The sequence below is a fragment of the Phalaenopsis equestris genome, unplaced genomic scaffold (assembly GCF_001263595.1).
Source record: "Phalaenopsis equestris unplaced genomic scaffold, ASM126359v1 Scaffold001200, whole genome shotgun sequence".
NCBI lineage: Eukaryota > Viridiplantae > Streptophyta > Magnoliopsida > Asparagales > Orchidaceae > Phalaenopsis > Phalaenopsis equestris.
Window position 1 is genome coordinate 316517 of NW_018165639.1, and position 63117 is coordinate 379633.

The 63117-nt window shown below is 31.9% G+C and overlaps 1 protein-coding gene across 2 annotated transcripts; it reads right to left on the bottom strand.

The window, feature by feature from the left end:
* Positions 1-7459: 7459 nt before the first annotated feature.
* On the bottom strand, positions 7460-50783 carry LOC110033503 (SWR1-complex protein 4). Of its 2 annotated transcripts, none has more exons than XM_020737503.1 (16): positions 50571-50783; positions 50348-50437; positions 43828-43893; positions 43694-43753; positions 43498-43554; positions 41649-41778; positions 35241-35308; positions 35050-35142; positions 34814-34861; positions 21930-22097; positions 12462-12572; positions 12139-12234; positions 8382-8503; positions 8142-8199; positions 8030-8064; positions 7460-7794 (listed from the first exon to the last, which is right to left on the bottom strand). In XM_020737503.1, the coding sequence occupies exons 1-16, from the start codon at positions 50679-50681 to the stop codon at positions 7731-7733; spliced, it is 1377 nt and encodes a 458-aa protein (XP_020593162.1). In that variant the 5' UTR covers positions 50682-50783; the 3' UTR covers positions 7460-7730. The 2 variants fall into 2 exon arrangements, with proteins under 2 accessions (XP_020593162.1, XP_020593164.1); XM_020737505.1 differs by having other exon boundaries at positions 7463-7794; positions 8432-8503; positions 50571-50782.
* Between the last annotated feature and the right edge of the window lie 12334 nt (positions 50784-63117).

Sequence of the window (63117 nt, forward strand, 5' to 3'; positions counted from 1 at the left end):
TTAATAAATAAAAATAAAATAAAAATACTTCTGAGCTCAATAAAGTAAGAAGAAATTAATAAAAGTAAAATGTAAAAAATTTAACTGATAATTAATTTTAAAAATAATTAAAACCCTTAAACAATAATTAAATAATTAAAAAAATCATAACTAATCAAAAATTTATGAAATTTTCACATGAGGTGCTCTCTATCAATGGGGATGTTCCCTAATTTTTCTAAGGCAGAGACTATCCTTTAAATAAAAAACCCATAATTTTAAATGAAAACAGCAATTAATTGCAAAAATAAATGCAAAAAGTAAAATAAAAATTAAAAAAATACAAAATAAAACTAACTAAATTAGTGAACTACGATAACAACTTAACTCATTAAAACCCAAAAAAACACTTAAAATCAATGAGGGTATTTTTTGTGAAAAAGTAAAGTTACACTTTAGTCGTTGTTCTCTAAAGAAATTAATTAAAATAGTAGATTGAATATTTAAATCCTAATAATTAAACATAATCACCATATTAATTGAAATGGTTAAGTTAAAATTTTAATTCAAACCCTAAACACAAGTTTAGGGCAAAATTAAAATTATCCAAAATCGTAAAAAAATTAATATGTCAAAGAAAATGTTTATTAACTTTCATTAACTTAAATTAGAAGAACAATAATTAATTCATTACCTAAGACATTTGAATAGAAATTTAGCAAAGTCCACAAGCTTCTTTAATACAACCATAGTTAAAATTGAATAAAAGAGTGAATAATAATAATAACAATAAATAAAATGAAATGAGATGTATAAAAATCCAAGTATACTAAAGATTTAAAAGATTAAAGATGACCCAATTATAACTCATTAATTAAAATTTAAATCAATTAAATGAAACTCATAATTAAAAGAATACTAAAAATCACACCCTTTTTAAACTCATTAGCCTTTGAACTTAAACACTCAAAGAGAAAAAAAATTCATAAAATTCAAATTAATAAGATTTATCAATTGATAAAATAATGAAGTATAACAAATAAATTAGATTAAAATAATTACAAATATAATCCAAATAATAATAATAATAATAATGAATTAACCTTATAAATTTAAAGTTTAAATAACTTAATCTAAAAGATTATCACACACTAAAAACTTATCTCAAACTTAACAAACAGTGCTAAGATTAAAGTTCTTAATTAATTACTAAACAACAAATATTATAAAACATTAAACAACTTCCATCTTGAGATAGAGTAGCTTAGGCCAAGAATGACAAGTTTATAAACATACCCCTCTTGAACTAAGAAAATCCTAAATTAACTGAAATAAACTAACTAAGTCAAAAAAAATCAAAACGCATAAAAAACCAATGTATCATAATATAATCAGAAACCAAGATGAATTTAAGTATAATATAAAATTGGACATCCAACAAACTCTAAAAACACAACAAGTAAACTTAAGTAAAAGATAAATAAAAGTTGCAAAGCCATTATAACTTAAAGTGAACCCTAAAAATTTATCAAAAAATAAATTTAAATTTAATCAACACTATTTTATTAGGAAACCTTGAATGAGTTATTTGTGGTTATCACTAAGGATTCCTCCGAGTACTTGTAACAAAGAAGACCACAAACTCTAACGATCATGAGACGTTGGAACAATGGTATCTTCATATAGACAATCCTAGTAGAAATCAAATTAATTGAATGAAAATCTTGTAAATATAAAAATAGTTAAAAAATCTCAGTAAAAATAAATTTGATTAAAAGTCAAAATAAAAGTCAAATAAACAAAGTATCAACTCTTAAAATCAGAAAAAAAATTTAAATGTAAAGTAAACCTCTAAAGAATAAACATAACTGAATGCAACCTAAAAATAATAGTTAATCCCTCGGTTCTACAAATATCTCTTAGACGACATAACCCAAGGTTGCTAACATGAATCCTATAGTCGGAATAGGTTAACAACTTTCCCTGACTAAGTAGATTTAAAACCAACAACTCAGGGACGACAAAAAGTCATGGGAATCTTGATTGGGATTGTCTTAAATAAAAATGAATTTTCTTACTTCAACATTCACCCACTGTTAGATGTCTAAAGGCACTGACCCTGTGGACATCCTAGAAGCAGATAGGTTTTTGTCTTGTGATTAATGTGATTGTTGTGTTTGCTTGTTAGACGCTTGCTAGGACGAGTAGATGATTCTCTATTGCAGTAGGTGGTCATAGATTTTCTTTAAATATTTCTAAGCTATCATAGTAAGCTTAGGATGTGTTAATTATATTTTACAATTCTACTACAGTTAAAGAGATTAGGCTGTTATAATAATATAGGGTTTTTTTTTCCAAATGTCTTTCCTTTTCTAGGGTTAAGGCGTGTTTTGGTCCGTTGGCTATCAATGGATGAACTAACCAAAAGAGGATGAACACTGAAACAAATGATGAACCTCAACTAAATCAGTAATCATGATTTGAATGATATCAACTGATGGGGACTGACGTAGGTCAATAATTGACACCCATCAATTGTCTTTATCCTTATGAAATTTAAGGTTTGTGCTTTTGTCATTTATTTAGATTATTGTTAAACTCACTAAAAACTAAATGTTATACACAAACTGAAATAAATAATTTTAACTTAAATTTTTAAAATTAAATGAAAATTGTAACCATAAAAGAATTACATAAAATATTGCATTCATAACCCTAGAAAACATCATACATTTAAAACAACCAAATTGACATTAATGAAAATTCAGTAGAAACCTTTTTACGATGAAGGAATAGCCATAAAAATATAATCGTAGACATGTGCACAATCATGATGTTTATATTCCTTATACTTCAGACACTCACACATTGACAAAAGGAGATAATTTGTTTTGTGAGAACCATTACCTCATTGACTGAGTTCTGCCCTTACATCTCGATTGGTCTTATGAACAAATTTTTTTAAGCATTCATCATTAAGGACCTGCATTAACCGTTACACGTTCTGCTCTGATTCACTTGAAACTAAAAGTAAACAAAAAAATAAAATATTTAAGTGCGATGAGCTTTAAAATATTTAAATTTTAAATTAAAAAATTTATTCGCATTAGTCATAGAATGTTTTGCATAGCAGTTATACTCATGCAGCTCGACTTATGATAGAGTTGTGTAACCTACTAATATTTATGAATAACAACCTACCATATCTTACATTCATTGAGATTAGCCTATATGGTTTTAAACGTGACTAGGTGTTTTAGATGACAAGCCTTTCCAGGTAGGGTGATAAGTCCATTAAATTTTATTTTTTTTGTGTTTTTCTTAAAATTAGGGTTTTGAAGCCTCTTTCAGTCAACTTCACTTTAGTTTCAGGACTCGGAGGTTACTTGTCAAGTTACGACATAAATACTCACCTCTAAGACTTTCTCATAATCATATATCATGTGATCTAAGTCATAAAATTTCTAATAAATTGTCAAGATGAAAAATCAAATAAATTTATTTTTCAAAATTGGTAAAACCAAATAATAGGATGGTTGAGATATCACTGAATTTCTCAGTATCTTTGATATCTCCTACTCTTCTTTCCTTGGAGGGACTTATTAATAATTATTTCACTTTTGCACCTCACCCATATGAAATTCTGACAATCAATAATGAAAACCTAAACTTAGAAATTTATTGAAGACAAAACCACACCCTTAATCAAGAGTTTGTTTAAGTAACTTCAATTATTTAAGATATAATTAACTATAGAGGCTTGGTCCTCTACGAAGTTTTGACACCATATTTAATCTAAACCATATCTAATCTTTGGATTATATAGGAAAATTATTTATTAGTTTTAATTATAGACCAAATTAAATATCTAAAAGTTCTTAATTTAAGTATACTCATTATAAAGTGATATTCTATCCCTTAAGATAGCCTATTACTTTTGTTATTGTATTTGATTATTTAAATAATTAGATCTTCGAATTTGTATGGCTCTATAAAGCCACCCTGACCGTTGAAAACTAAAATTGAGATATGATTATGTCAAAAAGTGTAGAATAGTTAGGATAATAACATATTAAAATTATATTGTGAAAATTTTCCAAATATAGAGAGTTATTATAACTTTTACAAATTTAAAATTTTTAAATAATGAAAAAGAGAAATATCATTGAAATCGGCATTAACGCATTAGTAGTCTTAAGATGAATAATTTCCCTAATATTCCAACAAACAAAGATAACGCTGAGAAGGTAACTTTCCTTTCTATCTCCATCGTCTTTTATATTGCACAATACCCCCATTTCCCCCCTAAACTTCTCATTAGGTGGCACTAAAAGAAAGGGGGTGAAGTTATGGAAAGGGTAATAAGTGGGTTATATATAAAGAAAAAATTAACATGAGGTATATTTATAGTTAAGTTAATTATTTGTTTTTAATTGAAAAAAATTATATAACTTTTACCTTAAAATATAAATCCTGAGTATTATTATGACTAAAATAGTCAAAAAATAGCTCACCATGTCTCAAATATTTTGGTAAAAATAGCTCACAAAATGGAGATATTAATTAGTTTCCAGAAATTATTTTGTATCAAGGTGCGTAAATTTCTTGAGAAAAAATAATTAAATGAATAGCATTTCATTTCACTACTTATAGAGCTCATAAAAATAAGAATATATATATACTAATTAGAGTTTATAATTTTTGCAATATAGAGAAAAAAATTTATAAATAAAGCTTAAAATGAATTCATAGAATTCTTTAAAGGTTGCAGGTTGATGTTCATAGAATTCTTTAAATTAACAATTTAATTTCTCTTCATTTCTTAGATAATTTATAAAATAATGCAAGAACATAAATATATTTGAAAATAGATTTTAATTTTTTTAATATATACAAATAATTACATACTAGAGAGTATTATGGTTGCCTCTTGAATACGCTATACTCATAGGTATTACCTGCCCTAAGTTGAAAGAAAAAAAACTCTTTATAAATCATCAAGGACATAAACCAAATTTATCACATTTAAACCTATTTGAGTGTAAAAATTTCATGTTAAATAATGATAAATCGATCTTAGAAAACTTTGAAACTAAATCAAATGAAATGGTTTTTTGGGTTATTTTTCGATAGATTAATTGTGCCTTGTATTTAAAAAAAATCATGATTTTAGAAGAGTTTCCACATGTTACCTTTGATTAATCAAATGCATATAATCAGACTAAAAAATAACTACTGGTTATAATGAATATTTCAAACTTATTATTAAAATTTTACTATTGAAAGATGGGCCCATTTATAGAGAATGGAGGAATATATTGTTACAACCCAACTCACCATCAAGTTATTGTCCGCTTTGACCAACTAGCCTCACAATTTTACCCCATTGGTGTAACTTCCTATAGGATGTCACCCATCCTAGGAGTGTTCTAGGTTGAGCACGCTTAACTTTGAATTTTCTAAGGAAAATTTCATTGTTACACTAAAAGGTCTCCCGATATTTAACAGTTCAGCTTTATTCTACTTTAGTGGTTTCATAATCTTTCACGCTTAATTATCTGACGTCCTTGTCAATGCTATACCCAAAATCATCTAGCAGGCAAATAGGACTAGAGAGATGGCCCCTGTAAATTCAAGAAGTAGCTCCCACCATTTAGCACTTTATTCCATCCATGATTCAAGATGTGGCTCCAATTGCGTAACACTATATTTTATATGGTACTTAGTTCTCATATTCAAACTAGTGTAATGTTTTGATACCACTTGTGATATCTTGAACCCTCACCCATCAGAGTATTGTTTTCTTTGGCAAATGGTCTCACAGTTTTTCCCTATTGGTGTCACTTCCCAAGAGTTCGCCCATCCTAGGAGTGCTCCAAGACAAGCATGCTTAACTTTGGAGTTCTAATAAAAATTCCACCGTGACACTAAAAGGTGCCTCGAGTTTTGCTTCATTATACTTAAGCACTTTCACATATATCCAATCATTTTAAGAACAAAATTAATGGAGATTCATCTATAATATTTAAAGCCAGAAAAGCACTAAGGGAAGAAATAAAACTTGCTACAATTATCTTCGTGATAGAACTAGCTAATGTAAAACATGTGATATCTACTAAAACTTAGATAATAACTTTGCAAGAGGAATTAAATTAATTCGTGAAAAAAAAACTGAAAGTGGTATTAAGTCCCACTAGCTTATGGTATACTAAAAATAGCATGTCATTTGATCTAATAAGATTCCCAGACAAACTTTATAAAATGTAGTTGATAGGGAAAGCACACTAGAAATGTGTTAACTTGTACTTTATTCCCCAATTTATTGATTTTATAAAAAATCTAAAACAATTTTCTATCTAGTATTGAGGTAAAGTACACAACAACAGAGTTGCACTGCTCATGTCCTTCAACATGAGCAGCAGCTTTTTTATTTTAAATTTTCAGTAGATAATACTTATTATGGGTGGCAACACTAAAGTTTAATGCATTATAAGGAATCCCATACACCACTTTAGGATAACATGCATCGGCATTTGCCAGTATTTTATTTGAGATTGTGTCCAAAGGCAACATGGATATTCAATTTATCAATATTGAAAAACAACTAACATTTCTTTTATAATGTAACACCTAAAGTTCATTTTAAACTCTCTATTGTGATACATCTTCTTTGAAGTGATGCATCTTTTTTGAAGTGATACATCTTTTATATTGCACAATATTACTTCATCGTATACATATTATCAAGTCACAACGAGAAAATTTTCCAAAATTTCAAAATAAGCAGAAATTGGAGTTCTATATGTTTTCTTAAACTTTCTATTTTAAATAAAAAAAACTTAATTTGAGACATTTCTATCAGATGTGGAAAATAATATGAAAGCTCCACTTTAGAATACAAAAGGCCAAAAATAGATCTCAACAAGAAAATAAACAAAATTATAAAATAATTATATAAATGCCAACTCTAAACACAATAAATTACGACCAAGGAAGTCCAATTTACATTGTAACTTGATGTCGAAGGACGTTCAAAACAAGGCAAAATAGCTTGCAGCAGAGTAATTCAGCTCCATTACTAAATAGGATAAATAAGTGCTATGATTGTGATTCCACGAGTTCAATAACATCCTGGTTTTGTAGGCAGTAAAACCTACATTTAAAGCTATGCCGCACATAGGTTAGTTGGGAGATTCAAAGGCTGCATAGGAATAACGTAGGGAATGCATATATGATACCGCAATAAAATATGGTCTAGTTCTTTTAAGATTGTAGTGCATGCTAGAAGAATGCATAGACTAAACTTAGAAAAAGAAACACATTAATAACTTGAAAGGTTCAGAATATATATAGTTGGACGACACACAAATGCCAAAACATCAGTTATAGAAGATATATAAAATATAAGATGGAGATTCATTAAGGTGACAACATGCTAAGCAACAAGAGTAGAGGATTCTCATAGATAAGTTTTGTTACAATATGCACACGTCCATCAAATAATGGCCCTAAAAATCAAAAAATAAACAAAAGCTCCAATCCATGGCCACAAAGCAATATAGAATAGGATGTCAAAAAATAAAAGATTGTGCATATAAGATGTTCTAGCAGAAATTCAATAGTTTGAAAGTTAAATGAATTTCCTAAGTTCATGTGATAAAAAAGATCCCGAGATTATGGCATTAGTACACAGAGAAGGTACCAATTATGTCATTTTATATTTTTGACGGAAAATCAACCATCAGAAGCCTTCAATTTCCTTGACCTTTTAGACTGGGGAGGTGAAGGTGGCACATCCATAAATCTTCCAGGAGCCTGAAAATGGTATGAGAATACACACACACACAAACACACTCAGAGCAATATAGATATAGATATATATATATATATATATATATAATCAGGAAAATTATTGCTAAGATGATTATTATGCATAAGTATACATTATGATTGTTGAGCACAAGTGATTTAATATTTTATTGAATGTTTTAAATCCAAACATATATTTCAGTTTATCTAGAAAGTTTGGGAGAGGACTAAGCATCAGTACCTTGCGTTTATGCTCCCTTTTGCCCACTCTTTCTCCTGAAACACAACATGAAAGAATTTAAGCAAAAAGTGGTCGCTTGTCACTATGCATACCTGAAGAAGACAACTTTTACCGGCAAAACCAACTGCTTCAGATACAAATGGCCGCTCCGTATCTCCACGATATGAGCGCTAAAACAGCACAGGTTTATGTTATTTATGTAAATTAGAATTTTATTAGAAATCAGATTAACAGAAATCGAAAGTTGCGCCATTCCAGCAAATATAAGGAATTTCAAAAATGAAAAGAGAAATGGAATGAATCAAGGTTCAAGACTCTCATGGATAAATGCTGAGGTAACAGGAATAATTACTGCAATAGCACCCATGTGATCTCCATAAGGTCAAGTAGAGCAAGTATTACCATAGGAGTACCAGGGGCCTCAGCGAATGAAGTTTCACGAGTGGCGGAAGCTTCAGCCTCTTTATTCTGCAGCTGCAATATAACCACAAAAATGCCATGCTTGAAACAGAAGAATCAGCTCAACAAACCAACATCAGCATCATAATTATCATGTTGCACTGCAACCCATAGGAGCAACATTAAAATTATGGACAAAATTTCATTAACAAATCATAATCAAGAGATAAATGATATTTTGATTCCTTAATCATTTTAAAACTTGGCACCTATGCATGGCATTTTATCATATATGAATCAATAAAAGACCATTAATCATTAATCATTAATCATTAATGGCATTTTAAATTCCATTAATCATTTTATGGACAAAATTCCATTTACAAAAGACTAAACTTTTAGTACATTTTCCAAATGACAAGCTGGTATATATTTGATTTGTCAATTTGAATTATACAACAACAACAACAACAAAGCCTTAATCCCACTACATGGGGTCGGCTACATGAATCCTTTTTCTCCATTGCGTCCTATTTAGTGTCATATTTTCATTTAGTTCTAGTAAATTAAGATCATTTTTAATACAATAAGCCTAAGTCTTCTAGGCCTACCTCTACCCTTCTTAACACAAGTCGACTATAAAACATCTACTCTTCTAATCGAATCATCAAATGGTCAACGTTTAATGCTAAGCCAACTTTCTCTAATTTTGTCCGTCACAGGAGCACCAACCCTATCACGGATAAATTCATTTCGCATGTTGTCTCGAAGTGTAAAGCCACTCATCCACCTAATCATTGTCATCTCGGCAACACTTAACTTATTATTATGCTTCTCTTTTAAAGGCCAACATTCAGCGCCATAGAGCATTGCAGGTCTCACCACCATCTTATAAAATTTTCCTTTCAGTCTTAGCGGTACTTTTCAATCACACAAAATGCCCGAAGCATTCCTCCACTTCAACTAACCAACATGAATTCTACTATTAACATCCCCATCACTTTGAACAACGGACCCAACAAGATATCTAAATCGTTCACACCTTTTAATAATTTGATCACCCAAAGTCACACTTCTGTCACTAGAGCTATTACTACTAAAATTACATTCCATGTATTCAGTTTTAGTTCTACTTAAACGAAGGCCTTTAGACTCCAATGTAGACCTCCATAATTCAAGTTTTTCCTGGGCTTTTTCTCTCGTTTTATCCACGAGAAGAATATCATCAGCAAAAAGCATACACCAAGGTACATCCTCTTGTAGATGTCCAGTAAGACCATCCATAACTAAAGCAAAAAGATATGGGCTTAAAGTCGATCCCTGATGTAATCCAACAGAAATAGGAAAAAATTTGGTCAATCCTCCTTCAATTTGAACGCAAGTAACAGCTCTAGTATACATATCTTTAATGACTTGAATATATGTTATCAACACCTTTCTTCTCAAGAGATCTCCAAAGGATATCTCTTAGAACCTTATCGTAAGCTTTTTCTAAATCAATAAAAATCAAATGTAGATTCTCCTTATTATCTCTGAACTTCTACATCAAACCTCTCAATAAATATATAGCTTCCATAGTAAACTTGCCCGGCATAAATCCAAATTGATTATGAAAAATCTTTGTGATGTATCTTAACCTATGTTCAATTACCCTCTCCCATAACTTTAAAGTATGACACATCAACTTAATTCCTCTATAATTTGCACACTCTTGTGCATCCCCTTTATTCTTAAAAATTGGTTTTCTTTAAAGCCTCCTCAACTTTTTTTTTTATTAATGCAATGGCAAAAATGAAACGTTTTATTATTATTCACGATATTAAGATCACTAAGATCGATTGTATTTTCAGAAACTTCATTAAAAAGTTTATCAAAGTAACTCACTCACTTATGTTGAATATCTTTTCCAAAAAAAGTACTTTTTGATTTTCATCTTTAATACACTTTACTTGAGTTAACTTGAGTTAAATACTTTAATACACTTTACTTGAGTTAAATATTTACTTTTCTTCTAGTTTATACATATATTATTATACATATATTATTCACCCTCCTTAGTATCTAATCTATTATAAAGATCATTAAAAGTAGAATTTTTAGCATCAAGGATTGTTCTTTTAGACTCCCTGCAGGTCGTTTGATCTTTTTCTCAGTTCTCTAAACTTTACATTTAAACCAATTTTTATAACATAACTTCTTATATTTTATCATTTCTTGCATATTATTATTCCATCAACTATTTTTTTATAAAAATTTTTCTTTTGATTCTCCAAACACATTTGTGGCTATTTGTTTAATAGTATTTGTTACTTTATCCCACATAACATTTGTTTCTTCATAAATATCCCAAATATTGAAATCTTGAATTTTACTCATAAAACTAACTTTATTTGTCTTTTAAGTTTTTTCATCTAATTCTATGACGATGAGTCCTAGTATTCTTTATTTTACAACTCTTCATCTTAAAATCTAGAACTAATAAATGATGTTGGGTACTTAAATTTACATTTGGAATGACCTTACAATCTTTACAATCGCGACGATCTCTTCTTCTCATAAGAAAATAATCAATTTGTGTTTTATTAGATCCACTCTTATAAGTAATAAGATGTTCATCTCTTTTCTGAAAGTAATAACAAAATCATACGCTAAAGCAAAATCTAAAATAGCTCTACCTTATATGAATCAATAAATCATTTTGCACTAATCTTGAACGTCAGACATCCTTTGCCTATGCTTTGCACATGGCCATTTAAATAATCATTAAACTAAACAGAATGCAAAAAATAGAGCGCAACATGATAACAAGATTAGCTATCTGATTTGGAAAAGAAGATTATTATACTGTAAGCAAACTTCTTTAGTGGCTCAGATGTATGCAAATATTCAGAAGATAAACTCCCCAAAATTCAAATGAAATGCTCCCGCAAAACTACTTCCATGCTGGCTTAAAAACCAAAAAGAGCACCATTACATCCCTAAAACATTTAAAGTCAACTACAAGCATATCACTTGATGGCATGGAATCGGATAGAAGGCCTTAACACAAATGTTAGCGAATGTGCTACAAAGTTTAAGGCAATGCCTAAAGCATGGTTCTTCCATATGCATTGAGATAGAAAGAACATGAACAAGGGTGGAGAGCAAACAAGTGGTAGCACAAATGTCAAAGGAGGAAGAGAGAAATTTATTATTAGAATCTGGCACAAGATCCATCTATATATGAATGCGGGGAGAGTCCTACACTAAAATCCATCAAGATGGAGTGCTGGGCGCGGGCGCTATGCGATTATCTTAGGTTGAACAGCTCAAGTGAGTAATCATAATTTCATAGGACGTTTTAGCACATCAAAATCTTCCAATACCACCAACTAATTGAATGAAGAATAACATCTTTCAATAAAATATAAACCTGGAAACCATATTTTGCATTGAATGCCGTATAAAAACAAGAAACAATAAGATTTGTACACATCTCAATAGCACCAGCCAACACAGTTCAACTCATCAATGGATGTACATCAAAACCAAGTTAAAGTACCAATGTAAAATAGATGGTTAATTGAGCCGGCCATATACAAAACGATTTGAACTATAGCAATTCTTTTTAGAAGACCAAGTTATGGTGAGGAAACAATCATATATCAAAAGAATGAAAAGAAACTAAAAAGTTACACGGCATGATCAAATAAGTATTTTAGAGTCCAAACCTGCTTCTGTAGGTTGAATAGTGCAAGTATTTCTTTGCGCAATTCAAGATGCTCTGCGCATACTGCTTTAGTTGGAACTTTTGGTTTTATGTGTACCTGATAGAAGAGAAAAAAATCAAAAGCATGTGATTAGTAAACTTATGTAATACAGACTAATAATCTAGCACATCAAGTACGAACATAAGAGCTAAATAATAAATTGATTAGCAAACTTGTGTAATAAAAAACAAAACCCTGTCACCACCTCAGACATGTGATTTCACAAGAGAAAATAGTTAAGAAGCCAAAAACTAGAAGCCTTAGCAAAGGTTGGAGATACATACCCCAAGGTCTGACAATGTTTGCTCAACCCTTTTGATGGTTCTTGGTCCAGCATTGGAGCTAGCTGCTTGCACCATTTGGTCAAGTGCATACGTTCTCAAGTATACACGAAGCTGAAAATTCATGTTTAGAAGTCATTTTCCAAATATAATATGTGAATTTCAGATACTTCAAGAACAATGCACATAAATATTGGAAGATCCTCATTCAAATATGATTTAAATCAAAATATTGAACATGTTTTCAAATATTCCCATCCATTATGCCAAATTTATACACTGCAAGTGAAAGTTGCAAAAACAAAGAAAAAACATAATTATAATGCCAACCTGGCAAATCAGATATCAGTAAAATCTCTTTCGATGGATTTACAAGTTTTCATCAATGTGAGTCACCTAATTTTAACATAGATTATTTTGCACTAAGTGGAAACTTCTTTCCTTCCCACTATATTTTGTTTATGAAAACTTCAAAATGATAACCAAGACCAACTATATTAATCTTAAGTGATGACGCAAAGAGAAAAGTTAATTTGGAAGGTTCTCTAATAATTAGGGTGGTGCTTGTTAACTTAGGTGTTCACAAATCATTGTACTTTTTCCCCTATTACATAAGACACGAGATTATCCTCAAACATAGTATCAAACCAAGGATCGGCATTGTCATAGCCATTAGCCCCACCTCTTTCAGCCGTGCTTACATCCCCAATCTCCCTAACCAATTAAGTGCATACTTCAGCGTCTTTCCATCCTCTTGGATTTTGTCAGTGTAAACTCCAAAATGATAATCAAGAACATATAACTTAATATAAGCTATCATCAACAAACCATATTAAATATTAAAATTTTTAATAATTAAAGAGTTCTGCATCTTGTCTTAAGTGTTCTCTAGATCATTGTAATTGTCTCCTTATTATAAGCAGGTTGATCACGATTGAATAATACACAAGATTTTCCTTTTCTAGAACAAGGATTGGACTTGCCCGAGCCAAATGTCCCTCACACCTTGCCCACTGCTTTTCGTTGCCCCAGCCCTTGCGAGTTTGTTGCTCTTCGTGCCCACTTGCCTATGTGCTTACTCCCACATCATTCACAAAAGCTGCTTATGTGTTCATTCCCACTCACTCGCAATGACAAACACAAGCTCATGGCCGTACAACTGCCACTAGATAGATATATTATTGATCTTTGTATTGTCCCTATCATGTGTCTATTTTCAAGACAATCCCTTTTGGAATCAAGCGATGAATTCCAAAATAGGTGCTCCAACTCAGTCATCATACTTAAGGTTTGAGTTTTTCTCCTTTTGGGTTTAAACCAGTTTTCTAACCATTAGATGTTCACAACCAATTTTCATCATAATGGGTTCAAATAGTGCACAACTCGACTAGTTGCAAAAAGATTCATACAACTATATAATATAGGTTATTTAGATAGTTCCCTAATTTCCAGACATAATCTATACAAACTTCTTAAGCCATCAATCATGTGGAAACTATGCTAGCTATGAATTACAAACACTGACATGACACTACACAGACACAACAACACAAAAAAATGTAAAAAAGAAGACGCGACACATTATGAACACTATATTTTGTCTTACAAATTCTGATATAAAGTGTGTAATTAATGCACGTGATATTAACATTTTCTTTCAAAAGCTTCAAAAAAGCTTGTATGACACCATATATTTTCTAGAAAAAAGCTCAAAGATACATAAAAATTTTACATTATTAAATAAATTTTAATTTTCATCGAGTGCACTAATTGTCATTTATTAACAACACCTCAATAGAAATAAGCAAAAGAACTGATCAAAAATACAAACTAGACCAATAACACTAGAAAAAATATAGTAAGATAGTAAGATACAAAGGTAAAATAAAAAAGAACCAAAATTTTTCATCTTATAACTAGTGCACTATATGTATATATATATATATATATATATATATATATAAATATTTGTGTGTGTGTGCGCGCGCTCTCCATTCTGATGTTTTAGCTGTGTTGTTACTTTGCTGGTCCCGTGAACTGAAGTTGTTTCATTTACAGATTGAAAATGATTCCATTGTCACCCTTAATATCTGAAATAGTATCACTACTTACCCGTGGTATTGCGTTCTTACTTGGAAAAGGATTTTTTTTCTTTTAATCAGAGTTCAATAAACCTGCTGATTTTTTGACTAAATGTGGTGCATCGTCTGATGCTATTCAGCTTGGTTCGGTTCCTCTAGTTGAGCTTGTGGTCCTGCTACATGGTGATTTGGTTGATTTTCCTTTTGTTAGGACTGGACTTTATGCATACATACATCTATCTATATATACATACACCATAAATAGTTAAATGCAGTGTTCCCTACCAATATGCATGCAGACCAATATTCTAAAGGACAATTACATGCATAACATTCAAACAATATCTTAGTATCTTTATTTCTCAATTTTTTTTACCTATACATGAATATAAACAACAAAATTATAACATGACTTTTTTACTTTTGTCAAATTCTCAACTATTTGATCATGGCATGCACAAATACAGGGATTCTCGACTACTTTTTTTTATATTTATGAAATCTTTATGATTACCATGAAACTAATTATCGTGGCTCAATTTTCTGTAATTTGATGATGACTCTACTTAATTATGATATCTTTAAATTTTTTTCAAAATCGCCATGATTGAATTTCATAACAAATAAAATTTCATTTAATCACTCAAATTGTTTCTATAATATGCAAGTTCTGTAGAAGATAATATTGTTATCCACTTAAAGGCAAACACCATAGTGACATACTTGATCTTGGCATTTGCATGGGGAATCCACAAAGTAATTAGACTCTTCTAATTTTATTATACCTCATCAATCTTAGATGCTATTGTTCTCCAACATTAATTATCTATAGCATTATTCTCCACATTTCAAACTAAAGTTAGCATATGGGATTCCATTTATTATCTTAAAATATTTCTCCTTTTAGTATTTTTTTTCTTTTCTTTTTCTTTTTTTTTTTTTTGAATTATTATCTTATATTATTATTTTGTTACTTATTAGAATGGGTCGTAGAGCTAAAGAAAAGAATCCAACTAGAAAATATAGCACTCAAATTAAAGCTCCAAAAGAAAGAGCAAATGAAAGTTATGTTTATTTGAAATATAAATTTTATGACCAAATGATTACTAAAAGTTATAAGAGGTTGAAGGATCACATAGCATGCACAGATTTAAATATTGGACGATGTGAAAAAAGTACCATATGAAATTTTAAAAAAATGAGTAGATTATTTAAAAAATTAAACCACCATAAAAGAAGTAACTCAAACAAAATATGGAAGAAATAATTGAGTAAAGCTCTATGGTTCACAATAAGATGAGTTTAGTAAAAGTTACTTATTCTTTGCTTATAGAGGAGCTTTAAGAGACAATGGACAGATTTGCTATGAATTTAAATGAAGAAGAAAATAATAATTCTCCAATAAATCCTCATTTAATTTTTGCAAGAGAACACAGAAATTGAGCATGTTTAAATATTATAAGATATTTCTATGAGAACGGAATTCCATTTAATGTGGTTAGAAGTTTTTCATAGATTGATATGATTTGTTCTGCTTGAAATTATGGACAATGACTAGATCTTCCTAGTATCTATGAGCTTTGAATTTGGATGTTAGATGAGAATGTTAGACTTACAATGATGATTGATCAAGTGAAGATGTGGATTGAGATAGAAATTATAATAATATTTAGATGCTAGATCAATTATTAAACAAATAGTATCATAAATTTTCTTGTCAACAACCTTTAGAGGATTATATTTCTAAAATTTATTGATATATTTGCATTTGTAAAAAAACCACACAACTGTTATTTAAAATGCTTAATGAGGTTGTTCAGAAAGGATTCATCTTTTAGTGCCCTTTATGTGCTCTCATTGTTTTAATTTAAATGCTTGAGAAGTTGAAATAATTGTCACAACATCAATCTTCTTTGCTTAAAGTCAAATAATAATAATAATAATTTTAAAAATTATTATTAGATATTAAGCTTCATGAGAAAATTCATAAATAATAAATTTATTCAACAAGCAGAAAAGATTTGTAATTGCTTATTTGAGCTTGCAAAAATTAAAAAAATCACCACAACTTTTTGAGGCAATATTTGCTTTTGAAGAATAAGATAAAAGTTCTTGGGAAAAAAAATTAAAAAAAAAAACAAGAGAAGAATATTATTATAAAAGATGATTCGTTTAGTATAGCGTTATTGTGCTATGAAGACTAAGGCCATTAGTACATGCATGCTGCTGATGGGAGGGCACCAGCTATGACATTTATTTATAAATCTATGAACAAAGCAAAGAGAAAATAACAAAATATTTAGGAGAATAAGAAGCGTCTTATCAGAAAAAATGATAAATTATTGATGACAAATGGAATGGTTAGCTACATCAAAATTATTATGCTACTGCATATTATTTGAATTCCAGATTCATTATAAGGAATTCCATGTGAATAAAAAGGATAAGGCCAGTTTAAACACATACATGGATAGACTTGTCCTCGATAATCATCATCTTAAAAATAATGATCAACTCCAAAATTTTCATTTGAAATATCTATATATATATATGTATATATATATATATATATATATGTATGTATATCTATATATATATCATGTATATATATGTATGTATGTAATATATATTACATACATACATACATAAATATACATGCATGCATACATATATATATATAGACTTATTAATTAAATTAAGTCACCTAACTATAATCAATTTTTATCGTTGAATTATAACATTATTTATCCAACTACAAAAATGTCCACTATATTGCCTTTTCTTGACATATATATGTGATGGATTCATAATAGAATATTATGTTTATAAAAAAACATTACTCGTACACTTTAGCACTTTGATATGATTTGGCATGATTTTCCACAGAAATTAGAGGAAAAATAACATTTTATTTTTTCAAAGGAAACAATACAACCACAAACATACAAAATAAAGAATAAACACTTGCAATTCGAGACATAGGCAATCTCTACTAATTCCTACGATTCGAGAGGTAGGAAATCTTTCACAAACCCTAACCATAAGACTCATAACCATAATCTCATGCATACCCACATTTTAGTCCTATTTATACTAAACATTAATAAATAACAAAAGATGAAATTGTTCTCGTGCTAATAAAAGACAAAATTGTCCTCTCCCAAAAAAATTTTGCTTTCAAGGTGGATAAAAGATAGCTATTGTTGAATAAAGCTCCTCTGCCTCCTCGTCGTATTATAAGAACCTGTAATGTCTGATCCTTGCAACAGTGCTCTAGGGCAAACTTTTCATCACACAAAAAACATAACCCATTCGCTTATTTCTCCTGAATTTATCTTTGCAAGGGGCTTTTCTCTTTGGCGCCTCCCCCTTAAATGACAACGTATGGGTCATCAAGTTGAGTTGCAAGAATGGAGCAAAAACATTAAAAAGATGGCAGTCATGAAGTGGCAATAGGAAAAAGATAGAAGTTTCAGGTCTCTACGCGCCGCAATCTTCAGAACACATGAGTGTCGTGATTTCGAAGCTCCCAACTAGCTCAACCACGCCTTAAGGAGGTACTCTTCGTCAATTCCCAATGAGCTCAATAGCACGGTTGTATCATCTATATGCTATCCAGGTGTGATTCTCGGCGGTGGAATTGCCTGATACCTTCGATTTCGTGGTATTCTTCCGCCAGGTTCAATAGCACAATCCCTTTGATCTCATTTCTTTCTTCTTGCTAGGTTTAATTGCACAAAACCTCCGTTCCAAGAAGCCACAGATCTGATTTCAAAACTCCTTCCAAGCGCATGTATGTAGCAATCCCCTCTGATCCAAAACAATTCAGTAGTCATTTTCCAAAATCGATTGCAATAATATCATTTGTTATGATTTGCGCGATTTTCCATAAAAATTAGGAAAAAAGAAATATTTAACTTCTCCAAAGCAAACAATACAACCACGAACATATAAAATAAAGGATAAACACCTATAATTCGAGAGGTATGCGGTCTCTCCCAATTCCTACAATTTGAGAGGTAGGAAAACTCTCTCAGCCTTAACCCTAAGACTCACAACCACAATCTCGTGCACATCCCTAACCCTAAACATATTCGCCCTATTTACATACTGAGCATATATAAATAACAAAAGCCTAAATCACCCTTAGGCTAGGCCGGCATAACACAATCATTCCATTGCTTCAACCCAATCTTATAAACCCAATTCAACAAAGAGCATTGTCATGAGCAATGAGCTAGGATAGGCATATTGCATGTTGTCAACTTCTTGCATACATGTATTAATGATAATATTGCCAACGAAATGCCTATGAAAAGTGATATCATGTAAGATAAGCTGGCAGTAATGATGATTTGTATCGAGAGAGGCAAAATGTCAATAGGTTTAGCTCTATTAAGGAGCTAAAATGCATTCTCAGTTCTCGATAATTATACGTTAGTAATCAAAGTATTATCGAGGGATCATTTGAAAACTACAATGTTGAAGCAAGTCAACCCTTGTTGACAATTGTGATAAGACTAGGCAGCTAACTTATGATGTAGGAGTGATTCTACTTCAAGCCAATGCCTTGAATATGTGCCAAAATTTAACAATATTTATATTACACTTCTAAAACTGACAAGAATGTTTTAGAATAATTGAGCACTTGGCAGTTATACTTTCATTTCTTATAGACATTGATGCTTAATGCTTATGATTGCATCCCGTCTTGTTCAATTATCAGACCAAGCATTAGATGTTTATTGCACAAAGCTGGTCATATCTATGATTATTAATACTCATATCAATTTGAAACCTTAACGTGACATTATTGTTTCCTTATATTTTGAACTCTATTAGACTTCAATATCCCACAGTTTTACAGCTCAACAAATATTACTTTAGTTATTATTTCAAAGGGAAAGAGCATGTTGAATTTTAACGAGGTGATCATGTTTTATCCTTCATCTTAATCTTTTGATGTATAGTTTTGGTATATCAGAAATGAAAAATGTTGATGATTTATATTAAAGAGAATTAACGCGTTAATTATATAAGATCTTGATTGGTAGCGCTATAGTTTATTCCAAAAAAAAACTTAATTATGGATGCATTTGTACTAATAATTGTGATGGTTTTCATTGATGATTATGAAAAAACATATATTTTATCACAGTCTAAGCACAAGATTTTTCTACCCACTCAATCCTATTTAGTAAGAGTCAGAATGCATGTTAGAGGAAAATGTGTCTAATTGGGTTGATCATCTTTGCCACATCTCATGCTTGACTAGGGGCTCAAAATGGAACGTGATAGTACTATCAAACTCTTAAAAGTATTAACATGTGCCCACTTTGTCTCATGTACGCCGCCCTTAGATCGTGCCATATCTACATGTATGGCCCTAATTTGGGCTTGAAATAACTCGAGCATAAATTCGAGCTTGTCGAACATGCATTGGAGTGTTGGAGTGTTTATGCCTAACACATGCCTAATGTGGAATGCTACAAATGGAAGTGAATAATGACTTTTTTTTATGGCAAATGAGAGGTTATAGGCAGTGGCCTACTAAGTATGTTAAATGGGGGAGAAACGTATATGTCTACTTAAGAAGGGTATATATGAACTTAAACAAAGTTTATATGTCATTTCATCTTCATCTATCATACACATTTAGGCTCCAACTTGTCATGGTTGTTTATGTTGATGATATTTTACTCATTGGAAGTAATCATATATGTATCTTTCAGGTAAAGCACTATAGCCAAAAGCATTTTCCCCAAAAAAAATTTGTAGCAACCCTAGTACTTTCTCAAAGTGGGACTTTCTTAAAAGTAAAAAGATTATAAAACTCATAGAACAAATGATAACAATCTTCTGAAGAGATTGATTTTCTTAGTTTCAAACTAGCTCATACCCTTCAAAGACTTAAACTACTTCCAATAATGAAAAGGTTCCTTAATTCTTCATGTCAATATCAAAGGTCATAAAAAATGCTCTGCATGATTATTACTCAACTTGGCATTTCATTCATCATTGAGATTGTTAGTTAGCACAAGCAAACTCTAAAAAAAAACATTGCGAGGCAATTCTACAAATTCCCAAGTATATTAACAAATATCATTGAAAAAGATTACTATATAGCATGACTGATCGCTTAAAGTAACCTCAAATGCCAATTGTGGATCTATTTATCTATTAAACTTTGTTAAATAGCAAAGTTTACATCATTTGAATGATAATGCATGCCATTTTGGGTGTTCCCATGATCACTGTTCAGTGCTGATATATATATAAGGGATATCTATTAAAAAATAAACAATATTTTCCTTCTAAATGCCAAACAACAAACTTGATCAAATTCATACCATCATATGATGATTTTGTCTGTAATAAAATTGCATTGAATAAAGAATAATCAATAGCAGATAATTCCAAAATAATTATTACAAAGTGCTTTGAAATGATCTAAATAAAAATTCAAGAGAATAAGTGGCCAAAACTGCCAGGTGTATAATGCTATCCAATATGTTCTTTTAGAGAAATTTAAATGTTAGTAACCTACATCTAAACAATACTGAAACTTAATCCCCACCTACTTTTTATTTTGGGAGATTTAGAAAAGATACCTTGAATGACAACAGAACAAAATGCAGTCACTACAATTGAAGAATCCGACATAAAAGATGGCAAGTTATTATTAGTTTACATATAGTAATGGCGACGGGGTTAGGGGTTGAACCGGCCCAACATGTTCAACAAGAAGGTTGTCGGTTTAGCGGGAGACTGAACCGACCAAGCCCAAGTTTGGAGCTGCTGACGCCCAAGAAGAGGGGTTTCCCCTCCAAGTTATCTCTTATTATAAATATGTTGTTTTCCTATTTAATGTTTATTTTTTGCTGATTTCAGATTTCTAGCCGTCTGTTTTTCTCCCTTGTTAGGGATCTAATCGAGAACAGGTGGTACTCCAACTGTATTCTGCCCATGATTATCTCTACAAAATCCCTCCATATTTCCCTTCCCAGCTTGCTGCCCTCTTCACTGCGCCCAACCTTTCCTATTCTGACCGTCAGCTTTTTTCCTCATGCACCTCTACCTACTGTCGTCAATCCTTCCTACACCGGACCTATTACCACCAATCCTCCCTGTGTCCCTACTTGTTGTCGCAAGCAACCCCCCTCTCCCCCCTGCACCCTCGCCTACTTCCGTCAACCCTTCCAGCAACCCCAAGGCAGGTGGAAGGGGTGAAGACATACATTCGCGCACCGAACATATACTAATGCAATCTCATATCCTCAAAGCAAAATTGCATGTCAATAACGACCATAACAGCAAAAGAAAATCAGCTGTTTATAAAATAAAAAAAAACAACCTTTAGCTAAATTACATAAAAAATAGAAAGGAATACCATGCGTAATGAAGCAGGGGTAGTGGTGCTCTCAGTTATTGCTGCTGAAGCTGCAACAATAGATGATGTCTGCATGTTAGATGATGGTGATGGAGATTCAGCACGAGTACCTTTATCTGTTATTTCAATATCAGTGGGGTCGTCTGGAATATCCACATGTTCCGCACCCTGCAAAAAGTTTGATTTAAAGGAATGAAGAGCACAGTTAATCAACTAGAGAAAGGGCTTTACATTGATATCAGATCTCATTGGATTTCAATACAAATTGAAAACTTAAAGCCTGTGAAACAAATAACAAAGCTTAAAATGAATGTTAATAGATAAATGATTGATTTATTTTTTCAAAAAAATGCCCACTAGTTCAAATTAATGTTTCCAAAATATTTTACTGCACCAAGGTTATGACTTAAGGTGCACAAAAGGCCAAATTTCGTTGCCCATTTTCAGAAATTTACATAATTCAAATATTATATAGCTATTCAAATTCAGTAGACTCTGACTGTCATATATAAAAATCTGTCCACCAGATGTGATGATGGGCTCATTCCATGGGGCTGAGGCATGTTAAGAAGAATTAAGATAACATACTTACTACAAAATAAAAGATCAAAAGAGTGAAGAGAAAAATATTAGAAAAAATGTAAGAGAAACTTCTTAAACTACAGTACGGAACTCTTCGTATTATTACCATCATTTTTTCTTATTTGTGTCCATAGATCTTTGCTTGTAGTCTCTTGCTACTTCTTTTTGAAGAACCATGGAGAAGAATAAGGGTATGTATGGGCGGGCTTTATTAAAACTTGCTGTTTAAAAAGTTATGGCACCGCAACCAAGGTTTGTTTGTGCACCTTCTTTGAATCAGCTTTATGCATCCAACTTTTCGCAACACACTTCTTTAGCCAACCATACTCACACATCTGCTTCCATATCTCAGAACACCATCAGTTTGAAGACAAGTTCACAACGAAGTTTCCACATAAGGATTACAATGAAGTTTCCAAATAAGGATTACAAAGAAGTTTCCATAAGGTTTGTTTGTGCACCTTCTATGAATCAGCTTTATGAGCTTTATGTATCCAACTTTTCACATCACACTTCTTTAGCCAGCCATACTCACACATCTGCTTCCATATCTCAGAATTCAGTTCCACAGTTTTGAGATTGAATTTAAGTCAGAGATACTCCTAACTTTTGCTCAAAATTACAATGGTGTTTATATTCTTTTCCATCTTAATGCTAGCACCTTCCCAAAACAGCCAAAAGAACACCATCAGTTGAAGACAAGTTCACAAAGAAGTTTCCACATAAGGATTACAAAGAAGTTTCCACAAGGTTTGTTTGTGCACCTTCTTTGAATCAGAATTATGTATCTAACTTTTCGCAGCACACTTCTTTAGCCAGTCAGAATCACACATCTGCTTCCATATCTCAGAATTCAATTCCAAAGTTTTGAGATCGTGTTTAAGTCAAAGATACTCCTATATTTTACTCAAAACTGCAATGGTATTTATATTCTTTTTTATCTTAATGCTAGCAACTACCCAAAACAGCCAAAAAAACACCATCAGCTTCCACATAAGGATAACAAAGAAGTTTCCACAAGGATTTTACTTGCAACGTAACAATCTCCAAACCTAATATTTTTATTTTTTAGGCCAATCTCAACTTCAACATATTTTTAATTTTTTTTTTCCTTCAAATCTCTGTTTTTTGTTCTACAACAATATAAGTGTAAAAATTCTTTTTTTTTTCATGTACTGTTTCATATTATTTTGGAAGAAAATCTATCAAGACAAATTATGATATATATTATTTAAAAAAAAGGTTTTAAAACATGCATTTAAATAAATACCTTTGCCATAAAATTAACAAAGAAACCACAGGTATTAGGATAAGAAAAGTGTTTAGTTTTTATTTATTTGAATGATTTTTGTAGTAATTAATTAGCTAAAAAAAAATATTATTAATTATATGTGCAGTCAGATCAGTAATAATTTTATATAGTTAGCATTCACTTAAATCAAAATCAATTTGATTAATATTTTAAATTATATGGCAAACAAGAATAATGCCGTCCAGAGGGGTCTCGTGATCTCAAAGCAAGAAAGAAACATAGATTTCTAGAAGGATAAATTAATTATGTAGATCTAAAAAAAATGGCTTACAATTTTAGGAAAAGCTCATTGAAAGAGTAAAGAAGGATGGTTTGACTATACAAATCAAAACAATCCAATATAATATACAATCATATATGGAGCAGGGCTGGCACTATCAAAACATATGCTTAGACAGCCATTTCAACGTGTTTAATTAAATCAAGAAGCAAACACACATAAATGGAGCAGTTCTACCCGACGAAACATGCATGAATGCAAAATAATCTGTCCTTCAATTAAAATCGTTTAACCATAAAATGGACTAGGCCATGTTATGAATTGTGTGAACTAGAGTTTATTGCTGACAACCTCTAATTTTTATATCCACCAAATGACATAAAATGAGAAAATCAATTAAAATTCATAGGATGAGAGAATAGTATTGTCCATAAATCTTTTCTTATAGCGGTCTTGTTAGTTCTTTTTCAAACATGAAAAAGAATAAGGGTCGATTTGGTTGCGCTTTCTTACTATTTACTACTTGTTCTACAGCACAGTTAAGGTTGGTTTGTGTAAATGCTTTACCACAGCTTCTGTATCCAACTTCTTGCAATGGGCTACTTCGCAAACCAGACTCACACATCAGCTTCCAAACCCTGGATTAGGTTCCACAGTTTTAATACTACATTAAAAAAATGAGTCATAAATGTCCCTAGGTTTTACCTACAGTGGTTTTTATTTTCAATTTTATCTCAATCCTAGCACTTCAGGTCACAAATAAGGAACCCCAGGGATTTTACTTGCAAGGAAACAATCTCCCAAATAATTATTTGAATTATTAAGGGTTTCATATCCTTGAAATGATTTTGAGCTATTTTTAAAAAATTCTCCGATTTTTTTTTATCTAGAACAATTTTAATCAATATTCATCAAAGCATGGTTTTTGAAAGCACACATTTTCCATGAAATCAAGAGAGAAAGCACGTGTACAAGGATAATAAGTAAATTCAGTTTTTATTTTTTAAAAAAATTTTTATCAAGTCATGTGCTAAAAAATAAATTTTTTTAACTAAATTTATATTATTCATGAACTCCATATGTTTAGCATGTATTTAAATCAAAAATGATTTGATTAGATTATCAACTATTAAATAAGAACATTATAGTCTTTGATCACATGCATGCAGCACAGCATCTTCTACAAACAAAAATCACTTCATGATATATAAAAAGAAACTCAACAGTCATAATTTTCAAACAGTAACAACTTCTTGAGCAACAATATCATTCAACAGCTACTTTCCATACAAACAAGCTTGCAACTAAATTTACAAACAATAAGAGCCCCAACAAGGCCAGAATTATCTCCCGAAAGCTCCAAATAAGGAGACAGTTAAACACCATTACAATCTCCCAATTTCCATAGGAAAACTACCATTTTATTATTCTCCTATTAATCTAGGCTTGATCCATGAGTCATATAGCATTTAATTCTGTCTAGTTCTTTTATTTCAATTGTAACAATACTCTACTAGCTTCCCTTCAAAAGTTGGTGACCTTTTGTTTCATTGTCAGCCCAATCACATGAATATCTTCAATTGTAACTAGTACAATTATGGTGTATTGTTGGGAACTAGCATTAATCAAGGGCACTATGCCAAACTGAGCAGGGCTGCATTATTGGACTTGTGGCTATAGAAAACCGTTAATTTAAGAATATGTGCAAAGGATCTTGATCTTCCATAGAAACAAACTTACCAACCTTCTATGATCTAACGTTGTAGGCTTTGATACCCATTTGTTACGATCCGATGTCAAAAATCGAAAAGCCTTTTGCATAAATTAGGACAAACAAAATTTTATTGTAATAATCCAAACAACTCAATAAGAATACAAAGATAAGCACATACAATTTGAGAGGTAGGTGATCTCTCCCCATTCCCACAATTCGAGAGTAGTAATTTTTATCAAACTTTAGACCTAAGACTCACAATCAAATCTCATGCATAAAGCTGACATTAAACATAAATAAGTAAATTTATACCAAGCAATAATAATAATAATAAAAGACTAAATTGCGCTTAGGCATACAAAAGACAATTTTGCCCTTAAGAAAATCAGTTGTTGATCGGCATCTTCAATTTTCTAACTCTAACATCTCCACCCCAACTTCCTCTTCCTTCATTGTTTCCCCACATGTATCCAGGGTAGTCATATCCCCTCGCTGCTTCTAAGTGTTCTTCCGTACTTCTAACATAATTCATTCTCCATGTTTAAGCCCAACCGCCTCTATCAAAATCTCTAATTCACCCCTAATCGGATCCCTAAGAGGAGGTTCGTGATGGTCGATATTTTCTTCCTCACATTCAATCTCTTTTCCTTTCGATCTTGCCATAAATTCTCCAGTCAACCTTTAGTTAGGTTTGCAACTTGAGCTATCGACGGATTCTTGGATTGCATCTCTATGTGCATCTCTATGAGTCTCTCTCTTCATCATCTCTCACATTTCTTCTATGCTATCGAATATGTTCTCCATTCAATTTTCTATAGAAGAAAACCTATTTTTCATGGCGGCGAACATTTCTTCCACTCCCGATCTGAGTTGACGCACCTCTTCATCCAAATTGTTTATTTTCTTGACTATCAATCATTCTTGTTACTAAGGCAAACTTGATCTCGAATCTAGTCGCTGACTTTTAGGGTCACGATTAGGATACGCCCAATCCAGTTACAGCCTTCCCCACTCGTTCGGATCTACTATGTTTGGCGCGGTTCGATGTGATGAAGATCTATTTTGCAATCCCTCCTGTTTCCTAAATAACTTGAATTGCAATTTTATCCCAAGGCTTTGGTCACGATAGCAAGCTCTGAGCGTGACCGTATCGTAGTGTTCGGTCACGAAGGCGATAGGACACCATCAAGAAGATGGAGTTTCAGGCCTTTGTACCCCACCATGTCGTAGAACCTTCGTAGCTAGCTTGGTCACTCGCCAGGAAAGGTGCATCTCGTCACTCTAAGATGCAATCCCGTAGCCAGAGCCCTGCTGGTGACTGTTTCGCACAAGTACAGAGCGGAAGGAGGTTAGTTTTGGTCCTAGGTATACCGCAATTCTTCCCTATCACGATTGTTGTTCCAATTGCACGACTATTTCTTGAGGTGAAGTCACGGAATCGTCATATGTCGCGATCCTTTCCTTCCCCACGTCACAATCTACTACATGTCTCCTATGTTGCATCTTTGCCTTCTCCGCAAGCTTCAATCGCGACTATAAGAAGATCCTTTTGGCTAATAAAATTTTCTTTCAAAAATTTTAAATTTAATATATATAAGGTATTTCTAATTTTATTTTTATGCAAATGGTGTATTTTATTTTGAAAATATAAAGAGACCGAATTGATCACATATAACTAATAGTTTAAAAAGTTAAACACAATACCATAAATGATATCTTGTCCCGAAAGATGAATGTATCACTTATTGGTAGACTTAACTTATTTAAACTTAAAATTTTATGACTCCATTTTGGTCTGCGCATTTTATAGTTGTAAATCTCCCTATCTAATACATAGATTAGACAGGGTTTAGATTAATCTCGGTTCTTTTAATTCCCTAGAGGCAAACCCCTATAGTTAATTACAACTTAGGAGATTAAAGTCACCTGAGAAAAGTCTTGATTAAGATTACGGTTTCGCCTTCAAGATTTCAACGTTTATGTTTTCACGATTATTTATAGGAATCTCAAATGAGAATGGTTCAATATGAAATAGTTATTTTCAGAGTACAAGGGGGACAAAAGTTTTTCAGCTTCGGCAAATCAAATCCCATATTTCGGCTTCACCTAATTATCAGGTGTAGGATTAAACTTATACACAAGTATGAAATATATAAACCTTGCTAATTGTCCCAAATAATGAAGTGACTATTGACCAACAAGCCAATTCCTTTAGCTTAAACATATTTATAAAGTTTCATCAAAATGGAGCTATAATAGCATAATTTAAAGAAAGCACAATAATAGATGTAATGTTCTACAAGAAACAATAAGATAAAATTAGATTTGGGTTATACATAAGAACTAAGCAATATATAAAAAAAATTTAAATGTGGGTGTCTATACATGCAAATATAAAGGGACTAGGTGGTGTGTATGTAAATATTTCACTTTTTAATGAAAATTTGTTATATGATAAATCTGAAATAAAGTGCAAAAAAATAAATTAGTGGTATACAAAGTATATATTGCATTGACTATATTCATATTAGCTTATATAAAAAAAAAATATTCATCTGATTGTTAGTTAGATATAATACAAGAATTCTCATAATCACATAAACCTCATCAAACGCAATGTATCATTATATCACATTTATAGATAGTTAACTAACTAAAAAAATATATAATTAAAAGATTTGAGACATGAAATATAAAAGAAAGGTTACAGCTCTTGTAAAAGAACACGACGATTCGAATGAGAACAAACCAATAGCCAAATTGATGTACAAAACTATATTCCTCACATCTTTGTGCCTGAATCTTTTCTATGCTTCCATTATTATCAAACAATAAATTTCATCAGCAAATTAAGATAAAAAAATGAATAGTTTATACATATGTTCCTGATACTTCAAATACCATGAAATCATAATCAAATATTGTCAAGAAAATAAAAGTTCAAGAATCGTATGCGGCATCGGTCTTTCAATTTAACCTTATTCATATGAATAGCATAAATTATAGTTACTAGCGTTATGATTTGAAAGGAATTCAGTAAGGTATATACAAGATTCTATAAGTTACAAGTCATCAAATTCTAGCAGATTTAAATATTTAATAATGCTACTAGAGAATAAAAATTCACAAATATATCACATAATTTCAATATTTCATTGCAAATATCTTTACACATATCGGTACAGCGATGAATATATAAAGGAAATGAAATTATTCCATAAGCAAATATATGAAAATCATATGGTAAATGTGAAGATCTTTCTAGTGCTGAATAATCATAATATGGCATTACACTGTCCTATACAAATTTAAGACTTAACTATAAATATTTTTGGGATATCTGATTCAATAAGTCAATAATATATGCATTTTTCTTCCCATCATAGAAGTATTTACAGGATCTGATTATAGTTTTTGCTAAAATCTAAACCTAGAAGGAAAAATAAAAAATGATAAGAACAATAATATATGCATCATTCTTTACATCACTAATACTCTAATATCATTCACTGTAAGTGCCTTGAATTCACATTTCATTTAGCTCAAATCAGATTTCAGATCATATAAAAAATATTCAGCTAGCTATAAGAACTTGTACCAATATATAACTATTTATTTCATTAGGTTCGAACATACTATTATAATCTATAATTCCAAACAACACTTCAAACTATGAATCGATTTAAAATCATAAGCAAATTCGGATTCAAAGGATATAACCCTTTATGAACAAGTAAAAAAAAATTACCTATGATACAAAATATTTCATATTCGACCCACAGAAATAAGTAAATATAGAAATATGAATCTCACTTGAAAGACTTGATTAAGAACTAAAATAAGTTGAAGGAAACAGAAAGAAGAAGAAGAAATATGAAAATCTGAATTTCAATAAAGAAACTCGAAAACAATAGTAAGAACTCTGAAATTCCTCAAAAAAAATCACCAACCTCGGATCTCTCCCCAAATGGGGTTATAGTCGAAAAACATAGGGGAAAAACTTACCAGAGACGAAATTTGGGAGGGAGAGTTGGCTACGCAAGATGGCCGACAACCACACTCTCTCACGAGGTTCGCTTAGGGTTGTTGGGGAAGAGGAGACATGCAAAATAGGGAGGGGAAGATCTCACCTGGTTGCGAATAGGAGAGAAGAGGGGCTCGGTTCTTGCGAAATAAGTTTTCGTCCTCGTTCTAGGGTTTCAAATGGGGGGAAGGGGGCGAATCACCTTATTATTATATATTTTATTATTATTTTTATTAACATTATTATTTCCTGTCAAATTGTCGATTTAATCAAAATTTGGTCCCACACGAAACCTTATCAAAATAAGTGTCATTTTTAGGTAATTTTGACGTTCCGGAAGCGCCGACAGAGTCCGTTTCGTTATCTGGAGTTGTTCGGGCAAATTTGTCGATGATCACATCCAATTAACTCCAATTTTTGCGCATTGCGAGAAATGAAGTTATTTCGATCCGTGTGAAATCGTTTAACAAATATCGTTGACCGGTCCTCGCATGAACGACGGCTAAAGTTAAATAGACCGTTCACGGCGGTGAGTCAAACGTCGTGTGGTCCACCTATGTCTTTGAAGTTCCTATAAGAGCTCAATTTGAGCTTAAATATATCGGCTTTTCAATCGACTCAATCGAATGTCGAGAATTTGAAACAGTCCATATTAAACTTCAAAGAGCGAAAAAATGGCTCAAATTTCTATGTGGTGTGTGTCCTAGTCTAGTCCTCTAAGAGAGTCAAATAGGAAACCCTAGGACTAGATTTTAAGCTCTGGAAGAAGGAAAGAAATACTTCAAACTTGAGGTCAACAAATGGACCCCCAACTGGTGTGGTGTGTTGCGCAAGCACGCCACACCTATTGGCGTTGACCAAAATGATCAACACAATTCAAAAGAATGTCCAAGTAATCATAATTAGAACAAATCGAAGACCGAATTTGAATTTGAGGTGAAGTAGGATTTTCGTTGGGGATTGGCAGATATATTTTCAACTGTTGTCGTGGATTTGAATTTTCAAATGATTTTCGAAATATGTGGAAAGGAAAGATTCAAAAATTTGACTATACTATCAAAGAATGTGGAGGAAAAAATCAGGATTAAACCTAAACCAAAAAATGTATATATATGTTGAGAAAGAAGTAGGGCTAAGTCTATTCCAAATAATCTATATATGTGGAATAAATCAGAATCCCTGTACTGATCCTGAAATATCGTAAATATTGTAGAGTATATGCATGGACAATGTAAATATATGAAAGGAATCGGAATCCCTGCATCGATCATGAAATATCATGAATATTGAAAAATATGTGGATAGAATATGAAAATATATGGAAGGAATCAGAATCCTTGCACCGAACCTAAAATATCGTGAATGAGGAAAAATATATGGGTAGGACGTGGAAATATATGGAAGAAATCAAAATCCTTATACTGATCCTAAATTATCGTGAATGTGGAAAATATATGAATAGAATATGAAAATATATGAAAGGAATCGGAATATTTGCACCGATCATATTTGCACCGATCCTGAAATATCGTGAATGTGAAAAAATATGAATAAGATGTGGAAATATATGAAAGGAATCAGAATCCCTGCACCGATCCTGAAATATCATGAATATAGTAATAACAAACTCATTGTTTAGTTTTAAATATATGACAAGTTTAAAGTTCTATAGTTTTAAATATATAACAAACTCATTTGTTATTAACAATGTGCAATAGCCAAACAATAGAACATACTTTCATCATCATTCGAGATTGACATTGTAGATTCTCATTTTTCATTCAACATTGTTAAGTGTTGTCTAACTTCTTTAGCATATTCTTCGTAATTCATTTTGGACAAAGTCTATCATTGTAATCTTCCGACTACTTTATTTCCTTCCTAATATGACACAAATTTTATCAACTAGTCTAACTAATACATTGTCTATCATTTATTTTACATGTTCAAATCACCTAAGTCTATTTTAATCGCCTTCCTTTCAATATATGTCACTCCAACTCTAAACTTTTCTAGAATATATTAATTCATTCTTCTTAGTTTTGCCATGTAAAAACCTTAACATTTTCATTTCTACAACACTCGACTTTTTCTCAAATATCTGATTAAAAATACATCATTGTTCTATTTGTGAGTTTAAAAAATTCACACACACAAACACACACAATATATATATATATATATATATATATATAAAATATCAATTGAATGATAATTATTACCATCATGCCCTCTCAAAATATATATCATATACACGGTCATTTTATAAACTATATAATCTCTATCTTCTAAACATGCCCTCCACTATTCTAATTTTTCAGTGATTCTGATGAATATCTCACTGTAACATTTGTAAAAGGCATACACTAACACCTCTTTAAATGTCTTTTTTAGGCATTCTATAACCAATAAAAAAGATATAGACTTAATGTAACTCTTGGGTCACTCGACAACTACTAGTATTAATGAATGCTCCAGCAAGCATAACTTCAATAATGTCAACAAATATTTAGCACACTGTGATTAAAATCACGCTAAACTAAATTTTGTGGTACTTATACTTTCTCAGGATTAATAAAAATCATATGAAAAACCATCATTCATACTCTACACTTCTATGTGAAATTATTCAACAAATATATGGATTCCATGAAAGATTTTCCAGACATGAAATCAAATTGGTTCTCCATATTTGATACAACAAGCTTATGGTTACATTACTAGCTCCTTTGGCTCCATTGCATGACTCATGATTTTGATTCTTATATACTTAACCTAATCTTAAATATCTTCTCCTTAAATATTGGTACCAAAATATTTCTCCTCAAATCATTTGGCAATCTTCATCTTTAAAATTCTAATAGAAATTTTTATTAATTAAACCACCACAATATCTCCGATAACTCTGAATTTCAATAGTGATATCTCATCTTAACCTAAAGCCTTTATGCAGTTTTTTGGAGCAAACTTCACTTCATTTTTTTTTTTTAGATTAAGTTATAATACACTTCACTATATTAAATGTTATGCTTCTCAAAAATAACTTCTTTAAATCTGTCATTTAGTAATTTCTTAAATTATTATTTTTTATCTTTCCTTGATATTTTCATCTTTAACTAACATCATGCATCTAACTTAATCAAAATCCTCAGATCTATTGCTCTTACATTAATCATTATCATCACCATCTTTAATTGGTATTAGTACTACCATACAGACCATCAAAAGTTATATATTTTATTTTAATCATTATCTTCTTTACAGACTTTTTAGCTTTCAAATAATAGCAATAATAAGCATAAGCATAGTTCAATTTTTGCTATTTTTAAAAGTTCAATTATTTTGTCGATAGCACTTTATATTACCTCACTCACCACTAAGTCTCCTTGTTAGCATTCAATCTGTTTAGTTCTTGGCTCTCCTAAAACACCTACAACAAACCTCGTAATGGAGCAAGTAATCTGTTAGAATGAAACCTACGAACTATTTAGTTTCTATTATTTATTATTATTTGGTATAAATAGGGCTTAATATGCTAGGGTAAGGGAATAATGAGATTATTGTCTTCAATCCTAGGGTTAGGGTTGGGAGAGAATGCCTACCTTTCGAATTGTAGAAGTTAGGGTTAGAGTTAGGGTTTGGGAGAAATTTTCTACCCCTCAAATTGTTAGGTGCTTATCTTTTATGCATTTGAGTTGTGTTATTTTGTGTTGATGAAGTAAATAATTTTTTTTGCCCTAGTTTTGAATGAAAATTCATCTCCATTTGTATCACGATCTTAAACACAACAGGTTTTATTAGACTAAAAAAATCCAATTTGCCTCTCTTAAAAATCTATCTTGAAATAATGACAATTGCACTACTAACAAATTCTATCATCATATCCTAGGGCCATAGTAAATGAGGAAGAGCTTTAGGCCAACGGTAGAACACTAAAACTCCTAGCACCTTGAAGAAAACAGATAAGATCAATGCAGCACATGCACGATTTCACATACCATATTCTCATCAAATTTTCTCGAGTCTATCCAGTCTATCCAACTCATGGACAAGAGCACAAAATGCGTGTCTTGGCTTCAATTTGGATACATACTATTAAAAAAACCTGACTTGGAAAGGAGAATAACTAGAAAATCAAGCAATTTCTATGTATGAACTGTCGCAAAAGGAATTGAACAATTCAGGATATAGAGCTTTCCATTGCACGGAATACCAGAAGGGTAATCAGCTCACAACAGCAAACTGGTGCGATAAGAAAAAAGCTAATAACTATTGATAGGCTGTGGGTCACATTTTCTGCATCCATTAAAATCTTCTTACCCATCTAATAGCCTTGTTTAGCTCCCTCGTTAAAAGCACAACCCTGTACATGTTCTTAAGAGGACTGTAGTCCATATATAAATAAAAATATGTGTATAATGAGATAAATGCTATTGAAGGAAAAGCCACTAATGGCTGGAAAATGAAACAAAATTTAAAGTAAGCTAAAAGAGATAGAGCATGCATGGAATCTATAATACCAAAACAACTAGCATTGGAATGTTCAGCCGCTAAAACTCCCAGTTTGATTGTCACATGTAGTAACTTGGAAAATCATATTTCATTTGGCTGAATTACCAATGCCTTGTATCTAACAGTGTAGACCATGAAAAACTTCTACTAAAGGTTAGATAGGCTTTACCCTGCTGGCACACTTTTTAAAAGCAGAGTCTTAGACAGGTCTTCGCAAGATCACAAATAAAATTTAAACTAGCCTGGAAGTGATTAACAATATATTTCAAACGATAGTTGCACAGATAACCAAGAAAATAGATGATTGTGGTCAAACATTACGGAACCTATAAAAAAAGAACAATGCCCACAAGGATGATCAGCTTTGATATTCTCAGTTTGATTTCCAAGCATTGTAATAAGTCGATTTCACTTTCTACGGCCACATTTAGGGTACACCGACTGCATGAGCCTTATTGCAAATGCAGGCCTTCTTGAGTAGTGAAAGAATAAGAAAATTAAAATAGAAAAAGAAACATACTTTGCTAGCAATGCGAGACTCCGTTATGCGCTTGGCTTCAGAAAGGATCTAAAACACAAACAACAAGAGTTATTACTCCGGTAATATGAATTAAGCCAAAGTTAACAAAAAAATGAAGGAATGTTATTTTAACATTGAAAAAATGGAATTTACTAAAAGAAGCAAATTTTCTGATCAGTTGCATAAATGCACCCAAAATTACTATGGATAAGCATATGGTGAATAAAGATTGGCACCTCAATATCCTTAATCTCCTGCTGTTTTGTTCGAGATAAAATAGCAGAGAGTGCACGCTTCCTTTCCACCTCATGTGCCATATCATAAGGATCCTGCATTGAGAATAGGGGGATATACATGAGGGATTATCATAAAAAAAATAGTAAGCCCAGAAGCATATTTCGGGTACTACATTAATTCGTTGATGCACCTTAACAAGGGGGTGTCCAGCAACATCAGCAGCAGATGGTGCTCTAGCAATCAAAAGTGCTCGAGATACTGTATACATGGCAAACAAGGTTATTATGACCTGCTGCATAATATACTGTATACATGGCAAACAAGGTTATTATGACCTGCTGCATAATATTCAAACTATAGGTGGCGAAAATATTAGATATATATTCCTAAGCTATAATGGAACACCCTCTAATAGAAATACAAACCATTGAAACGCAAGGATTATAAAAGTGAGTATCATAATGCCAGCCTCCTCGCAACCTCTATCATAAACTAAAGACAAACAAATAAATATTTATGCTCCAACTATGTTAGGTTTTACAGTACTTGCAATGTTCTTTAATTAGACAAAGTTTTTAAGGAAGCAGATAATTTTGCCTGCTTTTTAAATATTTTAGAAATAGTTTGCAATAAAAATGCACCTTTTCTGTTGAATTTAATTGTTTTAAAGGGCTCATTTCCAGGGTGAAATTGAAATCAGCCAATTGGAAATGTTCTAAAAACATTTATTAAGTTCAAAACAAATGCTGATTTGAACTAATGCAGTCTACTAAATTCATCTTTTTTTTTTCAAGACGTGTCTTCTAACTTCAAGAAAAAAATGGACCCTGAAAGAAGAAATTGCAATAAAAAATGCAGTATAGCCTTTTCAACAGCTGGCCATAAAATAAAAGATATGGAAGTGATAAAAAAAAGGTCTAAGGTTAAGATGAAAAACTTTTGTATGCCAAAAACACCTCAGGATGAATTAAAATTTTTTTTTTTTTCAAAGCATGCAAAATACTTGATGCAAATTAAGCATACCTTTCAACTATTAATTCCTGGTGATTAATTTGTCAGATTGTTTATAGCAAGTCCACAAGTGAAGCCTAATGTGATTGTTCCACGTTATGAAAAAAAATGTTGAAGAAAAGATGCAAAATATATAGGTAAACTAAATAAGAACTACATATTTTACAATAATAAACGCGTACAACACCTGAAGACATGCAAAATACTTGGCAAAGCAAACAATCCCTAACTTATCTTGTTCAGGCTCAATTACAGAATAAGGTAAATATAGGAATGCATAAAACCTCATACCATATAAAATATATTGAGTTCATATTATTTTTAACGCATAAGTAGTTACATAGAACAAATTTTGAATAATTCTACTTACAAAGTTTAATTATTAGCAAAAAGAGATAACCGCTACTCTTGGAGATAAATCAATTGCATAGACACATATCCACGCATGTGCTTATGTAAACATCCATAGAAAAGTATACCGATAGAAGTAAAAATTACTGGAACAAGTTTGAAATTTTGATGAACACCTTTGTCTTTATCCTCATCAAAGGCAATGAATAATCTATGCACAATTTATTTGTTAATTTATATTTGTTGGTATCTCTTTGTATTTCAATAATAAAGAACAAGCCAATGACGATGGCTGAGAGAAGTTTTATTTAATTTCCAACTTCAGCTTAGTTTATTTGGTTCGGCCAAGTTTTAAAATTTAGGTTGATTTCTACCAAATGTCTTTTGATTTGTAGACAGATGACAATTGAAGGATTTAATTTTTTAAGTTGGAAATATTTTGATGAAGTTGTAGAAGAGTTTTAGTAGTTAATGATTTGGATTTAACCTTGTGATACGGTAAGTCCATTTAGCGGTGGGTTTTGGGTTTACGTCCAGCCATGAACCCACTTCTTTGTATCGCCTAGTGTAATATTGAATGTAATTCAAGGTGTCTGGAATATATATACTAAAAAGAATACCATAATGGGTGGAACCGTGGAAGTGGTTTCTCTTGTGGGTTATCATGTGTGAATAATAAAGTTTCTGGTTGTTTTATATGGATAGTATTTCTAATTTTTCATCTTTTGCAAATTTTAACTTGTGACAAGAATTAATTTGGAATTAATATAAATTTTAATTGAGATATTTTATGCCAAATTATATCTACTAAATAGGTTAATAGAGTTTATAAATAGTTGTTCCGAGGTACTTAACTGATAATTTTAACTTGAATAAAATTTTTCTATTCAATTTCAATATATTACAAGCAAGTTCAATGCATGAATCTTTCAAAAGTTGTAGAAGACTACATTTATTCAACAGAAGTCATTTCCTTGTACTAATCATAGATCTAATTTTTCTTCAAAATTTTCATTCATTGTTTTATTTTTATCTACGTTATTTGACATTAGCTTCCTTATTGCTATAAATTTTGATAAAAAAAATGGCAAATCAATTAATTGTCCTCAATGATTTAATATGATTCAAATTTATTGCTGAAATTCTTGAATTATTCCAATCATTACATTATTAATTTATTTTTGTTTACATTTAACAAAAGTAACTTACTAAATTAATTGGTGGCTTATGATTTATGAATTCTCCATTTTTCTGCAGATGGACTCATTTTATGCATTGTACTAGTTACATTATACAAGCCTAACCATAAGTTAGACGGCAACATTTTGGTAAAAGATATTTTAGGATCCATCATAATATCATCTAGCAGCAGAACAAATCATCAAAGCAGTTTAAGAAAGCGTGAAAGGGATGGAGTTTTGATAACATTGCAAAAGGATCGATTAAATTTTTCAAACAAATAAAATCAAATTTGTGATGACATTAATTTGTTTAAGCAAGAATTGAGAATTCAGAAGCTAATCAAGTTCATGTGCACGAACCAGAGGTGGATTCTAATTATAATGATGAAACAATTCATTTGAATTCTAATTCTGGTGTGAGACAGGAAAATTGTCTTGATAGATAATGCACAAAGCCTTTAACAAAGATGCATTATAAAATCAAGTCAAAACTTGACATTATTAAATCTATAACTAGAAAAAGTAAAGTATAAGTATTTACAGATAATAATAGAATTAATCCTATAGCTTCTACTAATTGATTGCTTGATGCATATAATATCTTTGAATATCAAACAATGTTTGATGTATGAAAAGTATGATTTGAAAGGTATAAAAGATAATGAGAGGTAGGTGCGAGATGTGACTTACTGCCACATGGGGGTTACAATAACTCTTAAAAGAAAATATTGGCCTTTGTCATAACGAGGTTGTTTGCTTGATAAATTTAGTTCAATAAGGAATGGACTAAAATTGAATTAAATATATGAAAATTTGAAAGAGTTATTACGGTGTTATGAGATCATTTATCCTAAAATCACTCTTCTTTTCAGGTATCAAGAGAGATGAAACCAACCACATTCCATCGCCCGTAAATGATTTTCAATTTGCATTAAACTTTGAACAAACACTAATCTTTAAACCATCTGTGAAGATTTTTACTTATGCAAGCAGTGCATCCTTTCATTGAAGCAATCAAGCTTAATCCATGGCACCTATTTTCTCTAATGGAAACATTACAATTACCAAAGATACTAAGGGGAAATCAATTACATATGCATATAGGCCTGCTTTTAGCAAAACTAACAGAAAATGAAACTAATAATTCTAATAATGTTCATGAGTTTGAAGAAGAAATTAGCGATTTTGAGAGTATTTTAGGTGATAATTCTTGTAATTCAATGCAACATAGTACTCCGAAAGTTGAATCTGATTGAAAGAGAATTGCAGTTTTCAAAATTACTTTAAATATGGGAAGAAGCATCTTAAGCTTATAATTCATTGTAAGAACTTTATAAAGTTGCCTCGACGAATTCCTTAAGACTGCATAAATTTGAAATATGAACCACAATTAAAAAGAAACAAGTTCAATACAATAAGGAAGTTCAAGTAGATAAAACATCTCAAAAATGTCTAGTTCTAATTTAATTAGCTACCTATATTGGTAGAACCAATGCAATGTGCTATCCATGGACGCTTCTCACTAAACCAGGATTATATGTTATAGATATTACTCATTTAAAATGATCAAATATATGCGCTTTCAAGACTAAAACGAGAAGGATATTTATAAATCTGACAAAATCTAAGGTAAATCTAAATTAGCACAAGAGTCAGGTGCCACCAATGAAGAGGAAAAATGCATTTCAGAAAGAGAAGATATAGGAGAGTGTGATATATGGCTTAATAGTTAGTTAAACAATGTAAAGCATGTAGTTGTGACTATGTTGGTTTATGTTATACATGAATGGAATAAATTTAAAAATATGCATCCTAATAAAATTTTTATTAATATTACCATCGCCAAGAGAATGGTTTAAATTTAATATTACTCATTTAGTTCACAGCTCATCGTTGGTCAAAAAAACAAATTAATGAGCTAGCAAGAAGGAGTGTATTAAAGAAAGTATGTGTACTTGTGTTGTACATGCTTGTTTACACCTAAGAAAAATGAAAGTTGATTGTGCGTATAAATAAATGAGACATCAATGAAATCACCATCAAATATATATTTCATTATTCTCATTTAGAAGTTATGCCAGACATGTTGAACAGTATTATGACATTTTATAAAATTGACCTAAGCAAAGTATGAGTCAATTCATTAGCTCATTGAGCCGACTTGTTTAAGATCATAATGTCATACAAAATGATATGCTCATAAATATTAAATTACAAAAGATACTTAAAAAAATTAAAAAAACAATAATGATCTCCTCTTCTTCAACAGCCCTCCATCACAGGTGCTGCCACAATTACCTCTTTTTGGATAGCTTAGACCAATATATAATAATAGCCAAAGATGTTTATGATGTAGTCTTCAATTTTGTCGATCTTTTTTGTCGTTTCTACAATGAAAAATTTCAACTTTATAGCATTTTTCATTGAGATCAATTGAATCCAACTGCAGTATGCCGCACATTGAGGTAACCTCCTTCATCTCCTCCTCTACTCCTCCATACTTTTTAACAATCAACTCCTTCAATCATCACAAGTTGGGAGTTTGTCCTAGGACCAAAGAGCTCACTTAATATCACTGTGGAATTTCAAGAGCTATATATAAACATGTCAAGCTCCTCTAGCTCAAGTGAAATTGATCTAGTCAAGCTCAACATGACTCAATTAAACTGCTAACTAAGTCGGATATGATAAAAGTGTCTTTGCCTTGGTTCTAACTCCATGCCAAGGAATTCAAATATAACTTACATAAACCTCAACATGTTGCTTGGGTAGGGGTGTAACCAAACCGAACATGAACGAACAAAGCTTGTGTTCGTGTTCGGTTCGTTTGAAATTTAGTTATTTGAAATAAGCTCATGTTCGAAATTGTTCGTGAAGTCACTGTTCGTGTTCGTTTCCTAACAAATTAGCCGAACACGAGTTGTTCGCGAACGAAGAGTCAGTTTGACATCTCTAATATTAATATATATAAATAATATATTATATTAATTATATAACTTAGATTATATAAATATATAATATATATATATATTAGTATATTACTAATATAGTATATTAATATATTATTATTATTAAGTTATCATATATCATAATTAATAAAATTTAATTTTTTTAAATATCATAAATTTTTTATATATAATTATTTTAAATTATTTTATATTTCGAACAATAATGATTCGAACAAGAACGAATGCATCATTATTCGTGTTGGGTTCATTTAACTAACCGGAAAAAAAAAAATTATTCAAGTTCGTCTCGTTTACTTATCGAACGAATCGAACACAAATTCATTGATGAACTGAATATGACTTGTTCGCGAACACCGAGCTTTTTTGACAGCCCTATGCTTGGGTTTAGGGGTAACCTTAGCAGAAATGCACGGGTTATGTGAAGGTCAGGCATGACTACCAAGGTTAGCTATAATCGAGATATATATCCTTGCATTTATCTGAATTCAAGTAGGCACAAAAAATTCAAAGTGGTTTTAGCTAATAGAAACCAAGAAATGGAATATTATACATGTTAAAAAAATGGTTCTTTCAAAGCTTCAAATAATAAAATTATACAGATATAAGGAATCTTAAAGCTAAAGTGTGCAACTCACTTAGCCTAATGGTTAAGTACTTTACTCAACTATAAGGACTTTAGTTTAAAGCCCATCATCTACAAGTGCTACAAGTGTCTGTGCGAGTTTTTGCGAGTTTTAAAAAAAAAAAACTCAAAAAAGAAACTTTGCCCAAAAATTGACACAGGAAATCTAACATATCATTTAGAAAAAAACTAAATAGCTTTCATTTATCAAAACCATCAATGAACCTTTACTAGTTAAAATAACACTCAAAAGTCATGATATCAACCCAACAGAATACATAAAAAACTCGAACAATGATTTATATATGTCAAATAAATTTTTAATGAAACAGCTGGCTCCAGAGAACCAAAAAAGCCAGATATTTGATGATTTGCAAAATAACATGGTTTAATATGTCCAAAAATAGGTATCCAACCCCAATCTAGAGTATCTAATATCTAGCAAAGATCTTTATCAGAAGTACCAGAGTAGTAGCGACCCTTAAGTTCCTCCACAGTTCGAGAAGAAGGGAATCTATCAGCTATTACTATGAAGCGAAGATCAAACCGTTCACACATTTCAAACAATTGATCAGTTTCCTCCTTAGTCCACATCTGGAAAATTGATAAAGTAAACATTTAGACCAACAAAAACAAAAAGGTCACAAATATTCCCGAATATCATGAGAACATCAATCACAAAAGAGCAAAAGAACTTTGTGACAACAGATACTAAAGACTTAATCATGTAATCTTACCATATTTTCTTTAGAAAATAACAAAATTAAAAAGACAACAACGGTTAAAGGCCAACACAACCAAGTTTTTATGTATGCATGAGAATGAGCTAGCTATCAACTGCTTAAATATGTACATAATTTATAATGTGATATCAAAAAATGCTAGTTACAATAAATAAGAAGAAAAATTCATAAAGTTTGCAAGTAGGACCAGCACAGTATTAAGACTTCCCTAATCTCAGAAGATGAAAATCACCGCCTTTGGCCAGTAAATAGTAAATTCTTATCAGGATTCAAAAAGCAAGATCGAATAGTTGTCTTACATTAAATGAATTGATAGATATAAATAAATAAATGAGTTGCAACAAGACATTTTTGTAATGCTAATTTCCACATTACGGCTCTCAAAATACATCACATAAGTGTTATGTAGTTAAAGATGCACAAACATCAGACCATACATAATATAAGGGAAATTTACCTCCGTGCCACACAATTCCCACGTATTCACATATCAGACCCCTAAACTTCAATTTTATATCCAGGCCGCACAACCTATAGCCAAAAGCAAGGGACGGGGGTGGCCTGGATGTTAAAATTGAAGTTTAGGAGTCTGATACGTGAATACATGGGAATTGGGTCGTGCATACAAAAAAGCCCCATAATATAAATACTATGGTCAATCTCAAAGGAATGGCCGTGAAAATACAGCAATTAATCGTATTAAATATCAGAATTACCCCCAGTGTCAAAGTTGACAAGATCCTCAGTCGATATTTAAGCCAAGTAAAATTTAAAATGTAATTCACCATATTCACTCTTAGTCAAATAAGGACTATTGAAAGCCGGCCATGCTTATCATCCAAACATAAACTAACATTCCAAAATAATATGACTACAACCACTGCTATAACTGACAATTTTATAACAAAATACATTATAGCACAAACATAAGTTAGAATGGAGATCAAACTACCCATCTATCATCGAACAAAAAACCTACTTAGATAAGGAAATAGTAAGAAATAAAATAAAAAACGGACCAAGATCTTAGAGGGCAAAGCCTTAGCAGGAACAAAAAAGAGTATCATTGAGTGATAATCATGATAAAAACATTATTTCCAGATACAGTGTGTGCGAGTGCAGAAGTCATTGCTCATTAAAAATATAACAAAAATCTGCATGTTCTCAAAGCTGAATCCTTATTAAAGAGGTTTGGGAATTGAGCTTCCCTAATATATAATTTCCAACACTAAAAATAAGCTTAAACACACCAAACAAGAGAAGTAATATATTTCATAATCATAATTCCAAAGTCATAATTCCAAATCTTAGCGCTCAATTGCTTCACAGCAGGCAATAAACTTTTGAATTGAGATTATACACTGAACGTTTACTAAAGTTTCCATTTTATTCTCCTAATTTACTAAATCAAACTAAAAGACCAAAGGATGAACAGCAACAATAAATTTTTCATTAAAAACAAATTTAAAATGTCAAGCAAAGATTAAGCAATAAGAAACATAAAATATAGACCTCAAAATGGACAAGAACAATTAAAATGCAAATAAACCATATTGTACCTAGTACATACAGAATCAGTAAGATACTTTTCGTATTCCTCATCCGTATACTTCACAACATCGATTGACTGCATCAACATCACAATGAAAAGTAAGAAAATACAATGTTGCGTCGTTGGAATATACTGAGCTTGCAGTTTGTAAAAATATCCATTGAAAAGATTAAAACTTGTAAATGAACGAGATGAAAGTTTTGTAATAGCTCACCTTGTTGTATTTAGCAAATTGATAATCACCAGTAGGAGGAATCCCATTGACCACCCTCACCTGAGAAAGATTAGCTCTATGTTAGAGATGTGATGCATGAAAGGAGGCAGTAATTAACAAGAAATGAAAACTACCCAGTGATACAATTGTAAGTTATCAGAACGTGCAGAGTTGGTGAATGGAAGCCATTGCCATGTAATCTGCGTAGTACATAGATTACAGTAATAGGGAATCAGTAAGGCGGGTAGAAGCATTCCATACTAAGACATTATAATTAAATGCTGTTTAAATCACATGAAAAGACAAGCTAGGGAAAAAAATAAACAGCTTAGATCTTTTAGATACCCTCATAAAACACCAATTGGGTAAACCATACTAAAAAAACATGCTAATAGGGTCCAATTAATAAATGATAAAAACCACACCTGCAAAAATATTGTTCCTAAAATGATAAGGAAAAATCAATAAAAAAAAGAAAGCCATCTTCGTCGTTGGTTTTCACAAATTAGAGTTTGTCTGATCACTTTTTGATGGGTGTTTTGCCTTTTAGAAAATGAATTATTTATTCATAAAATTCATAACTACTATTATGACAAATTTATCAATTACTCGTGTTATGAAAGATCTATATGAATAAGCGAAGTTCAAAATGGAATATCCTGAATTTCAAAGCATTTTAATTTTCACTTGGTAAATGCGCTAATTAAAAAAATCACACCTTTAATGGACCTAAAACAAGAATGATGTAAAACCACACAAACCCATAGTTAATCCATGCTGAGAAAACTCCTTTGAGAATGCAATGGCTCGTTTGGAAGCCCTCTTCAAAATTTTCAAATTTTGGGCAATGCTAAATGCCAAAAACAACTATACATGGGCACTAATATGAAAAGCAATAATATTTGTGAGGCCTTGTAGCCAAGTGCATTGTAAAAATGGGGTACTGATATGAAAGTCAGTTGACTCAATATAACATGGAAGTAAAGAACACTAAAAAGTCAGTTGAAGTTAGTGTATTTAGTGTTGCTAGCTACTCATAGATCATGTGATATTGGAGTTAACCCAAACCACAACAAAACAGAAATATTTATTGTTGAATTCAAAAGTGCAATGATGACTCTTCAACATAAAACAACACAAACACACAAACGGTCAAGTTACAACGACAACTCTACAAAATAAGAATAAAAACAACACAAACAGCCCTCTAGAGTGAGAACGGTGGGTCTAGAAGAGGCTGGAGGTGGGTACGTCAGTGTTTGGGTGAACCGGAGGGAATGGCAACAAGCTGGAAGGTATTGGATGATGGACAGTGAACTGCACAGCAGTTGGAAGATGGTCTAAGGACTGACAGCAGCTAGAAGGGATCACGGGCAACTGGAAAGCAGAAAGAAGTTAGTTGTGAACTGCAAAATAGCCGGAAGAGATAGAACGAGCATAGATAATCACCACCTCAGAAAAGTTGCAGTTGGGGGCCACCTTCTCGCCGTCTGATATAACTGGAATACTTTATCGTCGTCGGATACATCCCTAGGTGAGGAAAAACTTCTTAGAGGCAACAAATTGAAATTAGAGACAAATCAAGACCCCCTCTAATTGCAAGCAGATCAACATATATATAATAAATGATAGTAGATAGAAATATAAGGTAATAGGAAAGGAAAGAGATGGAATAGGAAGAAATAGAAAGGGAAAGGAAGAGAAATAGGAAATGAAGAGAAATAGACAAAAACTAGAAATTGTAAAGGAAGAGAAATAGACAAGGACTGTAATACGAAATAAAAAAGAAATAGAAAATGAAAGGAATAGAAAAGAGCATGGAATTGAAGAAAGAGTTCCCTCTACGGAAAGGAGTAGAATAGGAAATTGGGAGAGGGAAGGGGCAAAAATTCCTGCTCTTATGAAGGTCGGCCGGTTCAGTCAATCACCCAGCAAGTTCCGGGTCAATCTCTTAAGTTTGGGAGAGCTTCGACTTCGTTTGTCGGAGTTTTTGGCTCCTCGAAGTACCGTGTCAAGTCTACCACATTAAAGTTAGCAGAGATAGTGTAGTCTCCTGATAGGTTGATCATTTAGGTGTTGTCATTCCACAGCATATCTTGATAGAATAAATATGTACCTCTTGGTCGTCCTGAGTTGGGGTTCTATATAGATGTAGGTTCCCAAAATGTAACCCTTGCGCACTTAAATTTAGAACATTCTTCTTCCACTTCCTGCACTTAGCAAATGTAGTTGATAAACCAATATGTGAGGTGAGATCAACTCCAAGGTGGGCCTGTGTCAGGTTGCACCATTCTCACTAGCAATCATTCTGAAGAGACATCTTCTTCACTTATAGGAAATGGATCTCACTAAAATTTTTTTCCCCCATTAAACTCCTAAGAATAATTTCAAAGTTGGGGGGTTTCATTCCTCCTGGAGCATCTGATGATGGGTATCATATTGAATTCAATCTAACATCGGAATAGCTCCGTGTAATTTTCCTATCGTAGCACAAAAAAGTCTCATTTCTGATATGTTCGACCTTCCTTAGTAGGGGCAACTCAAGGATAATTTTATAGATCTAATAGGTTTGAATTCTCTTATCTCGTGTTTTCCTGTGTCGGATATCAGCTCCTCAAACTCATAGCCCATTTTGACATCCAAGGTCATTACGTCTAATGGCTCAATGCCTGCAAAATGCTAGCTCTAGGCATCACAATCTCATACTTAGGGTCCGTTTGGGGCAGCTTATTTGGTGCGGTGGCGTTTTGAAAACGCACTTGACCTGTTTGGGTGAACTGCGTTTTCACAGCTTATATGTTTTCAAAACGCTGAAAACAGCGTTTTCACACCGCACCTGTCTAGGTGCGGTGGCAGATTTCTGGTTGCGGTCTGGCTTTTCCAAAAAAATAAAAATTTGTAATAACTACCACACCCAGCTTATCAGCAGATTATTTTTAATCAGCTTATCAGCAGATTATTCAATAAATTGCAGCTGTCCCAAACAGACCCTTAGTCGAAGCGCCCATTACAACAAAGTTCATACCTTCTAAGACAGCTATTGTTACCTCAGCCGGAATCTCTATCTTGGAGACAATTGGAATGGATGATTTTTTCCTCGTTGGCTGAAAATTGAAAATCCTATCTAAAGTTTTCATCTACTGAATCATAGTTTAGTTCTTTAACTGCTCTGTGATCAATGAAAGCAATCAAATTCCTGGTTGTACAATTTGATTCACTATGTTCAAATCTGTGGCACTTATAACACTTCTTGGTTGTGATAGATTTAGGAATGTGGATTGATTCCGCTTATTCGTCACTCTGAATCAGCTTTTCCTTTGACGGAGTCGTCTTGGGTATTCTCCTGGGTGTACTCTGGTTGTAAGGCTTTGAGGTTGAATTTTGCCTGTAAGAGGGGTGATTGCTAGGTGATGCATTCTCTCTCCTTCTGAAGCTAGAGTCAGCACATTTGTTTATAGTAAGTTGGTAGGAACTGGCGTTGTCTCTCTTGCTTCATCTTCTGATTCTCGCGTTCTTCATATGTGGCCTCCGCTGATATTGGATTCCAAAGTGTTGTGGCCTTTCTTCTTCATTGAAATCCTCCCTAGGAAGGGGTTAAAATTTAACATCTCTTTCGCCTCTTTGACTCTCCAGATCACGGTCGAGGATTATCTCCCCCTGGTTTTCATATTCAATATTCGCAAGCCTCTGCTAAAGTCGACGGATCTCCTACTATATCTCTTCCCAGGTAGACCCGGGCATGTATCTTCTTCATGGCATGGCTAGGGTTTAGGGTAGGAAGGTGAAAGAAGATGTATAAGTCTAATTGACGGTGTCAAAAAAATTATTTAGGGTTGCTCATTTTGAAAATCAACAAATGAAAATTAGGTTCAAGTCAAAATTTATCTATAATTTGGGAATAAGGAAAACATTTCTTTTGGTGGAGGGGAGCAGATGCTAGGAAACCTTAGTATAGGGCTATGGTTGAGATGTCTCTAATACCAAATGATATCAGGGTTTAATCCAAACCATGATATAACGGAAATATTTATTGTTGAATTCAAAAGTACAACAATGACTCATTCAACATAAAACAGCACAAACACACAAATGTTCAAGTTACACGACTCTACAAATAAGAATAAAAACAGCACAAAGTGAGAACAACAAATCTTGAAGGGGCTGGAGGTGGGTGCAACAAAGGTGGGGTGAATCCGAGGGAATGGTGGTAGACTGGAAAGTGTTGAAGGCAAATGGCGGTAGCTCTGGAGGATTGCAGTGACCTGGACAGCAGCAGGAAAAGTTTGTTGGGGGACTGCTCAGCAGCATAAATGGATTGCAATGGACTGGACAACAATCGGAAGGGATCGCGGGAGACTGGACAGCAGCATGAATAGTTTGTGGTGGGTTGGACAGCAGCCGGAAGAGATGGAAGGAGCGTATATATTCACCACCTCAAAAGAGTTATATCCGTAGCACCTTCTTGCCATCAGAAACAGCCCTAGGAAGGGAAAAACTGCATAGAGGCAGCAAACTGAAATTATAGACAAATAAAGGAACAGCATATCTTCTAATGCAAGCAAATCAGCATATATATATATATATAATAGATAATAGTAGATGGAAATAGAAGGTAAAAGGAACAGAAAGGGATGGAATAGGAAGGCATAGAAAGGGAAAGGAAAAAAAATACAAAAGGAAGAGAAATAGACAAGGATGAGAAATAGGAAAGTAAGAGAAATAGGAAATGAAGGGAATAGAAAAAAGCAAAAAATAGAAGACGCGGGAGTTCCCTCTATAGAAGGGAGTAGAATAAGAAATTGAGAGAGGGAATGGGCAGCAATTCCAACCCTTAAATGCTTTGTTCGCCAATGGGAAGAAATTGAGGTGTTTCAACAACTTAGACAGAACTCTTGATAATAATTTCAACAATAAATGAAGTGATCAACACCTGACAGAAGCAATAACATCATCCACCATCTCCTTAAAAAAACTACTACATTTTGATAATAGGCCTGAACTTAAGGTCGATCTTTTACCAAAGGGTCATAAGATTGAAGGTCCTGCGACTTAAATAGGAAATTTTAAGGTTGAGATGAGTCTTTAAGTGATCATAATACAGCAACTATCAATGATGGTGGCAAATTAGTTTAACAAAAAAGCAGGCTACATGAAAAGATATTAATCATTTTTTCCAAGCTCAAGGCCTATACAGAGTCTAGAAATGAAAGGCAGCAGAAGTTCCTATTTGTGAAAGTAAGAGCATAAAAGGTCACTTCTCTTAAGGTTATAGAGTTATCAAAGTAGATATTGCAAACCACTTTGGCTATCCGGTTGTGCTTGGTTGGGATACTTCAATTTTAGGCGTCTACTTACATAAGGATATGAAGTTGCGACAATAAAAAAAAACTTCCATCGGCAACACTTTTATAACAAGAGTTGCACCTTACTTCCATAGCCAACAAAGGAGCCAAAAGTATCCAATTATACTGCTTTATTCTACAGTGAAACATAAGAAAGGTACATTTTCTCTTGTCATTTAGCATGGAAAACCATATGGATAACAACATAATCAATCCACATTAAGTTTCATTAACTATCAAATAGGCGCAATAATTTTTATATTTTATTTAAATATTTCAAACTAATGCAATAACACATAAGAATTGTACTTCCAAATGCTCAATTCACCAATCCGTGTCCAGTTCTTCTATATGATATGCTTTCACATATCATGACTTACTTATTGTGTCCGACAATATTGGTGTGTCTAACTTTAACTGTTGTGGTGATGTTATATTACTCTAATTATATATTGCACTATAGTGGTAATTTATCAGCCACGGGACCTTACTGGTGAATTGACCAAGTATAATTTAGTCGTTGAATATGAGTACTGTGCAATCATACTTGTTAAAGTGTTAATATTTTAAAACAAAAACAAAAACAATGGTTGTAGGGACTTACTACACTATAGTGCACTTTTCTCAATACACTGGACTTAGAATGCAACAAAATTTTGAGTGCTCGTGTGCATTATGCATAGATTTTAGGAAAAAAAGATGGGTGGCATGCAAAAGTTAATACAAAATGTGGATCCCACTCTATCGTAGCATTACTAAGGACGCACAACAAACAAAGCAAATTACAAAAAGTTTGATTATTACATCCAGTATCCAGGCAGAGGAGAGTGACAGACAATGAGGTTCAATGGCTTAATATTGAGTAATACAAAAAGATGGTGCATTGAGAAGTCACGAATCTATAGAGTACTTCTGCTTTCATTTCAAGTACAGTAAGGAATTCAAGTAAAGAAAGTAGGGCTTCCATTTTTAGCAATCAACTTTTTAACTAGTAAATATATAACTAATATTCTATGGCTTTCTATACGAACATCTTTCTTTCTCTCAGTCTATACAGCAAATATAATTCGCCCAAATTCCCAACCAAACAATAAAAAAACTGAACCACCTTCAACAAAATTACAATTTAAATTTCTAATTCGTTAGCCTCATAACAAAAATACTCCCTAGTTTTCTAAAGAATATAAGATGGAGGGTTAAACTATCAGTTAAGTTGAACTTAAAAAACAAAAAAAATAAAAAAAACAAAAAAAATAAAAAAAACAAAAAAAACTGAGAAAATAATATAGTTGATAGCAAGCGGATTGCATACATTCTCCTTATCCGCAACCGATCTCCGCTTCAAGTGAGAAACCTCTATCGTCGGCATGAGAGGCGCCATTCCCCCAGTGAGCGCGTAAACCTTCCCAAACGGAAGTCATCAAGATTAATGACGAGTGAATGTAGAATAATAAGAAATAGAATATATGCAAAGAGCAAGAAATGAGTTCTCCTCTCAACAAATTTAAAAAAAATTTATACGAAACAAATCATACCTCGCGTGATATGCCATCCGGCTTTCTCTGAGGCTCTTTCAGAGGCCGAGGCTTCTTCTCCTGTGTACCGGGGAATGACTTCGGGAGGCCGAGTATGTCCTTTGCATCCATAAAGTGTCGCCGGCGATATCTATGGTTAGGGTTTCTTATGAAGCATAGTGTTTTTGCTCATCACGATACGCTCTGTGACCAAGCGAAAAATGTTATGCACGGAAGAGTCGGGGTAATATACCAGCTTAGCTAAAAAAAAAATTAAAGTTAAACCAGAAATTACCTCTAAATAATTTCATTTGTTTCATTTTAATAACTCCGAAATGTCATCCTCGAAATAACACTCTGGAGGTTATTTCAAGATTATCGGATTAATACTGCAGAGTTATTTCAGGTTTATTTATGAGTTTTTAGTGGAACAGCGGAGGTTATTTTGGGTTATTTCTAGGTTATTAAAGTTAAATATATGGGTTCTCTTCGAAAACCCTAAAATAACACAAAAATAATCCTGAAATAACATTCGCGGATCCACTTAAATAATCACGAAATAATCTTCGCAATGTAGCATACATGGTGGCATGTTATCGGAGTATGCACGTAGAGCTACGTTAGGAGTCCGGATAAAAAATTTTTCCGACTCGAAGAGGGTGTTTGGATACAGGGAGGATTTAAGATAAAGTAAGATTGAGTAAATCCCAAATAACATTAAATTTAAAGTAATATTTGATTTAATAAATCCAGTTAAATTTATTTGAGTTGTTCGGCATAAATCTATTTGAGATAATATTTTCTTGCACTAAATATGTTAAATCTAACTAGTAGCTAGATTTAGTAAATTTTAATTTAATACAAGGAATAATCAACAATTGAATTTAACTTAACGATAGATTTATCTAACTTACTTATAATTTTTAGCTAGATTTAAGTTAAATCTAATTTAAATCATATTTAAAGTATCCTACGAAACAACTCCCAAGAAAGAAGAGAAGCAACTCAAATGAATCTCTTCGGGAGCAGCACGATTCGGGTCGAAATTAGCAATAAGACATAAAAGCGTAATTATCTAGTTGTGTTGGTTGTGGGACTATGCCCTTTGCAAATATACCAAGCAATTCTTATGTAATTACACATCTAGGGCCTAAATTTCATATTTATATACATAGCACTTAAAATTGTAACATCACATCAAAAATATCATCATTAATAATATTTTAAATATTAAATACATCTTAATTTTAGGATTTTTTCTGAAAAGTTGAGTCACGCTTAATATAACATTAATAAAAAACGATATTTATAAATAATTTGAAAGAAAAATATCACAAATAAAAGAAACAAGCTATAAGTAGAAAAATGAAAAATGTGACAAATTATGAGCGTTTGTTTATCAAATAGAGACTATGTTTAGAGTTAAGGAACTATATTTTGATAATCTGCAAAGGAGCCATGATCATCATAACATCATTAGAGCGACAATAAATAATGAACAGCCACAGATAGGAGTAGTGCCAATAACAGATAACAAAAAAAAAACTTCACATAGCAAATAGGTAGAGATTTCCATCACAAATGTGTAAAGCAAACAATTGTAAGAGAGGATATTTTAGGGTGGACAAAAAAAATAAAAGAAAGTGGTTTTACCACTGAACAAAAATTATCCCAATTGATTAATTACAACAATCCAAAAAAAATTATCAAATCATAGTAGAAAATTCGGAGGATCTAGTTAAAAAACCGAATGAAGCCAAAGTGTAGTATATAGACATCATCATGGCTCACCAAAAAGTCTAAAACACTAAAAAGAGAATCTAATTGCCACTATAACAAATATAATGTTCAACCATAGCATCCATAAAAAGCATAATAAATAAAACTTGAGCCCGCCAAATTAGATAAAGGCTTAGTCAAAATCAAAATTAGGCAATTGAGAAAGAGCACGAGTACAAAACACTGGAATTAAAGTAACACTCATAGACAATACACCATGTCAAAATTAAAGGTCTTATCACAAATAAAAACTATGTATAAAATGAGGAGTCTCATCCTTAATATTCCCACTTATGGTTTTATTGCTTGATTGCAAAGTGAATTTTGCTCAAACAATATTAAATAGAGAAATGCCACACTAAAAAATTTTGTAATTTATTTCATACCAAATAGAGTGACCCACAATATAAAGTGTAAGAAGAAATACTTTTTTTAAAAATTTGAGAGTGATAGTATCACGATGAATCAGCACTTGAAAAAAATTCAACCTAAATGAAAGAAAGGGACATGAGGTATACTATAATAAATAATTTATAGAAAAAGGGGGGCACTAAAAACAAGTGTAAATGAGTTTTTGGAAGAGAGCAACAAAATATGCACTAGAGTTGACCTATAAACCTTGAATTATAACTTTTTTATTTTATTTTCAAACCTCCAATGAAAATCTTCCACGAAATGACAACATATTGAAAGAAGTGACCTTTAAACCATACAACTGATCTTATTTTTTTTTATCATCATATATAAAATATTAGATATCTTTCTAAGAATATGTATCTTTGCCCATCTACAAGCAATTAATAAGAGAATACTAGACATAAATTTTGTTTTGGGTTGAATGAAATTGTCGAAAGGTAGTGACCATGAATGATTAACAATCATGCATAAGGAGTTGATATAAATAAAACAAAAGAACATATAAAAAATAGAGCTATCAAAATTTTCACAGAGAAAAGTATCATCTAGCTAATAATAAAAAGAAAAAAGACCATGTTATTATTATGATTAATAGAAGAAAAAGGCCCCATTTGATATTTTAAGCTTCTTAAATGAGTGGGTTTGAAAAAAGAAAAGATTTTTTTTTCCTTTTGAACCAAAATGAACCACATAGATTAAGGCACCAAGAGGCAATATAAGTCTTTATATTGTAAAGCCTCAAGATGATTTTTGATTTACACATAAGGTTTACTAAGTAGTAGGGAGTCATAAGTTATCACAACTTTTTTTATTAATAGTAGTCCCTCGGGGGATTACATGCACCTTGTTATTAGGCCCATTATAATGCAGGAAGTTATTGATCAATGAAGCGATTTTTTTTCTATTTTTTGGAATAATACTTAATATGAACTAATGGTGAATGTAGCTCCATATAGAAATATTGATAATTTGAAGTTTGCTAGCGAAACTAAAAAATGATTTTTTCCAACCATTTAGCTAGGAGAGCATTTTTTCCATCGTCTTATGACACTAAGCAGCCTTAAGAATTGTAAAGTTGAGGGTGATGTCAAGATACTCTAAATGGAGGCTATAGTTTGATAACTTAGAACGCGATAAATATGAGACATAGTTTTCCCCTCCATAACTTTGGAGAAATATATAAATAGCATGTTGACATGAGTTAATATTGCACAATTTTTGTTGCATATAACCCAACTTTTTACTTATTATTTTGCTTTAATTATTATGGATTTACGCTTGTGAAAGATTTTTATTGGTGATGTGCAGGTTATAAGAGATTGAGCGTAAATTTCAAAATTAAAAAAAAAACCAAATTTGATATGGCATAATTGGCATGACCACACTTGAAATGGCCGTGACCATGTCGCTGTATCGAAGGTAGCAGCGTAACCATACTACCTGATCACAATGCTGGTGTGACCAAATCAAGTTCGGGTGTGACCACTGATGCGCCTTAAAATTACCTATTTTAAATGTACATTTTATACCTGTTTTTAAGAATATTATATTTTAATGAAAGATATTTTTGTGTTTTTCTTTGCAGGTGTAAGAAAAAGAATTTAAGAGCAAAAAAGAGCAAAAATATATCAAAAAGAAGAAAAATGGGCATAATCAAGTTTATTGTCAAAAACATCCGAGCTGGCGGCTAGGTGCCAGATGGAAATCGAGGCTGGCGCCTAGTCATCAGAAATGGTTACACTTATATTTATTGAATTTAGATAAATTTTTAAAAAGTGTCTGAAGCAACTCTTGGTGATTTTTGAAGCTCTATATATTGAAATTAATTTGGATGAAATAGAGGAGTCTTGGAGTCGTTTTGAGAGAGGGAGGATCCCATCTAGAGTGGGCGACCACCTTAGTGAGTCTTTGTGATTTCTGGAGTATTGTGAGTCTTGTAAGAGTCTTGTGGAGTCAGCGAAGTCAGGGAACTTGAAAGTTGTGCTTGGGGAAACATTTAAGATAAGTTTTTGTATCTTTTCTTTTGTATGTTGGATTTAATTTTTATAAATATGTTTTGTTTTTATATCACCATGAATTATGGGAAGTTTTCCTCTTTCTCCTTACAATAAGAAGTAATTTTGCGGTGGATTTGATTTGTTTAGAACTTCTTTTTATTCCATAAATTTTTTATGGTATTTTCACTGGATCTTCATTTACTTTGCAAACTATTCATTTGTTTGGTTAAAATTGGTTGAGAAACTTATACACCCAAGAGAGCTTAGATTTATTTAACTAGTGAGTACAACATTTCACTTCAGAAAGAGCCATAGCGATCGCCTGAGGGGGGAGTGCAAATAAATAGGAAAATAAGATTTGATGGGCGTAGAATTGATGTTACTAGGGTGACAAGTGACTCGACTCGCAATTATGCGATTTAATATTCCAAAAGAAGACAAAAAACTTGACCAAATTTATATTTAGCGGCTAGTGAGAACAAATGTAATATTATAAAATTTAGATTAATAGTTTTCTCACTAGGGGCACTACGCAAATATACGTGACGTTTCAAGTAATATAGGACTTTCTTTAAAAACCCAATATCAATCCCGTAGGAAAGAAAAAAAAAGAAATTCAGGAATTTAACTTTAAAAGAATTTTACTTAAGACTGCAGAAAATATCTAAAATAGTTCAGGTGAAGAAATAAAGTTTACTAATTCCTACAAATGCAAGTAGAAGTAAATGCTATGATTTATATATGTATATAAAGAGACTATCCTTGCAAATAATTCATAATCAGAGTAGGATTTGAATTGTTTAAAAGTTTAATTGTAGTATTGTGACAAATTGGAGCATACCTATTCTTTTCTTCTTTTGATGTGTAAAGAATGTTGGCTAATCTAAGGATGGTGCCGACATGTATAGTAGTGCTGAGTAGGTTCTAGTCTCTCACTTCTAGATTACCTACTATGCCCTCCCTATAGGACATACTAGTGACCCTTAGTTCCAAACTCTAGACTAAATTGATAAAAAAATCTTGTCTGTCACCCCAGAAACATCAATTCTAAACTAACAAATCTTATCTCCCTATCTATTTATACTCCCCCTCAGGTGATTGTTATGGCTCTTTCCAAAGTGAAATGTGATAGTCACTAGTTACATAAATCTTGGCCCTCTCGGGTTTATAAGTTTCACAATAAATTTTAACAATACAAATGGACAATTTGTAAAGTAAATGAAGAACCAGTGAAAATATCATCACAATTTTTTGAGAAAAAAAAAGAAATTCTAAACAAATCAAAACCACTACCTGATTACTTTATATTGCAAGGAGAAAGAAAGAAAACTACTTATAATGCATGAGGAAAACAAAACAAAACATATTTATAAAACTCAAACCCAAAGTACAACACTTAAATAAAAGATACAAAGACTTATTTGGAATGTTTACCTAAGTATTTGTTTGAAGTTCTCTAACCTCTCTGACTCCAATGGACTTTTACAGGACTCACACCACTTCAGAAATCACAAGGACTCACCAAAGTGGTCGCCCACTCTATTTGCGACTCTAGAACTCTCTAACACACACCCACACACTTCCACACACACCCTTACCCACCCTATACTTTTAGAATTAATCTCTATTTATAGAGATTTAAAAATGACCAAAGGTTACTTCAGACGTCTCTTCAAATATCAGTTGCATTTAATGGATCTTCTAGAAAACAAACGTGTCGCCTAGGGGCCAAAACTATCACGCCTAGGCGCTAGCCACGTTCTGCATTTGGGGCCTAAGCCCCAGTTCGGTTGGTGTTTTCAATTATATTTGGTAAGGCCCATTTTGCTCATTTTTTATGTATTTTTTTCTCTTAAACTCTTTTTCTTGCACATGTAACCAAAAACACACAAAATTCCTTTCATTAAAGCATAATATCCTCAAAAATATGTATAAATGTGCATAAAAAATAAGTAATTTTAAGGTGGATCAATTCCCCCAAACTTAAACGTTACTTGTCCTCAAGTAACCCTTTTACTATATATAAAAAGTATAACTTATGGAAGTAAGTCTTACTTTAAGCTTTCTATATCGTGAAACTTTAGAAAGATTTTCAATAACTCAGGTTAAAACTAAAATATAAGAATATTTTGTAGTCAAGTCTAAGAATTCAGATTTCTTATTCCTTTTAAGAAGATTTATAATTTATCATATTAAGGATGCTTAGACAAATTACAAGAAAAAGAAGTTCGTAAGAGTCTACTAGTAAAGATGTTAATACTTCAAAAATAAGTTTAGAAATGCAAATAAGTACCTTCCTCAAGATAATACAAGTGAAGCCAATTTTTTATTAGGCATCTCCTCCAGAGTCTCAATTATTTTTCTTTTTGTTTTTCTTTCCTTTTGATTTTGCTTTCTTTTCTTTTTTTTATGTGATGATTAATATATCTTGATAGCTTTTAATGATTTTGAACTTCTTCATCCTCTCTTAAAGTTAAGAACTTCCCACATATCCTTACTTAATAAAGTATATTAGCTTTAAAAAGATTTTTCATAGAGTCTCAATTCTTTCCTTTTAAGTAAAAAAATCTAAATTCTTTAATATTTTCAAAAATACAATTTTTCTTTACTTTAAATAGTAAAAACATAATTATATACTCTTATACTAAATATCTCAAATCTAGAACTAACCTTTATTATTAAAAATTATTACTTAAGTCTACTCTATTATTTATAGAATCAAATGTATAGTTATATAAAGCTGACCCAACATACCACAAGTTATGTTAAAATAATTTTTGAAAATACAATTTACTTAGTACAAAAAAGGTTTAGTTTTAAAAAGTTTTTTCCCTTCCCCCAAATTTAAATTTTTAATTAGTTTAAAGAAGTACAGTTTATAATAAGCATGAACAAAGAGAAATAAAATTTAAAATTTCTAAGCAGGAGAACAGTATAGGTTCAATTAATAAAAATGCATGTTGAGTAGTGGACAATCTAAATCACAACATGCATTTGCAATGTAAGAGACAACTCTAACTCACAAGAAAACTAATTAAGCAAGAGCAAATGTAGCATTACAAATAAAACTATGTAGATCAATAAAACTTACATAAACAGTCCATAATGAGAAAGATCAAAAAACATAACCACTACATAATATTAAAAAAATTCTAATCCCCCTCCTCCTCCTCATCATCATCAAAATCAAAGGGGATATCTTCGTCCATAGACTTGCGACTCTCATAAGGTGTAAATTGAGGGCATGTAAGAAATTTAACTGACTGATCTCCCTTCATGAATTTTAATTTCACTAATGCTCCATCATAATCTGCATCATAATCACTCTTCCTCCGAACATAATCTGCCATATGATCAAATTTATCCTCCATATCTTGCATACGACACTGCATCAAAAACATGTCATTCTGGTGCTCCAAATATCTTTCACTCAATATATACCAGAAACCGGACGGAGGCTTAACAACAATGGAGGTAGAAGGTCTCGAAGTAGAAGGTGCATCGGCAACTCCACCTCTAGGTCATCCATACACATCTACATTAGCCTTCCCAATAGGCTTGCGTGACTTTAACTACTCCTCCCAATGTTTAAAGCAAATAGTAAATATCAAAGATGGAAAACCAAGACCTGACGTAGTACTAGCTCTAGTAGAAGAACTAATAGCCTCATAAATAAGAGAGCCAACATATATAGGTTTCATCTCTTGAATGTAGTAGTTTAATATGGTTCTTTCTCTTGTTACTTCAATTAAATGATTTGAAGGAAGGAGGCGAGCAAAAATGAAATTGTGTCAGGCCTTTGAAGCGGCATTGAGCATGGAAGAAGAAAAGTTTTTCTTATGATCATTCCAAATCTTCCAGGCTCCACGTCCATCAGTCAAATATGTAATTATCTGGTCTAACTCTGCTTCAGAAGGTGTATACTCGTAATAGAAACAGTCAATACCAGGTGGAAAAACATATACCACATTAATCCTTTCAAAAGTGAACTCTACTCCTCTTCTCCGAACAAAGATCTCGACATCAGCTGCTTCTGGTAAGTTGGCATAAAATTCTCGCACAACAACAATGACAACAACATTAGTAAAATAATAAAAGCTTTCCTGTTGATGAGCCACAATTATGTTCTCAATAGCTTCACCGAGTCTGTAGAAAGTTCACTATAATAAACTTTGTTGATGATGCAAATTTCTTGTAACAAATTTGTGCTTTAAAATTCACAAATTTGGTATTTTCAAAAGTTTCTTTTCCTTTTTCCCGATTTTGTCTTAGGAACCATATAAAAATTTGAAGAAAAATTTCAAAAAATTTTAAAATTAAGATAAATGGCTTCCTACAAGCTTTTTCGAGCTAACAAGGCTTAAATCCATGGACTTTTCACCACCTAATAAAATATTTTTGTAAACTTTGAACTCCACTAAATGTATGAAAAATTCATGGTGAAATCACAAAAAAACTATGCCAAAATGTAGATATAACCTTGAGAAGATGAAATATGGTGGTTTTGAGCCAAGGAACTTGAAAATTGGAGCTCTAAGAAGCACCCTAGGGCAGGTTTTCACGAAAAGAGGAAGAAGATGGAGCTTGGGCATCAACAATTGTGTGGGTTTCGTTTACTATGCAAAATTTTCAAATTTCAGCAGGTTCAGTTGAATTGGCGACTAAGCGCCAAGCTGTGCAGATGGTATGGCGATTAGGAGCTAGTCCCAAAAATTTTCTTTTCATGCAGTGCAAGGGTAACACAGCAAAACAAAAGCCTTCAAACCAAAATTTCACATTATCTTAATATCACACTTCATGTTCATCATCTCCCCAACATCTTTTATCTTCAAATTATAATTCTTAATTCGAGATTAATTCATCATTCTAACACATGTTTTACACAATCATCACTTTATTATAAACCATCAAATGACAGTACAACATATACAATAAACACAATAAAGCAGTACTACACAAACAAACCAACACACAATTAACTACTAGATAAAGTAGCACACATCACAACTATTACTAAAGCAAACATGACTAATCAAACACAAATAATTCCTTTTGAACTTCAATGATTGTTGACTGAAATTTCTTCCCCAATATCAATTGTTGAAAAGTTATGATCAAAGACTTGAAAGAAAGGGGCACGAGGGAAGTCCATAGCCATCTTCTCATCAATCTAGTTATGTTGCAATACATAGTTACCTGATAATCCTGATAACACGCCATGTGATTACATTGAAGCTTCATCTACCACTCCAAATGCTCATACTGATGATACATCTCATGTAACTTGTTTTGTAGTAATGAAAGCTTCTCTATAGTTTTTCCCAACTTGCTAGTATCCTATTTAATTTCAATGTCGGGAACCCATTGAAATAAGTTTTAGCATCTTGATGCACAAACTTATCTCCAATTCCCTTTCCATTGTTGTTACTCTTGATGGAAGCAAGTAAATGAAGGCAAGATTTCAAATACTCTATAAATTTCTTCTCTCAGGCCTAATCTTTAAAGTTCTATGATTGGAGACAAAGATCGGAAAGCTTAAAAAGCAAGAAGTGGAAAAAATTGCTTGAGGTGGTTTTCTCCACGTCCAGAAATCGTGGTGTCTAAGTGCAGTTTAAGCGCCTATGCACCAGTTTCATTGGGCTCTGGTGCTTAGGCACCAGTTAAGGCGCCTAGGCGCCAATGCCTTAGTGAACAACGTTTCGCCTATCGTTAAATTTTTCAAGTTCCAATCATGTTTACAACCTTATATGGTGTTTTAAGAATGCTACTTTAGTAATAGAAAGTCACAATGCAATATCAATAACAAACACAAATCAAACCACACAAATAGATTATGTGGGTTACCTCCCATAAAGCGCTTGGTTTAACGTCGTCAACTGATGTGGGTAGATTTAGTGAATAAATTTTGCAAATATTTTCCAATTTTACAAAATGCACACGACAAATATAATAATAAATATGCAATATATTCCTAAAAAAAATAGCTTTTCTAAAAACACTTTATCATTAAAACTCTTTTTAACTTTAAAATCAACCCAAGCATACATATCACTCAAGTAATAAAAGGTTATAAAGGAGTCATAGATATCGATCCCATAGGAAAGTTGGAAAAACCTATAAGTAAATTTTTAAAATTATTTTATAATTTAAAAATACAAAAAAAAGTAATATAATTTAAAAATACAAAAAAAGTAAAGTGTGAAGTCTAAATATTAACTACTAAAGTGAATGCTATATAAAATGCAGTTGAAAGACAAGTTAACTAACTAAAAACAAAACTTTCAAAAGTAAAATTACGAAAAAAAAGTAAAATTACGCAAAACTTTCAAAAGTAAAATTACGAAAATGACGGAAGATTTTTGTTGACGGAAGATTCAAATTTAAGAAAGCATCATTCCTCTTTACAATGAGTATATGGATTGTGAAGGAATTAAAATCATTTGAAAATATGTATAAAACCTATTTTGTATCAATTAGGAGCAACCTTATTCTTTACCCTCTTAAGAGTGTTATAAAGAACATTGACTAATCCAGAGTTTGGTCCCCAATTCTGTGGTTAGGCTAGGAGGATACTGATACGCCTAAAATATATAGTGTTTAAAATATATAGTGATACTGATACGCCTAAAATATATAGTGTTGTTAGACACATTTTTATACCTATTTTTGAGATATTGCGCTTTAATGGAAGGTATTTTTGTGTTTTCTTTCAGGTACATGTAAAAAGTGAAAAATGCATAAAAGAGTGAAAAAGGATAAAATTTGGAGCAAATATGTGAAAGATGTGCAAAAGTGTTTTGGCGCCTAAGCGACAGATCCGGCGCTTAAGCGTCGAGTAAAGAGAGAAGGTCACGCCTAAGTGATAGTGGCAGTTATTGGACTAGTAAATTCAGTTTTTGTGAATTTTGAAGAGGTTTTTGAGGCACATATTGGCTTAATAGGTGGTTACGGCACAAGGTTTTTGAGGCACATATTGGCTTAATAGGTGGTTACAACCACCGTGGATGAAAATTATTGCGAAAGGATGCATCTGTTGGGGAAATACATTGAATCAATACACATTTTAAAGAGATACCAATGCACCTTTTAGAGAATTATAAAAGAAAGAAGACTGGGACTTTGAAAGGGGCCCTGAAAGTTCTAGAAAAGTTTTGAAAGTTCAACAATTGGGGAGTTAGTCAGAGAGATTTTTCAGGCACCACATATTTATCCTTTTTTTAATTTTAGTTTTATATTGAGAGTGTTGTAAAAGAGAAGCGATTCAAAGGAACTTCAAGAGTTTGGTGGAGAACTTGTGATACATTTTTATCTTTTGTTTTAAACTACTTTTGGTTTTAATTGAGACTTATTGTTGTTTTGACAATGATTTCTACTTTTAAACTAAAGTGTGGTTTTATTTTGTTCATGGATTCTCAGTAGTTTTTTTTTATGTTTCTTTTTAAAATGATAGGTAATTAAGTGTTGGATGGAAGTTGTGGAGAGTATTGATCTTTAATGTTGGAAGAAATTGTGATGATTTAAATCTATGCACTTCATTTACTTCTTGATTTGGCCAATCCAAATGTTAAAATTTGTTGTGAGAACTTGTAAGAACCGAGATAGTATTGTCTCAGTCAACAATTGAAAAGAATCACATGACATTGTATGAATGAGAATGTAGTTCATATGATTGAGTGCAAATGAACAGGGAAATAAGGGAGTAGAGTTAGAGGACTTTAAAGTGACAGGTTAAATCCCCCAACTTGGTTTATTGTTTTAGGTTCTGATACGAGATATTAGCCCTCAGGTGGAGGGACTCGAGGGAACTCTAGAGTGAAAACAAGTATCTTCCCTGTCTAGCCGGTCTTTAGAATTATTCAAACTTTAAATTAGCCAATGTTCTTTATAACATCTCTAGTAAGGGTAAAGAATATTATTGCTCTTATTTGGAACAACACAATATGCATACATTCAAAACAAAATTCCTATACTTATTACTGATTCATGATAAGGAGAAAGATATTTTCATATTTAGTGTTTTTCTTCTACAAAAACTCAACTTATCTTTTTAAGTTTGTACTGTTTTTGTCAACATATTAAAATTACCAAAAATATTTAAATTTTCTTTACTTCGAAAACGTCTTTAGTTTAAATAATTATCTTTTTAACAATAGAAAATTTTCCAAAAAGTGCATATTGTATATTGTCGGCACTATTTTTGGTGTGGGGTTTGCCCGTAAGAAGCTGTCGGCTATCGGAATTGAAATCCCGTTGCCTTCTTCGGAAGGACGTTTTTTAAAAAATTTAGTTTTGAAAAAGATGAAGTCAAACTGACCCCATAATTTTCATAGTTTAAATGAAAGAGCACTTTACCTCAAATCCTGTATCTATCCCGA

Bases quoted from the DNA above. Each gene is read 5' to 3' on its own strand.
- LOC110033503 (XM_020737503.1), bottom strand. From the start codon at position 50,681: ATGGATGCAAAGGACATACTCGGCCTCCCGAAGTCATTCCCCGGTACA. The intron at 41,779-43,497 runs GTATGTACTAGG...TCAATTTTCCAG, and splicing joins AAAAGTATCTTACTGATTCT to ATGTGGACTAAGGAGGAAAC. The intron at 8,065-8,141 runs GTAAAAGTTGTC...GTTGTGTTTCAG, and splicing joins TGAAGCAGTTGGTTTTGCCG to GAGAAAGAGTGGGCAAAAGG.